At 34.2% G+C, this 72089-nt stretch overlaps 1 protein-coding gene across 1 annotated transcript; it reads right to left on the bottom strand.

The window, feature by feature from the left end:
- Window positions 1-16266: 16266 nt before the first annotated feature.
- On the bottom strand, window positions 16267-58543 carry LOC134855973 (sodium/calcium exchanger 1-like; the record flags this gene model as incomplete). Its single annotated transcript, XM_063872339.1, has 7 exons — window positions 57900-58543; window positions 51481-51802; window positions 46557-46625; window positions 45701-46137; window positions 45235-45408; window positions 44477-45012; window positions 16267-16414 (listed from the first exon to the last, which is right to left on the bottom strand). Coding segments are annotated over exons 3-7 (1326 nt in total), but the record flags the coding sequence as incomplete, so codon positions are not given.
- Between the last annotated feature and the right edge of the window lie 13546 nt (window positions 58544-72089).

The following is a 72089-nucleotide window of genomic DNA, read 5'->3' as shown; positions in this document are numbered from 1 at the left end:
ATCGTAATAGTCAATTGAGTAGTCGTTAGCGCGGGGTTCAGTGAATGTTTTTAGTAATTTTTTATATCATACGTATGTAAATTGTCGGGGAGTGAGTGCTGTGGTTAACCTGAATAATTCGTCCTTATTTCTCTCAATATCGATAGTGGTTTTATAGAGTGGTAGCGTAAGGGGGTTAGTGAAATGATAATAAGCTGTCCAATGAAGTAAGGGTATTAATACATGTTCATCTACAAAGTGATGTGGTTAAGGGTTAGGGTCGGATTGATTTAGTGTATATTGGGGAAATAAAGGTAGGGTTATTTGAAGAAAATTCGTAGTATTGGTGTGGTCTGGATGGTTGATATATTCTCGGGCGGTTCCGGGTTTGGATGGGAATGGGTGATTTGGGAATTTGCGTTTAAATGTTCTATAAGCACGGTTAGTACTATTGGATGATTCTGTTGAATTGGATGAATGAGCTAATGATGGAGTATAATCTGAAATTGGTGTAGATGTTGGTGGATTTGATGATGTTATTGATGATGATAATTGGTGAATAGTTAGGGTGTGGGGAGATAGCAATTGTTGTTGGAGTGTTATAAAATTATCTAGTTCTTCGGAAATTTGAATATTATCTGGGGAGTTGTTGGTGGAGCGTTCATTATTGAATGGGGAGTAGGTTGGGGTTACTTGAGAAGGAGTGTAGGGAGATGTATGTTGGCTTTGAAGAGGGATAGGTCGGAAAGAGGGTTTTGAGAAGATTGTTGAATTGGTCGGGGTATGAGTAGAAGGGGATGGTTCGGAATCTGCGAACTCATCGGGAGTTTCGATATCAGAATTATTGAAATGTGAAATGGTTGTATAAATTGTGTTATCTGAGTTAGTGTCAGAATTCATGCCTGATGATGTATTAGCTTGTGGTGAATCAGGTGGCGGAAAAGCAAAAAGTGGGATAATAGGGAGTGGATTTTGGAGGTTGGCAGGGTGGGAGTTTGATCGGTGGAGTGATCCAACTTGGGCTGTTCAATGATTTGTTCGTATGTGTCGTCAATTGGCGGGTGTTGTGTCACTATATGTTGGATGGGGCTTTTTATGTGGCTGGGTCTTAAGTTTGGGGGTTTGTGATTGCTAAGTTTCGAAAATTCGTGAGAGTAATGATAATGGATGATTATGATGTATATTTGGCAAATGGGGTGCCGTAGGTAATGCGTTTGTTTTATTATTTGACTCATCGTATGTGTTGGGGTTTGTTGATAGTTTTGTATTATATTCTTTAATTTGTGCATCTAGGAGGATTTTATTTATTGATGATGAAAATATTCCAAAAAATCCTGCAAATAATATGCGTGCTTGTCGGTTTACTTGTGTATGTATTGCGCATGTGTTATAGATTCCTTTTAGTAATGAGAAAAGAAATCCAATAAAATTAAACATTGCGTATAAGATAGTCGATCTTTCTAAGATGTAATATGGCCATCCTAGAAAGGCTAAAACTTCGTTTTAGTGATTTACAAAACTAAAAAAATTGATTGGTGATAATTTTTCGTGGTCGATATTTTTCACAGTTTAAATATATGTAATCTTTGATGTCTTTAAAATATCCGCTGTAATCTTGTGCGTAAATATCTGAAAATCCTGCTGTTTCTGCAAGTTTTCGTAAATTTTGGACTATTGATTGTCGTTGTATAGTGTCCATTTGTGTTAGTAGTTCTTGAAACTGTGTTCTAATGTGATATTGTATATCGGATTTAGAATATATACGTATCGATTGTAAATCGATATTTGGATTGCGGGCTATAGCTCGAATGCTTTCAGGTGAAATTTTTTTTAATGGTGGCATTAATGTTGGGTATGGTGATAGTAGATAGTATTTATCTTCGTCGGGATTTAATTGTACAACGTTGTGGCTGTTTTTTGATCCACATGGTACTGCTGTGTCCTAAAAATATGTTCGTCATGAGAGTGTATCAACAAAATATACTTTAATTTTGTAGAATATGGGGATTCTTTTGTAACATCTTTTATCTTCAAAAACGTATAAAGGTGATACTTTTTTGGTACAAGTGTAATACCATAAAATATTTCCTTCATAATCCATAAAATTTGATCTATTTCCGGATAACAAATATCCTGCATATGGTATTTTGAGAACTGCTAGTGCTAGTGACTGTAGAATTTGTGTTCTTTCAAGTTCACACAATTGGTGTAGTGTTTCTAATTCTGAGAGTGACATTTCTTGAAAAATTCTTATTGTGTAATCTAGTTTCATGTCTAAATGTATATAATAGTGAATTGCGCTAAAATATGTGCGGTTCATGAGTGATAGTTCTTGTAACCGTGTACTATCGGCGTCTTGTGGTTTTAATTTTCCACCTATTCTTTCTATGTTTTTCTGAAATTTTACTGAGACATTAGGGTTTCCGTCGGTAAGTGAATGAGATGTGGCCATAGGGTCTTTAATTAGATGTCCTGCATTCATGTCGAAACCATGTTCGTATTCAACAAGGATTTCTGAGTACTGTGTTTTGTAAATTGGTTTTTTATATTTACATGCTAGTTCTGTTTCCGGGTATATTTGAAATTGTGTTAGTCTTTTTTCTATATTGTGGAGGTTTCGAAATTTGTTGTTATTAATTCTGATTTGATCAGGAGTGACTTCTTCAAATGGGATTGATTCAATAAAATATTTTTGGTGAAATTTAATCATTCTAGCGTGTATTTTTGCGACTTGAAAAACTGTGCATGTTTCTTCAGGAAACCATTCAATGGTTGCTTGTGTGCGTGTTGTAGGATCGCAATATCCTTGGTCATTTTTGCAAGGAAGTCGAATGCCTTGGTAAAGAACTGTGTCGTCTTTTAAATCTCGTGTTAATTGTTTTTTTTCAAGTTGTATTTTCCAGTCAAAAAACATTATTTCTTGATATCCTTTATTTTTTGTATCTGCTTTGCAATTTGAGGGATCATTGATACCTTTATGTGGTATCCAGTGTTAATCATGTAGATCGTATGTCAATCTTCCGTGTGTTCCATGAAAGGGGAAATTTCTGTCTAGTCTAATGTGACCTTGGTGTTTTTCAAGTTCTGCTTGATGTGCTAAGTCTTGGAAAACTTGAAAATTTACAAGTTTTCTATTCATTCCGTCGTTTTGTGTTAATTTAATTGTCTAAGTTCATTCTTACAGTCTTGAGGGCTAAGATGTAGTAATCTTTCGATATTACTTTGATAGAAAGATTCGTGGTCTAGTCGGTTTTTATTTCCGTTTGAGACTTGCGAGCAATGTACTTTCTTTTCGGAAAATGTTGCTGTAAACTTGTATCCTGTTAATGTTGTTGATCGGGCTTTTGATTATAGTGTGGCTACTATATTTGTTGTTTCTATGGCTTGTGGTTCGGATTCGCATTGTGTGACTTGATTTATAGCGTATTTGTGTAGTGTTTTTTGTTCGTTTTCTTCACAAACATAGTGTGTTACTAACAAATCCTGAGCTCCTGTAAAGGGGATAGATTTGTATGTTGTTCGGAAAAAATTAGAAAAAGAATGTGTTGAAACGTAAATATCTTTAAAATTTACATTTGTATGATAATCCGGAGTATGGGTTATAAAATGTGATATATCCAATTGTGTTTTTGGTGTATCTATTGTATTTATATATTACTTCAGTTGTTATAAATGGAGGAGGTAGTGATTGAGCTGTTATGTTTGGCAGACTTAGGGGAAAAGGGTGTTGAACAATATTATTAAGTTTGACTGTGATTTCAAATTTTAATTGCAGACTGTTTTGTTGAAGTATTTGAATGTTATGTTCTCGGATATCTTCGTGGATATCTTGTCTATATTGTAGTCTATTAAGTGCCCAACTATGGAGTCGGTTATTTTCTTGATGTTGTCCAAATAGTGGGATATTTGACGATGATTGTTCTCGGTATCTAGCATCGAGGTTGTTTGGAAAATTTAAAGGGAAAAGTGTTGGTGAGATTAGACTTATTGATGGTGTTGATGGAAGTGAGAGTGTTTCTCGTAATGATGATAGCGTTGTATCAGAAGAAATATCTATTGGTTCATTTACTTTATTCGGTTCACCTTGAGTATATGAGTGTGTTGTCCAATATGGTGGTCGTTCTGTGGTGTCTGATTAAAAGGGTTTTCTAGGATTTTTTGTGATGTTGGGGTTGATCCTAGGTAGTCTGAGGGTATATTGGAGGTGCTATGTTGTGAAAGAAGTGTGGGAGTTTCTGGTAGTGTACTGCTTGAAAGTTCTGAGGTAGTTGGTGTTGGTGATTGGGTTATATCAAAATGAACTCTGGGGGTTTGAAAATTTCTATTTCTTCGCGGATGTATAATTTGTCTGTGTATCTCAGATGTATTTTGATTGTGGCTAATGTGTCTGATTCGGTTGACGTCTTGTTGCAAGGTGGGATATAAGTTATATGTTGGTTCACTTAAAGATGCTTGTTGATGAACTGGTTCTAGTGGTTCTGATAAGCGTGCGTGCCGTTCTTCAAAAGTGTATGGGTTGTCTTGAAAAGAAATGCGTGTTGATGGTTGGGGATTGTTTGTAGTTGTAGGTGATATTGAACTTTCTTGGGATGTAGTTGGTGGGGGCTGGTTTGGCGGTGGTTGATTAGCAATTTTGGAAAGTTAGCTGAATTTTAATTTTTACTGGAAAATTTGTGTTTATTATAATATTCTTCAATAAAGAGTATCAAGAGAATAGTTGCCAGGGCAAAGATGAATATTGCCTTTTTCATACATTTGCACATTGTCATGATGAGGGAGATTAAAAATGTGAGGAAAATTTTGAATAAAAGAAAAATATCTGTTCGACTGAAAATAGTTCGTATCATTTAGATAGATTATACGTATTTGTACCTGTAGATGTGGTCAAGGATTTAGAAGAGTTGGAGATATAATTCAAATAGGGAATAGAAAATTTAAAAAAAAAACATTGCAAAAAATTATAAAAATTATTATTAGAGATTCAAAAGTTTCAATGAAAACGTATATCAAAAGTTTAAATAGATTGAAAAATTTTGTGAAGAGGTTTAGAAGTTTTTGTTTTATGTGATCAACTGTTATGGAAAGAAGCATTTAAGAAATGATTCGTTCGTCGAATATTTTTTAAAGTTTCGAGGCGAAATTTAAGTGTGGCCGGATCATTTATTGATTTTTTGACAAGTGGGTTGAGTTTTGTCAAAAATTGCTGAGGGCTATTTTTTCGGTGTTTGGGAGGTCTTCATAGTATTGTTTTTCTTTTGTTTGACAAATGGGGGTATCTTTGGAATATTTGTACTTTAGGCCAAACGATCATGGGTCTTTTTTACTTTAGGCTAATTTGCCATTTTTGGTTGGGGGAATTTTGAGGTCTGAATTGGGAAAATGTTGTTGATTTTTGCATAATCTGATAGGGGAGGGTTATAATATTAAAGTAGTGTTTTTTTTAGTTGTCAAGTTTTAGCAAGTTGCTTATTTTTGACCTGGAGGTTGTAAATTTATAGTTATAGATATGCCTGGAGATTAATTTCTATCGGCATCATAAGTTTGTGTTAGTGATATAAAGGTGACAATTTGAACAATTTCTATTAGCTGAACTTGAACTAGAATTGATTGAGGTTATTTTCAGCATGTTTTTACATAAATGTGAAGGTTTAAAGTGATTAAAAAGAATGTTTGCAGTAATCTAAATTAAAGTTTTTTCTTAAATTCAACTTTATTTAATATTTTAGACTGTGGGATGAATGTTTTATAGTTTTTCCGTGGTTGACTTCTAAGACGTGATGATTCTCTATGTTCGGATTTTTGTTGTTGATCCTGCGGTAAAATTTTTTCTGTTAGTTTTCTATTTTTGAGGTATTTTTGTTTCTGGTGTGTTTGATCTTTGAAGGTCTATGTTTTGCTGTTGAATTGTTTTTGTATTTTTTGTGGTATTACTGTTTTGTTTTTGTTCTATATGTGGGTTACTTTGAACGAGGTGTAAACCTGTGAAAGAATATAATTGAGTTAATTCGCGGAGTGCGTATTCTTTTGGGTAATAAGGTAATAAATTGTTACGGTGTTGAACGATTTCTTTTTTAATTAAATCAGTAAGTTTGTATGTTACTTCAGTTGGTTTATCAATTATTTGGTAAGGTCCTTTTCGAAGTGGTTTTTGAGATTACTTTTTGTGTATTAAAATTAGGTATTAAAACGAATGTTCCAATTTTTAAGTCTGTGGCTGGCATGAAGCGTGAATTAGTTTGGTTATTTATATTTTGCCTTTGTAACAATTTCTTTGTTACTTTTTGGTAGATTTCATTGTGTTTTTTATCTCTTTTTAAAATCCATTCGGTATGTGTACCGGAAGCTAATTTCAAAATTTGTGGATGATGAAAGTGGTCTTCATCATGTGTGTAAGGGTAGGTTATAACAAATTGATTCTTTGTTTGGTTGACAATAACCTTGTGCATTTTTATGAGCGTTTGCTGTAAACTTAATTGGTTTTCGTGGTTTTTGATTAGAAACCATTTCGTATGGTGACATTCCTAAAGTTGTTGTGATTTGTGAATTATAGGATAATGGGAATAGTTTTACATCTGTTGACCATTCAGTGTATCGTGTATCATTTCCAATAATGATGCATCTAAGATATTCTTGTAGTAAACGAGTCATACCTTCGACTAATCTATTTGTCCAAGGGGCATGAGATGTACGAGGTGTATGTTTAATATTATACAGGTGGCATAATGTGATGATTTCGTTGTTAATGAATTCTGTTCCATTATCTGTGACTGGTATTTCTGGTAGTCCGAATTTAGTTATCCAATGTTCGTAAAGTGTTGCGTAATAAGCATTACAATGTGGTACTGGGTTGAGTTCTTCGTAGTGTGTAAATGCATCAACAATTACCATAATATAAGATTTTCCTTCGGAGGATGGTGAAATTGGTCCTTTTGTGTCGAATGAAATTCTTTGATTGAAATATAGACTTTGTCCTTTAAAATTTTGTTTTGTTGCTGTTTGTTTTTGATTGGAATAAGGTTTGTTTAATTGACATATTTTGCAATCGTTGCATAATACTTTAATCCAAATTGGTGCATTTGGGAAGTAAACATTTTGTGTAAAATTTGGATATGTCTTTTCTGATCCTGAGTGTCCTTTTGTATGTTGTGTATGGGATATGTTAAATGCTATCAGCATCATGCTGAGGGTGAGACAGGGTACTTCAAAATCGGGTGTTTGATATTCTAAAAGGTCTGTAAGTTCATTAATAGTTGTATTATTATGTTTTCTAAAGTATCTGAGGAGTGTTTTATTTCCTAATATTGTTGTATCATCTTTTGTTGGTTTCGTTATATACTTGTGCCATGACTTGAGTTGTCGAATTACGGGATCAAGGTTTTGATATTTTTGTAATAACAGTAGTGTAATATATTTTTTTTCAACTTCTAATTTTGATAAAAGTATTGTGTCGAGTGGGTCATGGAGATCAAAAACTTAATCTATTGTGTATTTTGAATCATTTATTGGTGGTCCTGATAAATTTATTTTGTCAGTTAAATTTTCTTTTTCTATCAATGGAAAGGTGTCTTTTTTGTGTGGTTGTTGTTTGATTGTTTTTTGTTGAGTATTACTTTTTATCCAATGTGAATAAGGGATTGGTTTGAATGTGGATGTTCCTAATAGATCTACTTCATAGTGATTATTTTGACAATCTAAATAGAGTGGGAAATGTTGTAAGTTATTTATTTGTGACTGATCTATATCAGTTTTTACTGCGTATTTGCATTCTAATCTTGGTGATGTTTTATTTTTGCATGATAAAGTTTAATATTTTGTGGTATTTCAACTGTAGTTTTTCGTTTAAGTAGTTCAGGTGGTGTATTTCTACTTAATTTATCTGGTAGTGCAAGATCTTTTCCTGCCGTCCAAAATATATGTAAGTTTGGGAAGTTCATTAAAATTAATTGAAATCTGTAAACTCTATGGTTTGGGTTTGATTTCTGTGTGAAAAGAATTATTATAGACTTGTGATCTGTAAATAGAACTGTTGGATGTTTTGATCCAAGTATTAGAAATTCATATTCGGTAAGTGTGTATATTATAGCTGTGTATTCTCTCATGAGAGTAGAGAGTCGTAGTTCAGCTTGTGTAAATAAGCGAGAATTTGCTGATATAAGAATCATTTTGTTTGTTCCACTGTGTGATTGTAGCAATGCTGCGCCAATGCCAAAATTTGAAGCATCGCACATTGCGTAAAATTGTTGATTTGGATCTGGGATTGTATTTGATATTTTTGCTGTTAACAATTTTTTAATTTCTTTGAATCTTGTTTGATGTTCGGTAGTCCATTCGAAGTTATTTTGCTGTCTAAGGATGTTATAGAAAGGTCTTAATTATTATTGCATTTTGTATACATATTTACTTAAGATACTTAACATTCCAAGGAATTCTTGGATTTTCTTTTTATTTGTGGGTGGTTGAAGTTTCTGAATTGCATGTATCCGTGATTTCAATGGAGTTATAGTGTTTTACCCGTGTTAGGAAAAAATGTGATTTGTCTGGGGATGCTTTCATGTTTTCATTTTTGAGTATTTGATGATATTTTTCTAAAAGTATAAACATTTCGTCTTTAGTTTGTGACTGCATGAAAACATCATCTAAAGAAGTGATTGCATGTTTTTTGAGTATAAGTGGTCTAAAAATTTTACTCATAAAAGCTGAAAAAGCTGCTGGTCCTATGGAAATTCCATAGAATAATCAATTGAATTCGTATTGTTGATTTCCAATAACGACTTGTGTTAATTGTCGAGATTGTTCATCTAGTGGCATTTGATTGTATGCACTATTCATATCTTTTATTAGAATTACTTGAATAGGTTCAATGGGCCAATTACATTTAGATTCGTCAATTAGTGAATTGAGACATCTAGCATCCAGAACAATTTTTAGTGATTCTCCTTTAGCTAAGATGATAACTGGGTTGGAAAAGGTGTTACCTTTTGGTTGTTCTTCTTTGTTTACTGGTGATATAATTTCATATTGTTCGAAAAATGTCAAGTAGTCTGTTTACTTTATCTTGTAATTGTATCGGTACGTTACTTGCCCTTTGCTTTTTGAAAACTGCGTCAGGTTTTAAAGGTAAATGTAGACGTGAACTAGTTTTTCCAACATCGATTTTGGATGTTGCACAAACTGTTGAAAAGTTTAATAACAGTTCGGCTAATTTGTCGAATTCTTTTTGTGTTATTTGGGAATGTTCAAAGTTAAACATTGTTAGACATTTTTGTTGTTCTTCCGTATAATGTGATACTTTAAACGTTGGTTTAAAATATGGTGTTTTTGTGAAGTAATCAGTGTTTCTTTTTTCGTTGCTTATTTTGTTGTTTATTGATAATTCTTCATCAAGAATTGTGGATTGTCATATATCTAGTAATTGTAATATATTATTGACTCGATATGCTACTTCATTTGTGGGTGAAGTTGTAGCATTTGTTCCAGAGTATCCTAAGAGTCCTAAGGGTAGTGTTATCTGGTATGGTGAATTGTTATATACGTGTAATGAAATAATATCTGAATTTGAATGTTTAATATATTTTATGGATGAAATTGTGTGTCGGAAAAATTTATGGATGGGTTTAAATTCAAGGTCTGACATAAAGAGATGTTGTTTTTTTTGCTCGTTGTTTTTTATCGTACTGGTGGGCTTGTTTGATTGAAAAGTTATATACATTTCCTGATAGTGGCTTCAAGTATTTTCGCTCTTGATTGTAAATAGGATAAAATTTGGAGAAAAATGGTGGTTGTTTGCTTAATCTTTGATTATTCATTTTTATATGAAGTTTGCTATTTAAAATGTTTATTGTGGGAATATACTTAATTATGAATGGTATGCCAATAATATTGTGTTTTATGTCTGTAATGTGAAATGTTTGTTTAAATGGTTTATTTAGTATTTTATTTTGTTCCATTCTTCTAGTGGTAGCCTTGTGCTGTTGCTAATTTACTGGCTGTCTTTATAGGTGTTAGGGTTGGATGTAACGATTTGATTTCATTCCAAGTAGGGATGTTAATAATATTTGATTATGCTCCTGAATCTATTAAAAAATCTATTACAAGATCGGGTGGTTGAAATTCTTTACTTTTTGGGCTTTCTAAGAGAAATGGGATTGTCCAAATTTTTTCTTTTGGCTGTTTTTTTTGTATATTTTGGTAAATGTGATTTGTACTTGAGCGTTGTTTTTCGTTATTGACTACTGTATTTATTTCATTTACATTTTGTTCAACTGATACATCGTTTCTTATGGGTCTAGTATAGTAGTCTTGAAGAAGTTCCGATTGATTTTCGTAAATGTGTGAGCTAAAGGGTTGTTCGTATACAATGGGTTCGTTGTCGTTTTATACTGTGATCATATTAACTGAGATAGTGTTATTTGTATCACTTTCGCTGTCTGTTGATTCACAATTAATGTGGTTTAATTAAAGTTCGGTACTTTCTGTGTTGTCAATACCAGGGGGATCTGAAATTGTTTCATCAGTTGCTTTTACCTGATTAATTTGTCGCTGATGTTTTGGTGTGTTACTTCTATATTTGTGTTGGGAATCAGGGTAACGATTGTTGTTTCTATAAGGGGATTGAGAATAATTTATTCGATTTTTATGATTGGGATTCCTATTTTGTGAGTTGTTTCGTGACTTATTATAGTAATTGCTATTGTTTCCTTGATAATTAGATCTGTTGTAGGAATTGTTTCTTGATCTATTGTTTTGGTAACGTTGATTTCTGTTGTTTGAATAACTTCTATTTCTGTTATTTGAGTAGTTTCCATTTCTATTGTATGATGAATTACGTGATCTATCGATTGAATAGTGTCTATTCTTAGAATTTGAATAGGAACTGGTATCAAAACATTCTGTTCTGTTTGAATTTGATCGTGAATAGTTGTTTCTATACTGGTTATTTTGGCTATTTGATCGACTATATCTATTTTGTGAGAAATTTCGTGAATTTCGTTGTTCTGGTGATCTACCTCTATAACTTGAGTTATAGGGTGATTGGTTTCTTGAGTAATTTGAATTATTTGGGAGTGGTTTACCAGAGCTGTTATTACTATGTATATTCTTGTTTGGTAAATTTGGATCCTTTTTCATGTATTGATAGAATGATTTATTTAGTTCTTTGTACTTTTGCGGTTTATTTTGATTATCTTGTTGTTTTTGTCTACATTCGGCAATGCTGTGTCCGTATCTTCGGCAATAATTACACCATTTCTTGAAAGATGGTTTGTCTTTGAAATTGGGATTTTTCTCATATATGTTCAAAGTTTCAGTAATTTTTTCAGTTAGGTCTACGTCTGAATCATGTATGTTGTTTACATATTTAGTATTTGTTTCGATTCTATTAACGTATTGTAGTTTGAGATTTGCTGTTTCTTCAAGTTTCATTGTGATTTCTGCTTGTTCTACTTTGTCAACTACTTATCTGAAATCTAAATCTGGTTCTCGAGTTGATAAGGGATGTTGTGCTCTCTTTTTAATAGCTATTTTTCTTTATTGGGGTGTTAGAGTCATCATTAAAATTTCTGTCATTTTCGTGTTTATATAATCATGAGTGTTCAGTGAATATGCTTTTCGAACTAGTGTCTCGATTCTAACTGCCAATTGTTTAATTGTTTCATTTGGTAGTCTACGAATTTTGTTACATAAAACTCTTTGATGTTGTTTATTTCTTTCAGAATCAAACATTTTTGAAAATTCCTGTGTAAATCTTTTCCAATCTGTTTTTATGTCTATTGGTAAAACTGAAAACCATTTCCGAGCTGCGCCATCAAGTGTTGTTTGGATTAACGCTGTGCGTCTATGTATCCAATTTTGATGGAGTGGTGTATTAATTGGTTCAGGTCCGATATTTAAAATTAAATTTGCTGTGTCTGCGTTTAAATAGTCTTCTACAGAATATTCAGGGTCTGTGCCTGTGAATAACATCAGTGGTTTATTTGATGTTATTGATGATCCACCCATGAGGTATGGATTCCTAGTCATCTGTAGTGATTCTGCGGCATTTGGCATTTGTGAAAAATTTGTCAGTTGATTTTTTGTTATTTCATGTTGTTGCAAATAATATGGTAGTGGTGTTTCATTTTGCATTTGTGTTGGTTGATAATAATCAGTATTTGCTGGGTTTTGTGAGTAAAAATTATTATTTTGAGATGCATGATTTGGTCTAGGTTGTCGCATATGTTGTTCTCGTGTATATGATTCAAAAATATCTGGTTGATTTACGTGATAAGAGTGAAGTCTTTGGTTTTGAAAATTGTGTTGATGGTTTTGGTCATGAAAATCGTCATCATCTGATGATAGACAATTAGGTGTATAGTAAGGTGTTTTTTGTTTATTTTGGTATGGTTGTTTACTATTTTTATTCTGTTGAAAAAATGGATAGTTTTCACTTGGGTCTGTTGGATTTCGTGGGTTATCATTAAAATTTACGATATTTGATGTTTGTTGTTGGAAATTTTGTCGTTGTGAAAATGAACGATTATGCGGGTTTGTACGAGGAGGTTTAGATGTTTGTGATCTATTTACAAAGTTATAATTGTGTTCTGCAAAATTACTTCTGTTGAATATTCTTTGTTTTTGTGGTGGTTTCGTCATTGGTCTAAATGTTTGGTAATCCATATGTGAATATTTTGGAGCAACCGAGGGTTTAACCGTAGATTGCAATGTTACCTGAGGTAATATTGAAGTCTTTGTTTTTGGCGTTGTAAGGTTTGGATGTATTGGTGACATACTTTGCTGTGTAGTTGTTACAATTGTTTCAACTATTTCTTCATTTATAAAATGTGATGGTGTTTGAATATCTTGTTGTGTAAGATTTCTAGTTCCATTTAAGTTTTCTTGTTGTACAACAGTTGAATTTAAACTATTATTTTGTCTTCTATCGGGTAAAAATGAATTATAGTTTAAAGGTGTTGCATCTATTGTAAGTGGAAATACCTTTACGTAATCTTTGTGAAAAGAAATTATACTGATTGCTTGACTTGAGATGTCTATTGGTATGTTCAGAAATAATGGATGAGACCATTCAGGGTCCCAAATATAGTCTGATTGTTCTGCAATGACAGTGTAGTCATTGGTACTTTGGGGTCTGAAATTTTTTCTTGCTTGTGCAATTAAATCAATATTATGTGCAAAATAATCAATTATGAACCATGCTAAGATTTTTTGTAAATCATGTTTGACATTTGGTGAAATTTCATTGTTCGAAAAATTTTCACGAATTGTGTTTAAAAATGCTGAGAATGCGGCAATTTCATTTCTGACATTTGTGTGTCTTGATGTTTGAACCGATGATGTGCTTTCAGTTCCTATATTTTCTAGTATAGATATACAACTATATATTAGTGAAAAAACATCGTTGGTGAATATTGAGTTTGCTCTTTGTGAATTTTGGTGTTGTATATTTTTAATGTATTCTGTGAATACTTTTGAAAATTCTATGTCGACATCGTCTGTTTGAATAACATGTTTGCTATGATATCTACTTTCTGTGCTGAGTTCTATGGTGTAGATTCCATATGGTTGTGTTAGGTTACATATTCCTTTTAAATAATGATCGATAATTTGTCTTTTGTTTTTTACTTCTGGGAATTCTGCTTTACATGGGCTAATTCCTTGTTCGAATACATTTGCAATTAAATTAGTACAAAATTGTCTTTGTCCTCTATCTTCAGTGAGTGAATTTATAATAAAAGGGAAAACAGAATTTTCGTCTGAACTGTCATCACTTGGACTTTGGCTCATTTTTTCGTTTTATAACCGTCAATGCGTAATGTTCAATGTGTCTGATTGGTTGATTCCTATTGTATAAACGTACTGGTTTATTTTTGTATATCTTTTTTATACTTCTTTTTCCTTGTTTTGACGAAGGTGATGTGGCTTCTGAATCAGAAAAGTATAATTGGTCGTGAACTGGGTAGTTTTTATTTATTGTGTCTTTGAGTTTGCAAAGTGCATCTAAATTGCTGACTTCTGATTCAGAGACTGCGTTTCTACGCTTTGAAAATCTTTTTCGTGTAATTTGACTTTGTTTACTTAAAATTTTTCTTTTTATTGTTTGACGTTTTGTGCGAATATATCCGATTCTTTGTTTGTGCGGTGTAATTACAAGATCGTATGCTTCGTTATTTATTTCACAATTGTGTAGTACGATTGTTTGTTTATTTAATAAATTGATCAGTGACATAAGGTTTAGGATGAAGGGTGCAAGATTGTTATTAGTGATTTTAATATCCTAGACTGTTAGTCCTTACGATTTTTTGGTTAGCGTAACTTGGGTCTTTTATGTAGGGTTGGAGAGGAAAGTATATATCGATTCCGAAGAATGATTGTTACTTTCTCGTGGCTATTCTAAGTTAAGGTGTTAACTTACTTAATCTTACTTAGGCGTAGTGATTGTGTTCAAGGGTTGGAGAATAGTAAGTCGATCCACAAGGTTCAGGTATAATTAGAACACAGGTACTTCGTTAGGTACTATATTAAAACTTTGTAGGATTTTAGATTTAGCCTGGGTCAGGTAAGAGGGGGGATTAAGTGAAGGATGAAATAACCGAAGTTCTTCACTGTTTAGCTTAATTTGAATGGTTAGTGTGATTGAAAAATTTCTATTAGTCCTGTGTCTTTGAAAGGGTTGGGTAGTGAATCGACGTTTGAGGTCGTTAGACACTTTATTTATTGGGTGGGGGAGAACAAAATTGTTCTATTTGATCCAAGGATAGGCCTTGATGATCAGGTTATAATTTTTTATGGTATAAAATGGATTTACCTTAATTATTTAATGGAGATCCAAGGAAAGCCTTGAAGATCTAGTTTAATATTGAACAAGTTGAAATGAAATAGAGGTAAAAATTTGGATAAGCCTTTAAATTTATCTGATAGAAAAATATAATGTTTGATGATATTAGTGGTTTAATGATTGCTGTTATGTTTAGGTGATGAAGCTGGGGATGCCAGGATGATTTATATATACTAACAATTTATTATCATGTCAACTAACTTTTATTTTTTATTTTCAATAAATATATTTTTCAGATATCCTTTTTTAATTTTACTGCAGATTTAAAGGAAACGATTTGAAGTGATTTTATAAACCGTTATTGTACAATAGTGAATGGGATTTAGCGCCTGTAATAATCATTGAAGATTTTTTTTCAAGGTTTCTATGTTTGCAAATGAAAATCTAAATTCCTTGCTAGTAAAATTCTAAATATAAAAGTTTGGTCCGGCTTTTGCCGTACGACCATGAAACTTAATGGTAAGTTTCTTCGTAGTCGTAGATCGTCTCTTGTCCGAGGCCTTCTTCCAATGCCTGGTAGTTCTAGTATTGTGCGGAATAGCGGTTCTGATCTATTGAGTCGTAGAGACATTTCAATTAGAATATTATCACGTAACATTTTTGAAATTTTTTTTTGTCTAATTCTAATATATCTGTTAGTTCTGAGCTAATTTGTTTTTTAAGGTCTTGATCGAGACTTATGGTCGCACCAGATGAGTTACGTTTGAGGTGTAACTCATAGAGTAATTTCGGATAGGGTACACCGTCTGCTCGTCACGCTATCTTATTTTCGGCCGGATAGATTCGTGCAACTTCTTAGTCTAATACCGATCCTAATCTTACTCTTATATCTTCTAGTCTCAGGGTGTTTAACTAGTCTCTGCTAGGCTCAATATATCTAGAGTATACTGGCTCATTGCGATTGCTAAAGTTCTCTTGGAGAGGTAACTAATTTCTAAATTAAACTCAAATCTCTCTGGTGCTGAAATCACTTGTAATTTCAGCACTTACAAATAAGTGGTTTGTTAGTTAGATGGATCGTGATTGGTTAATATTAAATATTTTATAGAGATAAAATATCCAATTTATAACCAATAATAAATATAGTTTATATCTGGTTCCACCCATCCGGGGTTTATAGAGTTTTGAATCTTAGATTGATTTTCTTTTCAGTGAAACAATTAATATGATTTCCCTTTTTTGGTTGCTGAAAGAAATCAAGATATTGTCGAGTTTTTTAGTCAGGTGATTTGATTTTCTGAGCTTGGCCAAAACACTAAAAAGACCCTGTTACGCCAAAACATACTGCCTAGCAGGCATGGTTTTTGGGCATTTTATGGAAGTTTTTGACCCTACGGGTGTGGGTGGGTAGGGGCATGCAATTTAAATAGATCTGAAACTCTTACAGTTCCTATTAGGAAAAAAAATCGGACCTTTTAAATTTGTTTTGAATCAATAGAGTGGTCTAAAAAACTTGCCATGTAGTTTTTGGGGACTGTGTCGGAGAGGGTTTCCTGGATGTCGAATAGCTTCACCACAAACTCCTCGTCCTCCTCAAAGTCGGGGTCGTCATAGATGACCACCTCAATCGTCTTCTCACTCTCGCCAGGACCGAATTCAAGCCATCTAAAACAGAGTAAACGGGATAATGTTTCATGCCAGAAAGACCAAATTCCCCTGTCGTTTATTACATTTTTACATATACACAGGGGCGGATTTAGAGGGATTTAGCCCCCTTTGTACTATTTTTAGCGCTTTGGGAGAGCTTGGAAATCAATTTGGTCTCCCTAAAAAAATGTTGACAAAAATTTCGCCCACCCCCTCTCGTAAAAATCCTAGATCCGCCCCTGCATATACATGTACATAATTCAACCAAATTCAATGTAAAAACACTTAATTTCCTGTTATTTGATAAATAGTAACAAATATTATTCAAAAATTACAGGCACTGTAGAAACTGAACATTTTCAAACAAAGTGAGTTAATGTGTATGGTAGTTAACTCATAGAGTAATTTCGGATAGGGCACACCGTCTGCTCGTCACGCTATCTTATTTTCGGCCGAATAGATTCGTGCAACTTCTTAGTCTAATACCGATCCTAGTCTTACTCTTATATCTACTAGTCTCAGGGTGTTTAACTAGTCTCTGCTAGGCTCAATAGATCTAGAGTATACTGGCTTATTGCGACTGCTGAAGTTCTCTTGTAATTTCTAAGTTAAATTCAAATCTCTCTGGTGCTGAAATTACAAGTAATTTCAGCACTTACGAATAAGTGGGTTGTTAGTTGGATGGATTATGATTGGTTAATATTAAATACTTTAAAGTGGTAAAATATCTAAATTATCCAATAATAAAATGTAGTTTAAATCAGGTTCCACCCATCCGGGTTTTACTGAGTTTTTTAGATTTATCTTTCTGCAATTTGAAGGATGGATGATGAACGTTTGTATTCGATGAACATCATTTTCTTGTCCGGTTCCTCTTGGTTAAAGAAGTTTCAGGACGCTGGAATTATGGGTAGGAAATTGTTATGTCGTCATTCGACAACGACTGTGATCCCCAATGAAATCGATCTGATTTCAAGATGGTTTGCTATGACGGGTTTTCCTGTATTGTGTAGAGAACTTGTTTTGTGTACTACCTCGTCTGGGAATGGCGTGAAGATCATGTGTGGAAGGGATGCCTTGTAACTCGGATCTGTACGTATACTTGAACATCGAGGTGTTCATTGGTCTAGTTCAATAAAGTCCTTTTCTGCGAAGTCAAGTCGTACTCTAAATCCTTTGAGTAGTGATTGTGGACGGCATGTCGGTTGTGTTTAGCCATTCTTTGTGCGAGTCTGATAGGATCATCTAGTCTTTGGATGTTCGTCTTTGTTGTGTTGTATAATCTATATACTGCAAGTTATAATTTACATTTTATAAAATTATGTTAGTTCGGTTTTTTAATCATGAATTTAGTTAGTTGTTTTCACAAAAGCGTTTTGTTTTAGTTCGGTTATTTTGAAGAGTTACTCACCCTTGAGTACCTCTTATTAAAAATAGAAGTGTGCTCACAAAGCGTGGATGTAGCGCGGTGGGTTAGGCCGGCTATAGAGCATGCTCAGGACGTCCTCTCTGGTGGGTTAGGCCAGGAGTGGGAGTATGATTGCATGCTGTTTCTTTGAGAGGTCCTGTTTTGTGATAACATTTTATGTTGGGTTTATGTTGGTCTTTCTTATGTTACTTTGGTTGTGTCCTTTTTTTCAAAAAATCAAATTGTTTTTGGTATGGGTTTGTCTTGCGACTTTTTTGTGTTTTATTATTTCTTTCTTAGACTTTATAATAGTCTTCAAAAGAATAAATTATCCAGTTTTAAACTGGGTTAATCCGGTTTGGGTACCGTTAGTTTTCTTTTCTTAGTCATGCTGTTGTTTTATGATTTGTGGTGTTTAGTAAGCTGCGTTGGTTAGTTTGGTTTAGTATACAATTCCTTTCCAACCGGGTTAAATGAAAGTTGGAAACTTGTTATCGTTTGTTAGAGTTGTTGAGTGTGAAAACTTGAAACTTAAAATCATTATTTAAACAATTCTTCGTGGGCGAGCTGTGCGAGTGTGGAAAGAATTCTTGTGCGATTGAATGAAAATATTGAAAAGTTAGTACTGCTTGCTAATTTTATCAATTTATTGCATAGAATTTGAATTTTACTGCGTTTTGGGGAAATTTTTAAAATTATAAATTTTCATCGTATTTAATATTACTGCTTCACGGGGAAATAATTTATAAATGAAATCACTACATTTGGTATGAATTTTACTACATTATTTAGTGCAAGAATGTAATGAATTTTTAGATAATTTATTAAGTTGTATTTTTATTTTTCTTTTCTGTTTTGTAGGTCATCGTGGTGTGAAGACTAGAAATATAAATCAAACATTGATAAAAAATGGTTAGTACTAATTGAAATTTATTAGTTAAGAAAATTTCAAATTATACTTACCTTAATCTTTTGGGAAAAAGCCGTGGGAGAAGATGTCGTGTATCATATCTGATGTTGTTAGTAATTTTGCTAGTATGCGTATGATTTTTTTAGTTTGTAGCAGTGGCCAAAGCAATTGAAGTGCTTTAATGGTTTTTAGTTCTTCGGTGCCTACTGCAAACTCGTAAGGTGTGTTTTTAATGAGGTTATATATTTTATGATTATATTTAGTATTGTGAATAACTTCTAAAATGGGTATTTCAATAGGCTGGATGAATTCATGCGGGATAAGGAAGGGTCTGGATTCTTCTGCATTGAGGGTCTTCGTAATGGGACAAAATATATACATTTGGGTAACTGGGTCATAATTGCGGAGGATGCCGTGGAGGTTAGTATCTTTTATACAGTATGTAAAATTAAGGAAAAATGGTGACGTGTACTTTGAGTTAAGGAACTGAAAACGATGATGAGGTTGTCTTGATGGGGTGTGCAAATCAAAATGATTTTGTATAAAACGATAGTATGTATATGTGTGGGTTTGCTTAGCGCGTAACATAATATCGTGGGAACAGTGCAAATCGCGTTCATGTGGTGAAAGAAAGTGAAAGGTTAGTGAAAATAACTGAAATTTGTCGTGGAAACTTTCGTAAGCTTGAATATCGGCTAGTGATTCTGAAATGATGAGATCATACTTTCTATCAAAAATATTAAGTGTGAATACGTATGATGTTTTGATGAAAAATTTTTCTGTTAGTTGCGGGTTAGCGAAGCGGTCTTCGTCTAAAAATTGGTCTTGATTAGGTCGGATGATATTATGATCGTAGTATTCTATTGTATACTCGTTAGCTCGGGGTGCAGTGAGTGTTTTTAGTATTTTTTTTTTCCTACGTAAGTAAATTGTCGAGGTGTTTGTGTTGTGGTGAGTCTATATAACATGTCTTTGTTCCTCTCTATGTCGCTATGAGTATTAGTTAGTGGTAGGCAAAGGGGGTTACTAAAATGATAATAAGCTGTCCAAAAAAGTGTTGGCATCAAAACATGTTCATCTACAAAACTACGTGTGTCATTAGTATCGTTAGGTGTGTTTAACGTATATTGAGGAAATGAGGGTAAGGTGATTGCAAGAGAATTTTTTGTGTTAGTGTGTTGCGGGTGATTAATATATTCGCAGGCTGTTCTTGGTTTGGTCGGGAATGGGTGATTTGGGAATTTTCGTTTAAAAGTGCGATAAGGTCGGTGAGTGCTACCAGGTGTATCGGTGGATGTGGATGATTGTGTGAGTGATGCTGTGTAAGCTGAGGAGGGTGTAGGAGTAGGTGGGTTTGAGGATTCCATTGTGGATGATAGTTGATGTATTGTGAGGGTGTTAGGGTGTATTAATTGTTGCTGTAAGGTAATAAAATTATCGAGTTCCTGGGAAATTTGGGGGTTATCTGGAGAATTATTATATGATCTGTCGGAATGAAGTGGAGAATAGGTTGGGGTTACTTGGGAAGCATAGGAAGGAGTGGAAACGGATGGGAGGTAATGATTTGATGGAATTGGTTGAAAAGGGGGTTTTGAAAAAACTGAGGAGTTGGTGTAATTATCATCTGATGGAGATGGTTCGGAGTCTGCAAATTCGTCAGGGGTTTCTACATTAGGGTTATTTAATTGTGAGATAGTGTATAAAACTGAAATATCTGAGTTAGTATCAGAATTCGTGCTTAATGATATATTAATAATCGGAAAATTGGGTGATGGGAAAGCAAAAAGTGGTATTATTGGAATTGGAGTTTGGAGGTTGGCTGGGTGGGAATTTGAGCGATGGAGGGATCCAAGCTGTCGGCTCATCGTGGGCTAAAAAAATGATTATTTTGAGACTGTAAAGTGGTGGTGTGAGGTTTTTCTATAATTTGTTCGTATGTATTATCATTTTGTGAATGATGTGGTATTATGTGTTGGATGGGACTTTGTGTTATATTTGGTCCAAAATTTGGATTATGTGTAATTGCTAAGTTTCGAAAATTACGGGGAACTAATGATAATGGATGGTTTTGTGGTAGGGTTGGTGTCTGTGGTGCTGTAGGTGTTGTATCTACATTATTATGTTCTTCATTGTATGTGTTTGATCTTGTGGATATTTTTGTATTATATTCTTTTATTTGTGCATCTAAAAGTATTTTGTTTATTGATGATGAAAAAAATCCAAAAAATCCTGCAAATAGTATACGTGCTACACTTGCTTGTCTATTTACTTGTGTGTGTATAGCGCATGTGTTATAAATTCCTTTTAACAGTGAGAAAAAAAATCCTATAAAGTTAAACATTGCGTATAAGATAGTTAATTTTTCTAAGATGTAAAAGGGCCATCCTAGAAAAGCTATAACTTTGTTTTTTAGGGTGACAAAACTGAAAATATTTATAGGTGAAATATCTTGTGGTCTGTATTTTTCACCGTTTAAATATATGTAGTCTTTAATATCTTTAAAATATCCGCTGTAGTCTTGTGTATAAATGTCTGCAAATCCTGCGGTTTCGGCAAGTTTTCTTAAACTCTGGTCAATTGATTGTCTTTGTATTGTGTCCATTTGTGTTAATAGTTCCTGAAACTGTTGTGTTCTATTGTGATGCTGAATATCCGATTTAGAATATATTCCAATTGATTGTAAATCAGTATTTGGATTACGAGCAATGGCTCTGATGCTTTCGGATGAAAACTTTTTGAGCGATTGCATTAATGTAGGGTATGGTGTGAGGAGATAGTATTTATCTTCATCGGGATTTAATTGTACTACATTGTGGCTGTTTTCTGATCCACATGGGACTGCGGTATCCCAAAAATATGTTCGTCTTGAAAGTGTGTCTACAAAATATACTTTATTTTTATAGAATATACGGATTATTTTATAACAACGTTTATCTTCGAAAACATATAATGGTGATACTTATTTCGTGCAGGTATAAAACCATAAAATATTTCCTTCGTAGTCTAGAAAATCGGATCTGTTTCCTGATAATAAGTATCCTGCGTAGGGTATTTTTATTACTGCTAGTGTGAGTGATTGTAAGATTTGTGTTCTTTCCAATTCGCATAGTTGATGAAGTGTTTCTAATTCGGAGAGTGACATTTCTTGAATAATTCGACTAATTGTGTAGTCTAACTTCATATCTAAGTGGATATCATAATGAAAATTACCAAAATAGGTGCTATTCATTAGTGATAATTCTTGTAAACGTGTACTTCTACTGTCATGTGGTTTTAATTTTCCACTAGGTTGACCTGTGCTTTTTTGAAAGTTAATTGGTATGTATGATGTTCCTTCGTTTCTAGGGTGACTTGTGGCATAAGGGTCAAATTTTATTTTTCCAGTGGTCATGTCGAAACCTTTTTCGTATTCGACAAGTATTTCAGAGTATTGTGTTTTATAAAGTGGATTTCTATATTTACATGCAAATTCTGTTTCATGATAGATTTGGATACGTGTCAATTTTTTTTCTATATCATGGATGTTTTTTTAAATCAGTGCTTTGTTTACATGATGGGTTTACGTGTTCGTATGGGATTGATTCAATAAAATATTTTTCATGAAATTTTATCATTCGAGCGTGTATTTTTGCTACTTGAAATGATGTGCATGTATCTTCGGGAAATCAAACAATTGTTGCTTGGGTCCTTGTTGTAGGGTCACAATAACCTAGATCATTTTTGCAAGGTAGTCTAATTCCTTGATAGATCATTTTGTTATCAGATAAATCCCGTGTGAGTTGTATTTATTCGAGTTGTATTTTCCAATCGAAAAACATTATTTGTTGATATCCTTTATTTTTTGTGTCTGCTTTGCAGTTTGAGGGGTCATTTATTCCAATGTGTGGTATCCAATGTTTATCGTGTATGTCATAAGTTAATCTTCCATGTGCGCCGTTAAATGGATATTTTTCGTCTAATCTTATATGTCCTTGATATCGTTCGAGTTCTGCTTGATGTACAGAATCGGCAAAGGCTTGAAAATTTACCAATTTTCTGTCTGTGTTTTTATTTCTTGTTAGATTTAGTCTGAGTAATTCATTTTTACAATCATCGAGATTTAGATGTAAAAGTCGTTCTATGTTACTTTGGTAAAACGATTCGTGGTCAAGTCGGTTTTTATTTCCGTTTGAAACTTGTGAACAATGTACTTTCTTTTCGGAAAATGTTGCTGTAAATTTATATCCTATGACTGTTGTTGCTCGGGCTTTTGAAGGGTGTTTAACTAGTCTCTGCTAGGCTCAATAGATCTAGAGTATACTGGCTTATTGCGACTGCTGAAGTTCTCTTGTAATTTCTAAGTTAAATTCAAATCTCTCTGGTGCTGAAATTACAAGTAATTTCAGCACTTACGAATAAGTGGGTTGTTAGTTGGATGGATTATGATTGGTTAATATTAAATACTTTAAAGTGGTAAAATATCTAAATTATCCAATAATAAAATGTAGTTTAAATCAGGTTCCACCCATCCGGGTTTTACTGAGTTTTTTAGATTTATCTTTCTGCAATTTGAAGGATGGATGATGAACGTTTGTATGCGATGAACATCATTTTCTTGTCCGGTTCCTCTTGGTTAAAGAAGTTTCAGGACGCTGGAATTATGGGTAGAAAATTGTTATGTCGTCATTCGACAACGACTGTGATCCCCAATGAAATCGATCTGATTTCAAGATGGTTTGCTATGACGGGTTTTCCTGTATTGTGTAGAGAACTTGTTTTGTGTACTACCTCGTCTGGGAATGGCGTGAAGATCATGTGTGGAAGGGATGCCTTGTAACTCGGATCTGTACGTATACTTGAACATCGAGGTGTTCATTGGTCTAGTTCAATAAAGTCCTTTTCTGCGAAGTCAAGTCGTACTCTAAATCCTTTGAGTAGTGATTGTGGACGGCATGTCGGTTGTGTTTAGCCATTCTTTGTGCGAGTCTGATAGGATCATCTAGTCTTTGGATGTTCGTCTTTGTTGTGTTGTATAATCTATATACTGCAAGTTATAATTTACATTTTATAAGATTATGTTAGTTCGGTTTTTTAATCATGAATTTAGTTAGTTGTTTTCACAAAAGCGTTTTGTTTTAGTTCGGTTATTTTGAAGAGTTACTCACCCTTGAGTACCTCTTATTAAAAATAGAAGTGTGCTCACAAAGCGTGGATGTAGCGCGGTGGGTTAGGCCGACTATAGAGCATGCTCAGGACGTCCTCTCTGGTGGGTTAGGCCAGGAGTGGGAGTATGATTGCATGCTGTTTCTTTGAGAGGTCCTGTTTTGTGATAACATTTTATGTTGGGTTTATGTTGGTCTTTCTTATGTTACTTTGGTTGTGTCCTTTTTTTCAAAAAATCAAATTGTTTTTGGTATGGGTTTGTCTTGCGACTTTTTTGTGTTTTATTATTTCTTTCTTAGACTTTATAATAGTCTTCAAAAGAATAAATTATCCAGTTTTAAACTGGGTTAATCCGGTTTGGGTACGGTTAGTTTTCTTTTCTTAGTCATGCTGTTGTTTTATGATTTGTGGTGTTTAGTAAGCTGCGTTGGTTAGTTTGGTTTAGTATATAATTCCTTTCCAACCGGGTTAAATGAAAGTTGGAAACTTGTTATCGTTTGTTAGAGTTGTTGAGTGTGAAAACTTGAAACTTAAAATCATTATTTAAACAATTCTTCGTGGGCGAGCTGTGCGAGTGTGGAAAGAATTCTTGTGCGATTGAATGAATATATTGAAAAGTTAGTACTGCTTGCTAATTTTATCAATTTATTGCATAGAATTTGAATTTTACTGCGTTTTGGGGAAATTTTTAAAATTATAAATTTTCATCGTATTTAATATTACTGCTTCACGGGGAAATAATTTATAAATGAAATCACTACATTTGGTATGAATTTTACTACATTATTTAGTGCAAGAATGTAATGAATTTTTAGATAATTTATTAAGTTGTATTTTTATTTTTCTTTTCTGTTTTGTAGGTCATCGTGGTGTGAAGACTAGAAATATAAATCAAACATTGATAAAAAATGGTTAGTACTAATTGAAATTTATTAGTTAAGAAAATTTCAAATTATACTTACCTTAATCTTTTGGGAAAAAGCCGTGGGAGAAGATGTCGTGTATCATATCTGATGTTGTTAGTAATTTTGCTAGTATGCGTATGATGTTTTTAGTTTGTAGCAGTGGCCAAAGCAATTGAAGTGCTTTAATGGTTTTTAGTTCTTCGGTGCCTACTGCAAACTCGTAAGGTGTGTTTTTAATGAGGTTATATATTTTATGATTATATTTAGTATTGTGAATAACTTCTAAAATGGGTATTTCAATAGGCTGGATGAATTCATGCGGGATAAGGAAGGGTCTGGATTCTTCTGCATTGAGGGTCTTCGTAATGGGACAAAATATATACATTTGGGTAACTGGGTCATAATTGCGGAGGATGCCGTGGAGGTTAGTATCTTTTATACAGTATGTAAAATTAAGGAAAAATGGTGACGTGTACTTTGAGTTAAGGAACTGAAAACGATGATGAGGTTGTCTTGATGGGGTGTGCAAATCAAAATGATTTTGTATAAAACGATAGTATGTATATGTGTGGGTTTGCTTAGCGCGTAACATAATATCGTGGGAACAGTGCAAATCGCGTTCATGTGGTGAAAGAAAGTGAAAGGTTAGTGAAAATAACTGAAATTTGTCGTGGAAACTTTCGTAAGCTTGAATATCGGCTAGTGATTCTGAAATGATGAGATCATACTTTCTATCAAAAATATTAAGTGTGAATACGTATGATGTTTTGATGAAAAATTTTTCTGTTAGTTGCGGGTTAGCGAAGCGGTCTTCGTCTAAAAATTGGTCTTGATTAGGTCGGATGATATTATGATCGTAGTATTCTATTGTATACTCGTTAGCTCGGGGTGCAGTGAGTGTTTTTAGTATTTTTTTTTTCCTACGTAAGTAAATTGTCGAGGTGTTTGTGTTGTGGTGAGTCTATATAACATGTCTTTGTTCCTCTCTATGTCGCTATGAGTATTAGTTAGTGGTAGGCAAAGGGGGTTACTAAAATGATAATAAGCTGTCCAAAAAAGTGTTGGCATCAAAACATGTTCATCTACAAAACTACGTGTGTCATTAGTATCGTTAGGTGTGTTTAACGTATATTGAGGAAATGAGGGTAAGGTGATTGCAAGAAAATTTTTTGTGTTAGTGTGTTGCGGGTGATTAATATATTCGCAGGCTGTTCTTGGTTTGGTCGGGAATGGGTGATTTGGGAATTTTCGTTTAAAAGTGCGATAAGGTCGGTGAGTGCTACCAGGTGTATCGGTGGATGTGGATGATTGTGTGAGTGATGCTGTGTAAGCTGAGGAGGGTGTAGGAGTAGGTGGGTTTGAGGATTCCATTGTGGATGATAGTTGATGTATTGTGAGGGTGTTAGGGTGTATTAATTGTTGCTGTAAGGTAATAAAATTATCGAGTTCCTGGGAAATTTGGGGGTTATCTGGAGAATTATTATATGATCTGTCGGAATGAAGTGGAGAATAGGTTGGGGTTACTTGGGAAGCATAGGAAGGAGTGGAAACGGATGGGAGGTAATGATTTGATGGAATTGGTTGAAAAGGGGGTTTTGAAAAAACTGAGGAGTTGGTGTAATTATCATCTGATGGAGATGGTTCGGAGTCTGCAAATTCGTCAGGGGTTTCTACATTAGGGTTATTTAATTGTGAGATAGTGTATAAAACTGAAATATCTGAGTTAGTATCAGAATTCGTGCTTAATGATATATTAATAATCGGAAAATTGGGTGATGGGAAAGCAAAAAGTGGTATTATTGGAATTGGAGTTTGGAGGTTGGCTGGGTGGGAATTTGAGCGATGGAGGGATCCAAGCTGTCGGCTCATCGTGGGCTAAAAAAATGATTATTTTGAGACTGTAAAGTGGTGGTGTGAGGTTTTTCTATAATTTGTTCGTATGTATTATCATTTTGTGAATGATGTGGTATTATGTGTTGGATGGGACTTTGTGTTATATTTGGTCCAAAATTTGGATTATGTGTAATTGCTAAGTTTCGAAAATTACGGGGAACTAATGATAATGGATGGTTTTGTGGTAGGGTTGGTGTCTGTGGTGCTGTAGGTGTTGTATCTACATTATTATGTTCTTCATTGTATGTGTTTGATCTTGTGGATATTTTTGTATTATATTCTTTTATTTGTGCATCTAAAAGTATTTTGTTTATTGATGATGAAAAAAATCCAAAAAATCCTGCAAATAGTATACGTGCTACACTTGCTTGTCTATTTACTTGTGTGTGTATAGCGCATGTGTTATAAATTCCTTTTAACAGTGAGAAAAAAAATCCTATAAAATTAAACATTGCGTATAAGATAGTTAATTTTTCTAAGATGTAAAAGGGCCATCCTAGAAAAGCTATAACTTTGTTTTTTAGGGTGACAAAACTGAAAATATTTATAGGTGAAATATCTTGTGGTCTGTATTTTTCACCGTTTAAATATATGTAGTCTTTAATATCTTTAAAATATCCGCTGTAGTCTTGTGTATAAATGTCTGCAAATCCTGCGGTTTCGGCAAGTTTTCTTAAACTCTGGTCAATTGATTGTCTTTGTATTGTGTCCATTTGTGTTAATAGTTCCTGAAACTGTTGTGTTCTATTGTGATGCTGAATATCCGATTTAGAATATATTCCAATTGATTGTAAATCAGTATTTGGATTACGAGCAATGGCTCTGATGCTTTCGGATGAAAACTTTTTGAGCGATTGCATTAATGTAGGGTATGGTGTGAGGAGATAGTATTTATCTTCATCGGGATTTAATTGTACTACATTGTGGCTGTTTTCTGATCCACATGGGACTGCGGTATCCCAAAAATATGTTCGTCTTGAAAGTGTGTCTACAAAATATACTTTATTTTTATAGAATATACGGATTATTTTATAACAACGTTTATCTTCGAAAACATATAATGGTGATACTTATTTCGTGCAGGTATAAAACCATAAAATATTTCCTTCGTAGTCTAGAAAATCGGATCTGTTTCCTGATAATAAGTATCCTGCGTAGGGTATTTTTAGTACTGCTAGTGTGAGTGATTGTAAGATTTGTGTTCTTTCCAATTCGCATAGTTGATGAAGTGTTTCTAATTCGGAGAGTGACATTTCTTGAATAATTCGACTAATTGTGTAGTCTAACTTCATATCTAAGTGGATATCATAATGAAAATTACCAAAATAGGTGCTATTCATTAGTGATAATTCTTGTAAACGTGTACTTCTACTGTCATGTGGTTTTAATTTTCCACTAGGTTGACCTGTGCTTTTTTGAAAGTTAATTGGTATGTATGATGTTCCTTCGTTTCTAGGGTGACTTGTGGCATAAGGGTCAAATTTTATTTTTCCAGTGGTCATGTCGAAACCTTTTTCGTATTCGACAAGTATTTCAGAGTATTGTGTTTTATAAAGTGGATTTCTATATTTACATGCAAATTCTGTTTCATGATAGATTTGGATACGTGTCAATTTTTTTTCTATATCATGGATGTTTTTTTAAATCAGTGCTTTGTTTACATGATGGGTTTACGTGTTCGTATGGGATTGATTCAATAAAATATTTTTCATGAAATTTTATCATTCGAGCGTGTATTTTTGCTACTTGAAATGATGTGCATGTATCTTCGGGAAATCAAACAATTGTTGCTTGGGTCCTTGTTGTAGGGTCACAATAACCTAGATCATTTTTGCAAGGTAGTCTAATTCCTTGATAGATCATTTTGTTATCAGATAAATCCCGTGTGAGTTGTATTTATTCGAGTTGTATTTTCCAATCGAAAAACATTATTTGTTGATATCCTTTATTTTTTGTGTCTGCTTTGCAGTTTGAGGGGTCATTTATTCCAATGTGTGGTATCCAATGTTTATCGTGTATGTCATAAGTTAATCTTCCATGTGCGCCGTTAAATGGATATTTTTCGTCTAATCTTATATGTCCTTGATATCGTTCGAGTTCTGCTTGATGTACAGAATCGGCAAAGGCTTGAAAATTTACCAATTTTCTGTCTGTGTTTTTATTTCTTGTTAGATTTAGTCTGAGTAATTCATTTTTACAATCATCGAGATTTAGATGTAAAAGTCGTTCTATGTTACTTTGGTAAAACGATTCGTGGTCAAGTCGGTTTTTATTTCCGTTTGAAACTTGTGAACAATGTACTTTCTTTTCGGAAAATGTTGCTGTAAATTTATATCCTATGACTGTTGTTGCTCGGGCTTTTGAATAAAATGTTGCTATTACATTTGTAGTTTCGATAGCTTGTGGTTCTGTTTCGCATTGTGATACTTGATTTATTGCATATTTGAGTAGTCTTTTTTGTTCGTTTTCTTCACAATCGTAGTGTGTTACTAATAGATCTGGGGGCCCTGTGCGAGGAGAAGGATTTGTGTTTTGATCGAAAAATATTAGAAAAATGATGTGTTGAAACGTTAATATTTTTAGAATATACATGTGTATGATAATCCTGAGTATGGGTTATAAAATGTGTTGTAACCAATTGTGTTTTTGGTATATCTGTCGTATTTATTTATTACATCAGTTGTTATAAACGGTGGTGGTAGCGATTGAGCTGTTATATTTGGTGGATTTAATGGGTAGGGATGTTGAACAATATTATAGGTTTGATCGTGATTTCGAATTTTAATTGGACACTATTTTGCTGAAGTATTTGAATATTGTGGTCACGAATATCTTCGTGAATATCTTGTCTATATTGTAGTCTATTGAGTAGTCAATCTAATCGTAAAGGGCTATTTGTTAATGATTGTTCTCGATATCTAGCGTCGAGGTTATTCGGAAAATTTAAAGGGAATAGCGTCGGTGAGATTTGACTTAATGATGGTGTTGATGGTAGTGATAGTGTTTCTGGTAGTGATGATAGTGTTGTATCCGTAGAAATATCTATTGGGTCGTTTACTAAATTTAGTTCACCTTGTGTATATGACTGCGTTGTCCAATATGGTAGTCGTGCGTTGGGATTGGGGTGGTTAAAGGGATTTTCACGTTTTTGCTCAGATGTTGGTGTTGAACCTAAGTAATCTGAGGGTATACTTGAGGTGCTACGTTGTGAAAAGAGTGGGGGAGTTTCTGGTAATGTACTATTTGGGTTTTTTGAAGTAGTTGGTGTTGGTGAATTAGGTATATCAAAATGAACTCTGGGGGTTTGAAAACTTCTGTTTCGTCGTGGATGTATAATTTGTCTATTTATTTCAATTATATTTTGGTTTTGACTAATGTTTCTTATTCTGCTTAATTCTTGTGGTAATGTGGGGTACAAATTATATGTTGGTTCACTTAAAGGTGCCTGTCGCTGAACTGGTTCTAATGGTTCAGATAAGCGAGCGTGTCGTTCTTCAAAAGTGTATGGATTATCTTGGAAAGAAATTCGTGTGGATGTTTGGGGGTTTTGGGTAGTTGTGGGTAATGCTGGATTTTCTTGGGATGATGTTGGCGAAGACTGATTTTGTGAATGTTGGTTAGCAATTTTTGAAAGTGTTCTATTGATTTTTTCTAATGGGAAGATTTATTTGTAGTGTTTTTCAATGAAAAGAATTAAAAAGATTGTTGCTAGGGCGAATGTGACTATTGCCTTTTTTACACATTTGCACATTGTCAGTATGAGGGATGATAAAAATATGATGAAAAAATACAAATAGTAAAAAAATATCTGTTCTACTAAAAATTGTTCGTATCATTTAAAAAGACTTTGGATTATCGTACCTGTGAATATGATCAATAATTTGGGAAAGTTGGAGATATATTTCAAATAGGGAGTAGAAAATTTAAAAAATGTTGCAAAAAACTATTAAAATGATTATAAAAGCTTCAAAAGTATCAAATAGAAATATGAATTAAAGTTTGAATAGAATGAAAAAGTTTACGAAAAGAGTGAAAATTGTATTTTTAATGATATTGACTGATCGAGAGAAGAGCATTTAAGAAATGATTTCTTTGTCGAATATTTGTTGTTGTTTGAGGCGAGATTCAAGTGTGGTCGGGTTATTTATTGATTTTTTGACAAGTGGGTTCAGTTTTGTGAAAAATCGTTGGGGGCTAATTTTATGGTGTTCGGGAGGTCCTCTTTGCTTTATTTTTATTTGTCGGGTGATCTGGGGTATTTTTTGAAATATTTGTACTTTAGGCTAAATGATTATGGTCTTTTTTTACTTTAGGCTATTTTGTTATTTTTGTTTGGAGGGTTTTTGAGGTCTGAGTTGGGAAAATATTGTTGATCTTTGCGTTATTAGATAGGGGAGGGTTGTAATATTATGGTGGTGTTTATTTTAGTTGTCGAGTTTTAGCGAGTTGCTTATTTTGACTTGGAGGTTGTAAAATTATAGTTATAGATATGCCTGGAGTTTAATATCTTTCGGCTAATAGGTTGGTGTTAGAGATATTGAAGGTGACGGATTTAAGTGAATCCTATTGGCTGAATCTGAACTAGAATTTTTGTTTTTATCAGCATGTTATTTTGAAAAATGAAAGTTCAAAATGTTTCAGAGGTGCAAAGATTATTTATTTTAAAATTAAAGTTGTTTTTGAAATTCAACTTTCTTTAATATTTTAGATCGTGGGATGAATGTTTTATAATTTTTACGTGGTTGATTTCTGAGTCGTGATAATTCTCTACGTTTTGATTTTTCTACTTGTTCTTGTGGTTGAATTTTTTCTATCATTTTCCTATTTTTTCTTTCCTTTTGAGGTATTTTTGGGTCTGGCGCTTTTGTATTGTTTTGAGATTTGGTTTGTTTTTGAATTTGATCTTTATGATGAACGGTGTGTTGTTCATCTATTTGTTTTTCTGTATGATTTTGAATAACTTTCAAACCTGTGAAAGAATATAATTGAGTTAATTCGCGTAGCGCGTATTCTTTCGGGTAGTAGGACAATAGGTTGTTTTGATGTTGATCAATTTCTTTTTTGGTTGAATCTGTGAGTTTGTACGTTACGTCAGTGGATTTGGCAATGATTTGGTATGGTCCTTTTCGAAGGGGTTGTAACTTTTTAGAGATTCCTTTTTGTGTAATAAAATTAGGCATTAAAACAAATGTTCCTATTTTTAAATCTGTGGCTAGTGTAAAGCGTGAATTAATTTGGTCGTTAATATTTTGCCTTTGTAACAATTTCTTTGTTACTTTTTGGTAAATTTCATTATGTTTTTTATCTCTATTTAAAATCCATTCGGTGTGTGTGCCGGCGGCTAATTTTAGAATTTGTGGGTGATGAAAATGATCTTCATCATGTGTGTGTAAAGGTAGGTTATAACAAATTGAGTCTTTATTTGGTTGGCAATAACCTTGTGCATTTTTATGGGAATTTGGTGTAAACATAATTGGTTTACGTGGCTTTTGATTAAACACCATTTCGTATGGTGACATTCCTAAAGTTGTCGTGATTTGTGAATTGAATGCTAAGGGAAATAATTTTACATCTGCTGACCATTCTCTGTGTTTTGTATCATTTCCATTTATGATACATCTAAGATATTCTTGTAGTGAACGGTTCATACCTTCGACTAAACCGTTTGTCCAAGGTGCATAAGAGGTACGTGGTTTATGTTTGATGTTGTATAAGTGGCATAGTGTGATGATTTCATTATTTATGAATTCTGTACCGTTGTCTGTAACTAAGATTTCGGGTAGTCCAAATTTAGCTATCCAATGTTCATACAGTGTTGTGTAAGCATAATAAGCATTACAATGTGGTACTGGGTTGAGTGCTACATAATGTGTGAATGCGTCAACAATGACCATAATATAGGAGTTTCCTTCAGAGGATGGTGAAATTGGTCCTTTTGTATCGAATGAAATGCGGTGGTTAAAATAAAAACTTTTTCCTTTAAGATCTTGTTTTTGTGCTATTTGTTTTTGATTTGGATAAGGTTTGTTCAATTGACATATTATACAATCATTGCATAATACTTTTATCCAAATTGGTGCATTAGGGAATTAAAAAATTTGAGTAAAGTTTGAGTATGTTTTTTCTGATCCGGAGTGTCCTTTAGTATTTCGTGTATGTGAGATATTAAAAGCTATTAATATCATACTTAAAGGAAGACAAGTAACTTTAGAATCATTTAATTGATATTCTAAAAGATCTGTATTTTCATTAATTGCTGTGTTGTTAAATTTTCGGAAATATCGAAGGAGTGTTTTATTTCCTAAAATTGTGGTATCTGTTTTTACGGGCTTAGTTTTGTATTTGTGCCATGATTTTAATTGTCTAATCACTGGGTCAAGATTTTGTTATTGTTTTAAAAGTTCAAGTGTAATTTTGTCTGTTGGGGGAAGAAAAATATTGTCAATTTCTAGTTTTGATAAAGGAATTGTGTCAAGTGGGTCATGAAGGTCAACAACTTGGTTGATTGTGTGTTTTAAATCCTTTGTTTGTGGTCCTGATAAATTTATAAGTTGATGTGCCTAGAAAGTCATTTTTGTAGTGATTATTCTGGCAATCTAAGTAGAGTGGAAAATGTTGTAGGTTATTTATCTGTGATTGATCATTATCAGTCTTTTCTGCATATTTGCATTCTAGTCGGGGTGATTTTTCATCTTTTGCGAGATAGAATTTAATATTCTGTGGTATTTCAACTGTAGTTTTTTGTGTAAGTAATTCGGGTGGCGTATTTCAACTTAAGGTATCTGGTAATGCAAGGTTTTTTCCTGCTGTCCAAACTATATGTAGGTTTGGAAATTTCATTAGGATTAGTTGAAATCTATAAGCTCTATGGTTTGGATTTGACTTTTGTGTAAAAAGAAAATAATTGCTTTACGATCTGTGAATAAAACTATTGGATGTTTTGATCCAAGTATCAGAAATTCATATTCTGTAAGTGTATAAATTATAGCTGTGCATTCTCTCATTAGAGTTGAGAGTCGTAGCTCTGCCTGAGTGAATAATCGTGAGTTTGCTGATATAAGGTTCATTTCATTTGTTCCACTATGTGATTGTAGCAATGCTGCGCCGATGCCAAAATTTGAAGCATCGCACATTGCATAGAATGGTTGATTTGGATCTGGAATTGTATTTGAAATTTGTTCAGTTAAAAGCTTTTTAATTTCTTCAAATCGTGTTTGATGTTCAGTGGTCCAATCAAATTATATTGTTGTCTGAGGATATTATAGAAGGGTCTTAAGTATAATTGCAATTTGTAAACATATTTACTAAGGAAATTTAACATTCCAAGAAATTCTTGGATTTTATTTTTATTTGTTGGTGGCTGAAGTTTTTGAATAGCACCAATGCGTGATTTTAATGGAGTGATAGTGTTTTGTTCAATATTATGTCCTAAAAACTTAACGCGTGTTAGAAAGAAGTGTGATTTATCGGGGGCTGCTTTCAGATTTTCGATCTGAAGTATCTTAGGGTATTGTTCTAAAACTGTAAACATTTCGTCTTTGGTTTGTGATTGCATAAAAACATCATCTAAATATGTGATTGCATTTTTTTTGAGTATTAGTGGTCTAAAAACTTTACTCATAAAAGCTGAAAAAGCTGCTGGTCCTATGGATATTCCATAGAATAAGCGATTAAATTCATATTGTTGATTTCCAATAACAAATTGTGTTAAACGTCGTGATTATTCATCTAGTGGCATTTGATTATAAGCACTATTCATGTTGGCGGTTGTGAAATATTTACCGTTTATTTTTGTTAAGACAACTTGTATTGGTTCAATAGGATAATTGCATTTTGATTCGTCAATTAGTGAATTGAGATATGTAGCGTCTAAAACTATTTTTAGTGATTCACCTTTTGCTAGGATGATAACAGGGTTAATGAAGGTGTTTCCTTTTGGTTGTTCTTCTTAATTTACTAGTGAGATTATTTCGTATTGTTCTAAAATGTCAAGTAATCTATTTACCTTGTCATGTAAGTGTAACGGTACTTTACTTGCTCTTAGTTTTTTGAAAACTGCGCCAGGTTTTAACGGAAGGTGTAGTGATGAACTAATTTTCCAACGTCAAATTTTGATGTGGCATAAACTGATGAATAATTTAACAGTTGTTTTGCTAACTTATCAAATTCAATTTGTGTAATTTGTGAATGTTCAAAATTAAACATTGTTAAAAATGTTTGTTGTTCTTTTGCGTAATTTGTTATATTGAATGTTGGTTTCAATTATGGTGTTTTTGTGAAACAATCTGTGCTTATTTTTTCGCTACTTATTATATTATTTATGGATAATTCTTCTTCAAGAATTGTTGATTGGCAAATATCTAATAGTTTGAGTATATTATTAACGCGGTAGGCTACTTCCTTTATAGGTGATATTGTAGCATTTGTTTCACAATATCCTAAAATTCCTAAGGGTAATGTTACTTGATATGGTGTATTGTTATACACGTGTAGTAACATGATGTGGGAATTCGTGTTTTTTGAATATTTTATGGATGAGATCGTAATTTTGAAAAATTTGTGAATTGGTTTAAATTCAAAGTCTGACATGAAAAGTTGTTGTTTATTTTGACTTTTGTTATATTGGTGGACTTGTTTTATTAAAAAATTATATATATTTCCTGATAGTGGTTTCAGGTGTTTCCGTTGTTGATTGTAAATGGGGTAAAATTTTGAGAAAAATGGTGGTTGTTTGTTTAATCTTTGGAAGAATGTTAGGGCTGTATTTTTTGTTTTTGTGTAATTATCTTTTATTTGTATCTTACTATTTAGGATGTTGATTGTTGGTATAAATTTAGAGATAAATGGTATGCCAATGATATTGTGCTTAATATCCGTAATATGAAATATTTGTTTAAATTGTTTGTTTAAAATTTTGTTTTGTTCCATTGTTCTTGTGGGGAGAAGAAACAATTGGATTTTTCCATAATTTACTAATGGTGATCCTTGTGCTGTTGCTAATTTACCAAAGGTTTCAAGAGGTGTTAAATTTGGATGTAATGTTTTGATTTCATTCCATGTAGGAATATTAATTATATTTGATTCTGCTCCTGTGTCAATTAAAAAATCAATTTCAAGATCTGGTGGTTGAAATTCTTTATTTTTTGGGCTTTCTAAGAGAAATGGAATTGTCCAAATTTTTTCTCTCGGTTGTTCTTTTTGTATATTTTGATAAATATGTTTTGTGTTTGAGCATTGTGTTTCGCCTTTTTTGTCGGGTTTAATTACCGTGTTAATTTCGTTTACTTCTTGTGTAGTTTGTGTATTATCAATGGGTTCAATATAGTAATTGTGGAGGAGTTCCAATTGATTTTCATATATATGTGAAGTGAAAGGTTGTTCATATATGATAGGTTCATAGTCGTTTTCGACTGTTATCATATTTACTGAGATGGTATTTTCTGTATCACTTTCTGTATCTGATGATTCACAATGTATATGATTTAGATGTATTTCGTGACTTTCTGTGTCATCAATACCTGGAGGGTCTGGAGTTGTTTCTTCATTTGTTTGCACTTGATTAATGTGTCTTTGATGTTTTGGTGTGCTACTTCTGTATCAATGTCTAGAGTCAGGGTAACGGTTATTATTCCTATGTGGTGACTAGTAATAAATTTTGTATCGATTATTGTAACTTGAGTTTCGATTTAGTGAATTATTTTGTGATCTATTCTGGTAATTATCATTTGATCTGTGATAATTTGATCTATTATATGAATTAATCCTTGATCTATTATTTGAATAATTCTGATATCGATTGTTTGAATAACTTCTGTTTCTATTATGTGAATAGTTTCTATTTCTATTGTACGATGAATTTCGTGATTGATTATTGGAATAGTGTCTATTCCTTGGGTTTGATTGGGAACTGGATCCGGAAACAAATTGTGTTGTATTGGATTTTGATCGTGAATAGTTATTTTGGTTATTTTGGCTATTCAATCGATTATATCTGTTTTGTGAGGAATTTCGTGTATTTCCTCGTTCGGGTGATCTACCTCTATAACTTGAGTTATATGGTGATTGGTTTCTTGTGTAATTTGTGTTGCTTGGAAGTGGTTTTCCTGAACTGTTTTTACTATATATATTTTTGTTTGGTGATTTTGGTCTTTTTTCATGTATTGATAGAACGATTTATTTGGTTCTTTGTGCTTTTGAGGTTTATTCTGTATCTGATAATTCACAATGTATATGATTTAGATGTATTTCGTGACTTTCTGTGTCATCAAAGTACTGTGTAGTTCGGAAATACTGTGTCTGTATCGTCGGCAATAATTACACCATTTTTTGAAAGATGGTTTGCCTTTAAAATTGGGGTTTCGTTCATAGATGTTTAGTATTTCAGTGTTTTTTTCAATCAGTTCTGTATCTGGTTCTTGTACGTTATTTATATGTGTAGTATTTGTTTCAATCCGAATAACATATTGTAGTTTTAGATTTTCTGTTTCTTCGAGTTTCATTGTGATTTCGGCTTGTTCTAGTTTATCTACTAATTTTCGAAAATCTAAGTCTGGTTCTCGAATTGAGGAAGGATGAGATGCTCTCTTTTTTATAGCTATTTTCCTTAATTGAGGTGTTAAGGTCATCATTAAAATTTCTGTCATTTTTGTGTTTTTATAGTCATGTGTATTAAAGGAATATGCTTTTCAAACTAATGTTTCGATACGTACTGCTAATTGTTTAGTTGTTTCATTTGGTAGTCTACGTATTTCGCTACATAAAACTCTTTGGTGTTGTTTGTTTCTTTCAGAATCAAACATTTTTGAAAATTCTTGTGTGAATCTTTTCCAGTCTGATTTTATTTCTATGTGTAATACTGAAAACCATTTTTGAGCTGCGCCATCTAAGGTTGTTTGTATTAACGCTGTGCGTCTAAGTATCCAATTTTGATGTAGTGGCGTATTAATTGGTTCAGGTCCTATATTTAAAATTAAGTTTGCTGTTACTGCATTTAGGTAATCTTCTACAGAATATTCAGGGTCTGTTCCTGTGAATACCATCAGTGGTTTATTGGATGTTATTGATGATCCACCCATGAGGTATGGATTCATTGTCATCTGTAGTGATTCTGCGGCATTTGGCATTTGTGAAAAATTTGAAAGTTGATTTTTCGTTATTTCATGTTGTTGAAGGTAATATGGAAGCGGTATTTCATTTTGCATTTGAGTTGGTTGATAAGAATGTGTTAACATTGGGTTTTGTGGTTGTATTGGTTGAAAAGGTTGTGTATTAAATGGATTTTGTATATGCGTTTGTTGTGGGTTTTGTATATCTGTTGGGTTTTGTGGGTAAATTTTCATATTTTGGGATGGTTGAGTTTGTCGTGATCTTTGTGTGCGATATTCTTTAGTGTATGGTGCAGAAATATCTGGTTGGTGATAATCATCTTCTTCAGATGATAAATAGTTTGTATTATATGGGGTTGCTGTTTATTTTTATTTTGTTGAAAGAATGGGTAATTTTCACTATAATCCTGTGTAGGTTGTGGATTTTCTGGAAAATTTACTGAATTGGTCGATGTTTTTGGGAGATTCCAATAATTGGAACATACATGGTTTAAATTTTGAGTATTTTTTCGGGGGGCGGAGGGGGGTTGGTTTGTTCTTGGTTTTTGAGCATAATTATAATTGTGTTCTGCAAAAGTATTTCTTGTGAACGGTTTTCGTGTTTTTGACGGTATTGTCATCGGTCTATACGTCTGATAGTCCATATGTGAATATTTTGGAGCAACCGAAGGTTTAACGGTTGATTGTAAGGTTACCTGTGTTTGTGATGTATTTGTTTTTCTTGGTGTTGTCAGATTGGGGTGTATTGGTGAAATACTTTGTTGTGTAGTTGTTGTTGTTTGGACGATTTCCTCGTTTATGAAGTGTGATGCTGTTTGAATGTCTTGTTGTGTAAGATTTCTGGTTCCATTGAGATTTTCATTATGGATGACCGTCGAATTTAAACTGTTATTTCGTGTATCAGGTAAAAATGTATTATAATTTAATGGTGTTGCATCAATGGTTAATGGTACTACTTTTAGATAATCTTTGTGATAAGATATTGTAATTATTGCTTGACTTGAGATAGCTTGTGGGATATTTAGAAATGCATAATGAGACGATTCAGGGTCCGAAACGTAATCTGATTGTTCTGAAAGGGCAGTGTCATCATTGGTATTTTGAGGTCGAAAATTTTTTCTTGCTTGTGAAATTAAATCTAAATTGTGGGTGAAATAATGTATTATAAACCATGCTAAACTTTTTTGTAAATCATGTTTAGTGTTTTGTGAAACATCTTCTTTAGTGAAATATTCACGAATTATATGTAGAAATGTTGAAAATATTGTGATTTCATTTCTTACTTTTGTATGTTTGGATGTTTCAGTTGGTGATATACTTTGAACTTCTGTTTTTTCTAGTATAGATATATAACTATATTTTATTGCAAAAACTTCGTTAGTGAATATGGAGTTTGCTCTTTGTGAATTATGATATTGTATGCTTTTGATATATTCTATGAATACTTTTGAAAATTCTAAGTCAATATCGTCTGTTTGAATTACATATTTACAGTGGGCTGTATTTGATGTGCTAAATTCTATGGTGTAGATTCCATATTGCTGTGTTAGATTACATATGTCTTTTAAATAATGTTCAATAATTTGTCTTTTGATTTTTACATCTGGGAATTCTGCTTTACATGGGCTGATTCCTGGGTCAACAAATTTACGAGTAAGTTCTTGCAAAAATCGTGTTGTCCTATATCATCGAGTGAATCTATAAGAAAGGGAAAAACTGCTTCGTCATCTGGACTGTCGTCACTTTGAGTGTGGCTCATTTTTTCATTTTATGACTGTTAATATATAACTATCGATGTGTCTCATTGGTTGATTCCAATTATACAAGTGTACTGGTTTGTGTTTGTATTGCTTTTTTATACTTCTTTTTCCTCTTTTTGATGAATTTGAAGTTGTTTCTGAGTCGGAAAAATATAATTGATCATGGATGGGACAATTTTTATCTATTGATTCTTTTAGTTTGTACAGTTCGTCTAAACTGTTGGCTTCTGATTCAGAAAATGCGGTTCTATTTCTCGAAAATCTTTTTCGTGTGATTTGTCTTTGTTTGTTTATAATTTATCTTTTTATTGTTTGTCGTTTTGTTCGGATGTATCCAACTGTTTGTGTATGTGGAGTGAATACAAGATCGTATTTTTTGTTATCTATTTCACAGTTTTGTAAAACGATTGTTTGTTTGTTTCCTAAATTTTTGAATGACATAAGGTTTAGGATGAGGGATGCAAGAAGTTATTAGTGATTTTTATTTTCCTAGACTGTTAGTCCTTACGATTTTTTGGTTAGCTTAATCTGGGTCTTTTTATTCAGGGTTGGAGAGAAAAGTATATCGATTCCGAAGAATGATTTTTTACTTTCTCGTGGCTAGTCTAAGTTAAGGTGTTAACTTACTTAATCCTACTTAGGGGTAGTGATTGTGATCAAGGGTTGGAGAAAAGTAAATCGATCCACAAGGTTCAGGTATAATTAGAACGCAAGTAGTTCGTTAGATACTATTTTAAACTTACTAATCCTGGGTCTGTTAAGAGGAGGGTTCAAGTGAAGGATGAATAACCGAAGTTCTTCACTGTTTATCTTAATTTGAATGGTTAGTTTTATGAAAAATTTCTATTAGTCCTGGGTCTTTTGAAAATGTTGGATAGTGAATCGACGTTTGAGGTCGTTAGACACTTGCTAAGTGGGCGAGGGAGAACAAAATTGTTCTTTTTGATCCAAGGATAGGCCTTGATGATCAGATTTTGAATTTTTTGAAATAGAAAATTTATTAAAATCCAAGGATAAGCCTTGCTGATCTGATATTTAAAATTAAGTGAATTTAAGTTTAAAGTTGTTTAAATTTATTTAATAAAAAGATTTAGTTTTTTAATGATATTAGTGAGCTTATGATTGCTGCTATGTTTAGGTGATGAAGCTGGAACAACAGGATGATTCATGATTACTAACAATTTATGTCATGCTACTAATTTTTATTTTTATTTTCAATAAATATTTTTCAAATATGTTTTTATATAATACTGCAGAAATTAAGAAAACGATCTGAGATCTTTTTATCAATCGTTTTTGTACATTAATAATTTTGTTTACCGCCTGAAATGATCATGAAGATTTACTTCAAAATTTTATGTTTGCAAATGAAAATCTAAATTCATTGCTAATAAGATTCTAAATATAAAAGTTTGTGTTGGCTTTTGCCGTACAACCATAAAACTAAATGGTAAGTTTCTACTTTGTCGTATATCTAAATTATCCAATAATAAAATGTAGTTTAAATCAGGTTCCAAAAAACATTAATTACTATTTTTGCACAAAGGCTTGATTTACAAAAACTTAAATGATTTCCAGAATAGTTTTCCGTACGATAAGATCATCTCTGCTTTCTTGGTGCCAATTTTTGTTAGCCTTTTATAATTCAACATTCGAAAATTGTAGAGATTAAAGCGGAAAAATCATTCAGTTTTTGTGTGTTTAAAAGATGTTGATTGTCTTGATTTTTTCTATATTTACGCATTGGTCTTTCTATCTTGAGAATACTACCCAGAAAATTTGATGAACTTATCGCGACTTTTTCCGAAGCCTAATTTAAGACGCCCTTTTTGAAAAAATAGTCAGTTTGACATCAACTTTTTTAAAAATTATCCAAATACATACAGCTATAATCAAAGAAACCTCAGCTATTATAATCAATTATTTTCCAATGCTTGATTTCTTTCAATTCCTTTTTGTTGTTCAAAAAAAGGTCCACACATTTTTTTATGAGAAAAAAAATCGTTTTTTTTACAAAATCGGCTTTTTGCTTAAATACACAAAATATAACATACAGGTTTTAAAACCTATCGAATTACTTGCCGTAAGAGATCGTACAAAAAACATTCAAAATCAAAAATTTCACAAAACAATTTACAGAAGTTTTCTTGAATATATTTTTTTGGTTTTTCAGGGTTATTCTAATAGTTATTCTACTCGCAAACATACCTAAATTTTCTAATTGGATTTTTAAAACGTATGTGTAAGAATTATCTTTAAAGTTTTTAAATGTAGTTTTTTGAAGTCATTATGTTTTTTAGGTACCGTTACAATCCAGTTAAAGTTGTTCAAGTAAACATTAACTTTTGAGCTGTTTGATGTAGTGTTTGAGGTAATTTTATCTTCGAAAAGTGGGACGGAACTTTAGTGTTGAGTTAGTTTTTTTCAGCCAGTTTTGACTACCTCAAAAATAATCGTAGTGCGTGTCAAAAGCAGTATCATATTAAAACCCTTTGTAGCCGTGATTTACCTTCTAAAAAGAAAATGTGCAAATTTTTTGTCTTTGTTGTGAAAAACTGCTCTGAATAGTTTCGATTTTTAGACTAAATTACAAAAAATTTCACGAATTGAGATAAAATTGGATGAATCAACTCAAATTGAAAATTGAATCAACTCAATGAAAAATTCTCATTTCAATTTGGCTGAATATCAACGCTCTTCTAGCTTTTATTACTTCTAATTGTTTTTCGGTCAAATTTTTCTGAAGAATAACTTTCATTAACTTGAGAAAAAAAAAGAAAATCTTAGTTTAAAGTTTTTTTAAATTATATTGGTTGAAATCTCTGCTATTTGCACAGCAACCGGATATCTTTGCTTTCATGTGTAAGTAACATAAGATATCCTTGAGGTAGAAGAACAGCTTACAAACTGCTCAAATTTTCAAGGAGAATTGCTTGCTATTCTCCTGCTTAGAATCATGCTTAATCTTTTTTATTGCAGTGAAAAAATCCTACAAATTGAAAACGGATTTTTTACTGCACAATTGTGAATAAAGAGCCGATTTATCCTGCGACTAATTTCCATTTTGCGAGCAGTAATCGTTTCTACACAGATAAAAGTATTTTTTATCATCAAGAGGAACGGATTTTAAAGTCTAAAACCAATCAGTTTTATATTTCCAAACCTTCTCAACATTTTTACTAATACCTGTTATCTTTTGTTATTCTGTGGATACTCTGTCAATAATATGCAGGCGCGGATCTAGGATTTTCTCGAGAGGGGGGGTGGATTTTCACAAAAATTTTGAAAATTTTATCGACCTGTTTTTAAGTCGACTAAATTGATTTTCTGAGCTTTTTCCGATCACTATAAAGACCCTAAATTGACAAATTTTTTTGCGCCTGCGCAGGCAAGTTTTTCAGAAAAAAGAAGATAAAAAAGGCGTTTTTAATGCACATTTTGGAAAACTTCGACCAAAAAAATGGGTTTTTTCGGCGCACGGTCCCTCTCAAATTTAATATATATTGGCGTCAAAGGCGACATTAGAAAAATGTTAAGGTCAGTCAACCAAAAATTGTTAGCCCAAAATAGTGCAAAGGGGGGCCCTTTGAATCGGCAAAAAGTCGAATCCCCGAAAAAAAGGCGTCCGCCGTCTCCCCCTGATTCCCCTACTAAGAATATCTATATAAACTGTATAAAATCAGACCGAAATATGTCTTGTATAGAATCTATTTATAATTTTTAAGTAATATGAATTCAATCTGTATATAATTCCTATGGAAACCATTCATTTGAAGAACTATAGGGCTTCTAAAAATCAGCTTTGAATTATTTAAAGAATACAACATCATTTAGTGATTAATTTTGTACACCAATTTCAGCAAAAAAAAAAACTAAAGGGAAAAACCTCCGTCAGTGTTATAGTCAGTCAAGATTTTAAAGATTTTTTGGCGGTGTGAATAATTATGATATATATTCAGGGGCGGATCTAGGATTATCTCGAGGGGGGGGCGGATTTTCGAAAAATTTTCCAAAATTTTGACGACCTTTTTTTTTTTTTAGGTCGACCAAATTGATTTTTCGAGCTCTCCCAAAGCACTGTTTTGCGCCTATTTTGGCAAAATTTTCTGCGCCGCAGGCAAATTTTTGAAAAAACAGTCAAAAAAGCCGTTTTTAGGCACTTTTTGAAAAATTGTGACAAAAAAATTGCGTTTTTTTTTGGCGCGCGCTCCCCCTCAAAGTTAATATATATTGGCGCCCAAGGCGCCTTTAGAAAAATTTTAGGGTCGGTCCGCCAAAAATGGATTTCTAAAAAAGTATCAAAGGGGGGACCCTTTGGGTCGGCAGGGGGTCGAATCCCTGAGGAAAGGGCGTCCGTCCCCCCCCCCCCCCGCCCACCCCCTAAATCCGCCCCTGTATATATTATGAAGTTGAACAGTATGAAATTTTAGGATAACTCAGTGCATTTTACATTACGAGGCCAAACTGTGCATTTTGTGCATTGTAAGCGGATTCCGCAACAAGGATGCTCCCTTTGTTCTTTTTTTGTTCTTTGCTTTCCTTTGATCGTTCCGAAAAAATTTCACTTGTTTAAAGACGTGTTTTTGGAATCCAGAAACTTAGAGACACAAAATTCTGCTCCTATCCAGAGCACAGTTTGGCCTCGTAATGTAAGCAATTATTAAAAATATAATAATTATTAAAGCGAATTAAACTTGGTCTTAAATATCAACTTTTTTCTGCATATAATCAATTTTCATCCATTTTTGTCACTGCGGGCTGGTACTATTCTGACTAAGATCGAACGCGAATCATGGTGGGCCGATTTTCCGCAGATAGGAGGAGACCTTGCCACTTCACCATTGCTCCCCGAACAAAAACTCATTCAAACCTCCTATTGTTTCGACCATTAATGTACAAAAAATACGAAAAAATCCTACTAGAGAACGAGAAACTGAAAAAATTGACAGACACTTACCCCTCGGAAGTTTCGAAATCCTTCGTGGCTGTTGCCGCGTTCGTCGCTGATTCGCTCTCTACTACCGCGTAATGCACTTTAGTTGTCGCCTTTTCAGTGAACGGACCTGCTCTTTCAATCACCACTTTTCCCTTTCCACACGACTCGGGAAACTTAACTTTCTTGTCGGCACAAAACACGACGTTTCGGGTCGCCGAGTCTTTTTTGATGTCGCGTAGCTGATTCACGGCATCCTCCAGAAATCTTCGGTACTTGCGAGTTTGATTGTTGACGTCGGTTTTATGAATTCGGAAATAAGCTCGCGACTTGCCGTAGAAAATGATTTGACTCAGCTGCGAGTCGACACTCTTGAACCACGAGTCGGGATCTGCAGGGTTGTTGTCGGCGACTTCTTTCACTCGGGCCATGATTTTCTCCTTTGTCGACATTTTCTGTTTCACGATATTCGACAGTCTGACGGAACCTGGTGACGCACAGTCGGCCCGGTTGTTGTCAACCGCTGCCCCATTTTCAACATCGTTAAGAGGTATTTTTTCCTGAATTCAAGCAAGTTCAAAAAATAGGAACAAATCAAAGGAAAATCAATTGATTGCAGAAGATATTTTTTTTCAAAAAACGTCTACCATAACAACTGTGAACAAACGACAGCCGTATCAGTTCCGAAAAATTCCGTAGCTCCTCTAAAAACTATTCGTAGGGCTTATTTTTAAGGCAAAAATTTGTTATTTTTTCACCGATATTACCCATAACTGACTCACCGATCCTCCCTCCCCGTTAGCAACTGCAACAGTCGCGTCCTGATCCTCGGGGTCGTAGATGCCGACGTATCGGAAGCCCAGAGCACAGGCCTCGTTCTTCCTGTCTATCGTGTAGGACATTAGGATGAATGCTCCGAACAGTAGAAGAGTGACGAGACCTTCCCACCAATCCACCTGAACAAATTCAGACCTCTTAGTTTTATTCAAGTTTTAATCCCCTTTGAGCAAACATGACTTTTCGAAAAGTTGAATAATTTTTTTTTTCATTTATTGAATGCGAATTCATTCGAAATTTGGAGAGAGCTTTCGTATTATCTTATTTGGCATAGTTTAACCGGCATAATAAACCCAGATAGCATAAATTCTTTAATTGACAAAACTCCAAAAACTGCTAAATAGAAAAGCAAAGACCCATATTACACCGGAGCTACGTTTCTTGCATAACTTTGAAACTTTATACTCAAACCTTCTCTTTTGAAATGACGGCGATCATCATGTACAACCAAATATACGCGCCAATGCTCCACGCTGCAGTACACGTGAACACTCCGAAGTTCTTCACACTTTTCCCCGTGCCATTTGGGATAACAACCACACATATTGCTGTGATGACGAATAAGTTAAAGGCCGCTGAGCCGACAATTGTGCCCGGCCCTAGATCTCCCGCTTCGAAATTGTTGCCGCAAATCTCAATCACCGACAGTAGAATCTCGGGAGCCGAAGAGCCGAGTGCCATCAAAGTCAAGTTCGCGACAGTTTCGTTCCAGACTTGCACTTCGATTTCTTTGTACTCGCCTGAAGATGTTTTCACGACTCTGACTGAAGTTGTCGAAGTGATCACTTCGATCGCCTCCATGAACAAGTCGGCTATTTGAGACACTCCGAGAAACATGTAGCAGAGGCCTGGGAAAAACTAAGGATTCATCCTGGCAAAATGATACCCACGAGAAACTTAGAACATATTAAATCAAACAGATTTCACAAATTTTTCAATTTAATTGGGTACTAATTTGAAAATTTGGGGACCATTTGAAAATCCTCTCACAAACCTATTAAACATTATGTTTTGACATAGTACTAAGCAGTTCTTAAAACAAAAATAAGCTATACGAGGAGATTTTATAAACGTTACATCTTTCTCATTAATCTCTTCGGATGAGCGCAACCCCCCTCCTCCCCCCCCCCCCCCAACTTCATCTCTAAAAAACGTCCCTCCTTAAAAATGGCTTAGCGAGAGAGTTAGGTTTTCTTCGGGGTTGCAGGATTTTAATGTCCATTTTGAGTCTACATAGAAAAGATAGAAGGAAGAGTGCTTTACTTACCTAGGAAGTAGACAGTCGCTCTGAGAATCATAGTGGCAGTCGAGATCTCCGCCCCAGGCGTGCCCCATTCTAGACAAACAGAATAACTCACTATTTTTGAACCATTTTTACAAAGAGGTTCGACCAGAATGAAACTACAACAAATCTATTGACGATTCTTTTCAGCATGTTATTGCAGTCGTATCCCAACTTTGCTGGCGAAAGCGACTTGTCGGAAAATCAACCAAACAAATATTTCAGCAGTATTTTGAACAAAACAAGAATGAATTTAGCAGCGCGAAAAGAAACTCTTTTCCGGCCACTCTTGAATGAATGGGAAGCAACTATGACGTTGGGTTGATACTTTTTCACACAAAATCAGAAAAAAAACAAAGATAGTTTTGAGTGTGGTACTATCTTGGTTTCGAAAAAAAAACATTTAATAAAAAAAAACTGTCTTGGTCTTAGTTTTTAACACTCTGTCGTAAAAGTAGATGACAAATGGACAATTAAATAAATTGTTGTATTTGCTATTCTAGCTGGTTGGTCCAACTTATCTGACCATTAGATATTTTTCCCCCAAATTTCTCTAGAACTTAGCAGTATTGCTTCCAGTTAACTTCTTCTTAATACAATTTCCTTTTGAACGAGATTCACTTAAAAATGCATCAAAAATTGCATCAAAATAGCATTAAACATTTAGGAGTTTGGAAGCTGCTCGTTGGTAATTTAATACACCTGTAAGCCATCTATTGTTTAAGTAATCAAGTTAATCGGCAATTCATGAATTTAGACAAATATTATTCAAAAGATTGGAGCTTAAATGCAGCTCAAAATTTCGATTTAACTGATTTGAAAGACAAGAAGCTTTGCTTTTGGAAAATCTGCTTCGAGTTTTACTAGAATTTCGGATAAAGTTAACATCCTCCCCCTAAAAAAACCAAATCAAGATATTGTACCGTACTGAGAGGTGCAAAAACTTCTATTCTGATTGGCAGAAAAGTTTGTCGCAAAGTTTGACCAAACTACCATCATCCCTCTTAAAACGCTTTATCGCAGAGGAAACTGTTCACTTTGTCCGAAAATTCAAATCAAACCCCGCATAAAGATTGCAAAGAAAAAAATACTAAGTTGATTAAGTTATTTCAACAAACCAAACAAAACCTGTAAATTTACCGCGTTTTTTTTTCAAATAGGGCTGACAAAGGCAAAAAGTGACAAAGAATTTGGAGAAAACAAAAAAATGCAAACGCTTTGCCAAATTTGAGCCCAAATTGTTACCATAAAAATGGATAAGACTATGCTTCATCAAAAGTTAAGCAACTTGTAAGTCAAGTTATTATATGAATGAAACCAAAATGAGTAAAATTTGAGAAGAATGAAATGTCTGAAAAGCTTTGAATTCTTTTTTAATTTAAATTTAAACACAAAGCGACAATTTTATTTGAAATGAAACCTACTTGTTTTGATAAAAAATGAACTATTACAAACCGAAATTTCACCCTTCATAAACTATGCTGTAAAAGGAAAACACTCATTTAGATGAAATTTGATAATAAAAAAGATTGGTTCGGCCATTTTTGCATAACCAATAATCTGCCAAATCGAGTCCCAATAACCATTTTCATAACGAAACTTTGTTTTCAACTTTGGCACACATCGGAAAATCAACTGATTGGTTTGAAACCCCTCTTAGAACAATACTAAATTTGATGGGTAGCGCGACCGGGGAGAGTTCAAAATTTTCCAAAAAGTGCCTAAAAATGCCTTTTTGGCCTGTTTTTTCGAAAATTTGCCTGCGCACAGAAAAATTGGTCAAAATGCAGTCTTTATAGTGATTTGGGAGAGCTCAGAAAATCAGTTTGGTTGAACTAAAAACAAGGTCGACAAAATTTTTTTTTTTTTCTTTGAAAATCCTTGCCCCTCCCTCGAGAAAATCCTAGATCCGCCCCTGCTTTTGATTTTGTTCAATTTCAAATACAAACAAGACTGCTTCTATCAAAGCCGGTACCTTTTAAAATTTATGAAATAGTGTTCTTTTTAAGAGAAATTAATAAATTTTGTAAAAAAAACAAGTAAAAATTCAAAATTATTTTGAAAACTTTCTACAACCACACGCTATTCAAAGTACAAATTGATATACTTCGCATATGCCAATTACCATACCTCAATTTAGCTTAGAACAATCAGAGTGAAGAGCGCGAATTATATTGCTCGTTAATTGTTTCCAATTGGCCAAACTGGCAATCTGTAAACCCCCATAGCTTAACAAAAAAATGATCTCAGTTAAGATACTTTTTGTTCCGACTTTCGCAAAGAAAGTAACAGAATATTGGTGCTCGGGGTTTTTCTTAAGCCAAAATTCGACTTTTTATTTGCCATTTTTGACGGAAGTTTTTTGTATCATTCAAAACGTTTTGTTGTCCTGAGCTTGAGTTTTCAACAAAAAAATCTGAGTGATGTAATCGTTGACATTTTGTGAAATTATTGGCGTTTGAAAATCCCCTGATTGCTTATTTAAGAAAATTAATCAGATCAAAATTTCTAGCAGACTTGTTCATTTTTATTTTGACTCCAAATTCAAAAAAAGCGGCAATTTTTCAAACAGTGCTATGGTAATGGTTAGTTTTAACAAAGAAATCAGAGAATTTTTTTTGCAAAACCATTTACATAAACTTTTTTTTTAAAAAGCCTTGACCTTTTTGCACAAAAAAAGGTTTTAAGGAGTTGTGATTGGGGTTAATCAATATCATTTTTTGAGTTCATAAATTTAGCTCTTACTCAGTTAGTTTTTCAGACTTAAAAGTATGACTATAATATTTTGAAACAAAAAATTTGTCATAATAGTTTTTTTGTAGTTGCGTTATTGCTCAATTTTTTGACTAAAAGGATTCTTCAAAAATTATTTCCATTTTACAATAGAATGAGAAACTTTTGTACGCCTTTTGAACTTTCAAAAATATATGATCATTTACGAACTCTTCGGCTACTCTTGCAATACTCAAATTTTAGGCTATCCGTTGTTACTACTCCAATTTGGCCGATTAGCATTAAAATTTTGGTAAAAGCTACTTTCAGTTTTTACAAATCAAATTGAAAAAAAAAACCGCGCGCCCAGTTTATCGCATTGTTTTGGTCACAAGTTTACAAAATTAGCCAAAAATACACATTTGGCGTTTTTTCTCCAAAATTGCCCGTTGCGCCAAAAAAAGGAAATTTTGTTAATTTTTAAAAAAGGATTGTTTAAAATTTCCATGAAGTCATCCCCTTGCTAAAATTGTGGATCTGGTTTTGAAATTACTAACAGAAAACAAAGCTAAAAACGTATTCGAAGTAACTCCCTAGAATTACCGACAATTCCTCTCAAGAAATAGTTTCCAATCAATTTTAGAGATAATGTAGGAAAGCAATCAACTTTAATCAATTCAAAATCAGTATAAAAGTCTTTTGTTAGGCTTTTTTTATTTTTTACGAAATGGTTATTCGGCAGGGGCGGATTTACGCAGAAATTTTTTCGGCAGGGGCGGGGGCATCTTTAACCTCCACCCCCTCACCAACCAAAAGGTCCCTCATTTGGTCTTATTTTATGTCATCCATTTTCGACGACAAACCATGAAGTTTTTTAAGGGTACCTTCGGTGCCAACATCGTGTAATTTTGAAAGGGAGCGCGCGCCAAAAAAAAGAGGCATTTTTCAAAGATTTCAAGAGGCATTTTTAAGGGTACCTTACATGAAGTTTTTTAAGGGTACCTTCGGTGCCAACATAGTGTAATTTTGAAAGGGAGCGCGCGCCAAAAAAGAGGCATTTTTCAAAGATTTCAAGAGGCATTTTTAAGGGTACCTTACAAGAAGTTTTTTAAGGGTACCTTCGGTGCCAACATAGTGTAATTTTGAAAGGGGCGCGCGCCAAAAAAAGAGGCGTTTTTCAAAGATTTCAAGAGGCATTTTTAAGGGTACCTTACATGAAGTTTTTAAAGGGTACCTTCGGTGCCAACATAGTGTAATTTTGAAAGGGAGCGCGCGCCAAAAAAAAGAGGCATTTTTCAAAGATTTCAAGAGGCATTTCAAGAGGCATTTTTCAAAAATTTGACTGCGACGCAGAAAATTTTGTCCAAATAGGATCTTTATAGTGTTTTGGGACCGCTCGGATGATCATTTTAGAGTCGGCCTAAAAAAGTGGACAAAATGTTTGAAATCCCCCCACCTCGAGAAAATCATAGGTCTGTCTCTGTTCCGCGGTACCAACCGAAAAAGAGGTTTTTCCAAATTTTTCATATCAAAAAAGTTTAGCTGGGTCGAATTCTCATTTTTCATATGCAGTATTTTAAAAACCTGGGGTAGGATTAGCTTCGGATGAACCTTTTTTCAAGTTGCATCATTTTGTTCGGTCACAGAGAAAAACTTTTCAAGTTGCATCATTCGATCGCCTGTAGAATTGAACTGTAATTGTTGATGGTTCTCTGTGTTTCAAAAGCATGATTCACGTTCAAAGCTAAGCAGACCCTTTTAGTGGAGCTGATTAATTTGAGTTGATCAAGTTGTGGCAACAAAAGCAGTATTAAGTAAACTGAGAGTATCAGCAGGTCAAAATCATCAAGGTATCAAAAGTTACATCAATTGAGAAGTTCTCAAGGTGAGCGAAAAAGGCGGTGTATATAAGTTATTAGTAATTGTAGTTACTGACTTCAAAGCTAATTTAAACTATTAGTTACCCATAGGTAACTAAAAGTTTAAATTAGCTTTGAAGTCAGTACTAACAATCTTTATAACCTTTATAGTGCTGAAAATGCTAAAATAGAACAGCCTACTTTTTGTGCCATTCTTGAAACCACTTGCAATGATCTATCTAACTTCAATTTCAATTTCAGTTTGTCAGTATGGGCGACAGCTTCTCAAATATACCCACTGGTTTTTCTTGTTATAACTTTTAACTTTCTGTACTAACGTGGCAGTATGATTCCCCCGTGCTGCAGTCCTCTTTGGGTGCGTTAGGGTCACACTTTCCATATATGGGCTCACTAGTAGTTGTATTATCGGATGCAAGAGCGGGGCTCACACAGACAACAAACAGCACAAAGGTCAAAAAAAAAGGCGGAGGAAGGGCGGATGAGGTCAATTTGCGCCCGATTGAGAAACCACTATTTCTCCTCATTTTGAACTAAATCCGACTTGTAAAAGCCGCCAGCAATGTGTGATCTGAAAAGCCAACTGTCTAGATATCGATGTTGATTGAGCGCCCAGTTCCGCTATTGGTAAGTCTGAATTAGCTAGAAACAGAACAAAAGTCACAATTCATCGTAACCGATGATTTATAATGATTACCTGATATTTGGATCAAAGCAAACATAAATAATCTCTCGGTAAATGCGCGCTTTCATGTGATGTTATTAGTGTTAGAAAAAGGTTTACCTGCAACTTTTGCATAACTTTTAGCTATCGCGTCTGCCGTTGAATGGTTCTGGTGTAACACCATTTTAAAAAGTGAAACATGGCGAAATTGTGAGTTGTGACCTTATTGTTACGCTATTTACAAACGAGATGCAGCTAATAAAACATAACGCCAACAGACGGTAATAGTAAGATTAACTAGCCGTAAACCAGTATCAGAAGGTAGTATGACATAAACTTTTAACTGGGTGTTTACAGTTTAAAAGTTGGACTTAGATTTTGCCCTTATTTTTAGATAGTTGCATGCAGGAGTAGGGGGGGGGGGATTAGTGGGGCTTAGTCACACGTTTTGCGCAAATTGAGAAACATAGTACAACGGTTAAAAATTTTTGAAAATCCTACAAACCCCCCCACCTATAAAACAATTAAAACTTACACTATTTAACTTGAAAAAGCCCTCAACCTTGCCAAGATAACATTTTTTCTGTGCTTAAAAAATTTTTGGAGAAGGTTCTTTGAAATTACTTTTCAAAACAGACTTTCAAACCTGAGATAAACAATAACAACTAACTTTTTTTATATCCAGGTGTTTTGTTGTAAAGTTAATTAACTTACTATTTTAGGAAATCGAACTCAGGTCGGGGGAATTCGTTTAAATTTATTGTTCATCTGCACGTCTTCCGTAAATTGAATGAAATTATGTTCAAAAAATTCTGTTTCTCACTTAGTCTAGGCTAAGCGCTAATTCGTGTCTGAAGAGCGAAAAACAAGGAGAATATTTATAACAAGTGAAAACGTTGCTTCAGACAATAAAATAAATACTTTTATCTAACTGAAAAAAAACAGAAGGCAAGGAAATGCGAAAAAAATTTAAATGTGTTTCGTTAAATTTTCAAACAGCAAAGGCACGATACCTCATTAAAATTACCAAAATTGCTATTTTTGTCAAAAATGCAGTTTGACGAATGAGTACCTTGTTTTTATCTATTCCAAGCGAAATTTGAGCGCATTTAGCGATAACATTAAAAACGCTTTTAGTTAAGTTAGTAGCTTATATTTTCACCATGCCAACATAAATAACAAACAAAATTTTCCCCGGAGAGAAACGATAATCAATCCGTTAATTTTATAAACAGTTAAACAATTTCAGCAGCAATTTATGATTTGGTATTCACCAAAAATAAAATTGAACTTTTTGAAATCATGATCAATTCATAATTAAGGAGGAAAAAACAGGTAAAAAATGAAAGGTTTCCGTGTTTAATTCCCAAGTACGCAGAAAATATAAAAATCAATTGGATAGCCAAGCACAGCATAAAAGAAAATTACAAAGGTTGCTAAATTGTGACTTAATTTTTCAAAGCAGAAGACGTGATCAATCTTAAGATCAATATGCTGAAAACAAAGTGCATTGCAAATGGTAAATAAATGCTGTAATTTTAGCTCAAAAAATTGACAATTATACAGACTGTTGATTTCAGCGAACAGAAAACTCCCTTCAAACCCCCAAAAAGATTAGTTCACAAAAGCAAATCCCCATTAAATAGAAAGACCTTTAGTTGCCTCTAACAAAACTTATCATTGAAGATGAAAAGCTCAAACACATCTGACTTAATTCTTCTTGTCAAGATGACAATTCGAGTAAACGGATTCAAGATAGTACGTTTTGACACTTATCTCTCAAAACTGCCTTATATTTTCTTATGTTTTAGGAGAATTGAATTTAGGTTTAACAAATAGGTGACAAAAACTGAAATTACTTAGGTACAATTGTTACATGAAATTGGGATGCCTTGAGAAAATCAATTTGACTGGCTGCAGAAAAATAAATTAACTAAAAAAAATTCGAATATCAGCCCCCTCCCGCCTCGAAAAAAACCCAGTACCACCCTAGAACAGCATGCAGATAATAATTCAGATAACATTTTAAAATATAACCATAAGAATTTCGAGATGCATTGGGGGGGGGACATAACGGAGAGTATGTGAATTTTAATTTTTTTCTTCCAACTAAATTAGTGTCAAAATTGTAAAATCAATTCAACAAAAATAATTAGAGGAGTTTGAATAAAATAAAAAAACAGATTTTTGAACACAAGCATTTTCCTGAGACAAGTCGGAAAAAGAGTCGGAAGAAAGGACGAGGGTCGAGGGCGAAGAGGTTGTTTTTGAGGATTCGATGCAATTCAGTTTCGAGTAAAAAACTGAAAACCTTCTGCAAATCAGGATTCCAACACAATTTTGTCCACCGGAATATTGTACACCAATTTTTTTGTCCACCGGATTTTTCTGAACTGGAAAATCATCCATTATGATTTTCAGAAACACAATAGATAAATACAAAAGCCTATGCTTCAAAAAATTATGAAAAAGTAAAAATATTAATAATGTAATATTACTAAATAAAGCTTTCAAACGACTTGCAAAGGGATGTTGAGATCAAAAGCAATCCAACCTTTCCAATTCCCGGAGTGCGGTCTGTATTTAGACAACCGCGTATTCCTACTCGTCAGTAAGCAGACAAATACTGTATGAACCAATCAGAATCGAGATTGGAAAGCGAACTTTCGAAATCAACAATTATTCTTTATTCATTTCTTCCTTGTCTCGATTCTGATTGGTTAAAACAGTATTTGTCTGCTTACTGACAAGTAGGAATACGCGGTTGTCTAAATACTGCTACGTAACCCCAATTCCCTTACAGTATTTATTACAGTTCATCCAAAACACAGAAGCAAGAAAAAAAGTAAATTCTACACGGTTGTTGCTCGACTAGCATAAAAGTAGACTAGCTTAAAAATTTTGAAAACCTGAAAATGTATCGACTAGCTTAACTTTGCTAGCTTTTTTTCTCAAAAAGACAAAACTGCTATTATAATCCGTTCAAATTAAACTTTGAATTTCCGGGAAATAACAATTTTAGCAATCGAAAAACTAAGCAAATGAAACATCCTAACAGATAAATTGTGATAAGCCATACCCCGACCTGTAGTGGCTTGAATCATATATTGAATATAAGTGTGAAATGTGCAAAATGAACTGGGATTTAAACCACTTTCTTGTATATAATGATTTTAGTTTTAACAACACGTGTTTGTGTTTCAATTTTTAGGTTAGTTTATACAATTTTTAATTTAAAAAAACTTTCAATCTAGTCGAGCTTCAAGCTAGTCGATACACTGCCATACACGCAAATGGTGCAATGTGATTGATAGCCATTGCATTGTTGCAAAACGTATGAAAAATTTGGATTTCAATGAAAACTGCGGAATCAAAATTATCTTCAAATGCTTGCTTTTTTGAAATTTGAAACCCACAGAAGTTCTTAGGAAGTCCGCTGCAGAGTTTTTTACATAAAAAACTTAAATCAAGTGATTCCGCAATGTACAGCAAACAAATGGCCCTGCTTTAGATGGCGCGGAGTTCGATAGGGAAAGTTTCTTTCAACTACGGAGTAATTGATCCTGATCAATTTGCTTTTTCTGATGAAATGCCGCCAATCAAACTTGCGATTATATTTTGGTTGCTACATAGGTCACCCGGCTACAGTCGTCAACACACTAATTATAGGAGATGACTATTTGTTTTGATGGCAGAAGAAAAACTAAGTAATTTACAGTTCAGCTGTCATTGCACTCTTATAACAAACACGACAAAACACATCATTATTTTCTTTTGATTTTAGTTTTGCTTATAAGGATAGCATTTGGTGGGAAATATTAGCTCAAAGTTAAACTCTGGTTGTTTTTGCGAGTAAGAAAAAAGAAATGAACAAAGTATAGTTTTTTGAAGAAAACGTGACAAGCCAACTTTTTGAGTTTTCAACATTATACATATGATAATGCATCATTTGATTGCTTCAATCGGAAAATGACAAATTTTTTCTTTGCACCAAGACTTTGGTTTTTCAGAATCATGACATATAGTCAGGGTGGAATTGTTACTGACGACTAAATCAGACCAGTTTTTCTCTACACGAATTTTTTTGTCGTTTTTCTGTCATTTTTTTTGAACTGAACCAAGTTTGTAGATACCCCCTTTTCACAAAAATTTGGCCTCTTCTCTCGTTTTCCGTTTTCAAAAAAACCTATATATTCTGTCCCTAGCTTTTAGAGGGGAAGTGCTGGTGAAAAAGCGCAACTTCTTAACTTAAACTAGTTACAATTAGAGTTTTTGGTTTTGTCAAGTTTTGTCAAAAATGATTTAAAAAATGTTTTAAAGAGCTCGCTTGAAAAAATTCAGAAAATTGAGAATACTTCCGCGCCTGATATGATAACACAGTTAACCCTTTACGAGTTTTCTTTAAGTTGACTAAAATTGGTGAAAAAACCCATCCTACACCTTAGCTTTCCTCAGTATTTCTTAATGCGGCAAAAACAACAAAGGTGTAGTTCGTTCGAAATTTGTATTAACCATTTAAAGTTTTTTTGATCGCAAAAGCGTGTTTTAGTGGTCTTAATTAAGTTCCTTGATCAAATAGTTTGTCTGCGCGCTTTTTTTTGCACAAAATTTTGTAAATTAAATGTAATAAAACAAAAATTATTACATTTAATTTAAAAAAATTTTTAAATAAAAGTCATCACCCGACACGCCATATAAAGTACAAAAGATAGATTTCGTTCCTTGTAACAAATCAATTACGGCAACTAAGCTTCGATCAACCAATTTGGAACGATTTCTAAGACGGATTAAATCTCCGCTTACGCGTTAATAGCGCGAATTATATCGCGAGTTAATTAACCCAAATTGATTAAATGGCCAAAATGGCAATATTTAAACTCTCATAATTTTCGAAAAATGATCACAGGTGAAATATCTTTTCAAATTTAAGCTCAGGACAACAATACCTTTTGAATGATATAAAAAAATTCCGTCAAAAATGGCTAGTTAAAAAGTCGAAATTTGTCTGAAGAAAAAAAACCCCACCCCGAGCACAAATATTCCGTTACTTTCGTATCGAAAGACAGAACAATAACAAGACTCCTCGTATATCAGGGCGAGGCCCTTAATATTCCGACTGCACGTTTATGCGTTATGAGAACGCATTATATCATGCGTTAGTTATCCCAAGTTGACCAATTAAGCAAAATTCAAACCCCTATAACTTTTTGGAAAATGATCAAAGGTAAAATAATTTTGTAAATTTGAAAGGAAGATAATATCTCTCAAATGGTATAACAAAATCCGGTAAAAAATCTTAGTTAAGAACTTGAAATTTTATTGAATGAAAACAAGACTGCTCGTATCAGCCCAACTCTCTGAGTGTTCCAATTGCCATTAAATTGGTCTCGAATAGCTTTTGGTAAATTCAGTAATTGCAAAACTATGAATTTTAAGCTGATCATTCTTAAATTTAAAATTTAAGAGTGTTACAATTTGAGTTGTGTATGTAGTTAATAAAACCAATTAGCTGCCTCAACTCACTTTGGAACAGTTTTGCAGCGCGGGATAATTCGCCACGCATGTAAATTATAAAATGAGCAGTTTCAACCGATTGGTGGTTAGATAGTTCAATGGTGTGCAGAACCGAGAGGGCCCATGCAGATCAAGAGTTCGATCCCCCGATGAATCAGAGTTTTGTAAAAATGGTCTGATTGAAAAAAAACCACCTCGAGCATATATATATTCCTCACTTTCTTCGAAAGTCAGAACAAAAAAAAACATCCCAAGCCTTACTATTCCGAGCTTTCTTCGAAAACCGGAACATAAAGTGATAAATAGATAGTTAACTACTCAGCGGAAGTTTGTACAAATGAAATGTCAAAAAACGTCATTATCGGCCATATTTCTGTAAATTTGTGTAAATTCTGAAAATTTCGGCATCTATAAAACAATATACATAGCCCGGTCAAAATTTCGATTTTTTGCCAATCCTTCTAATCAAAAACATAGACGCAACCGTGCGCAATGTTTCCACATGCCTATCGGCCCCTTGCCAAAGTATTCTTTACCATTTTGAAACTCTGTTTAACTCACCAAGACTGTCCACTCCGTTGGTATATTTCTGAATGGACGAAATCTACTTCCAGATATCAAATGATTAAGCACACTGCAAGCGAAGATAAAGTTCCGCAAAATGTCCCTTGTTACTTGGTTGAATGAAAGGAATGCGCAACAGGCCAAGTCATAATTTGATCGAGAACATAACTTCTGCAACCAAAAGTCAAAGCAGCTGCTTCAGTTCGAAAGTGGATAAAACAAAGACTTTTCCTGTAGAGTCAAGCTTAGTTGATATGAAATTCTGGAGGCCGAAAAATCTGAACTATTTTGATTGGCAAAAGGTGATTTCGGATTTCGGAAAGTGTCGCTTTTTATCGCAGAGCAACTATCGACAATTGTAACGAGTTCTACCAACAAATTTAACTACTTTGCGCCATTTGGACTGACATTAAATATCTGTTTTATGCTCAGAAAACTGAACTTATAGTTTGCTAACATTTTCGATTCCTTCTCGCTTTAGCGTATTTGCAGAGTTAATATGCGCTTTATACCATGGAGTATATAGTTTTAGGCAGCGTTATAGCATGTTTACCATGCCATGTGTATAAAAGCACCGACCGTATTTACCATAAATTACGCAGTTTCGTTTTTGGTTTGCAGTTCAAATTTATACGCTTCAGTACTCGTTTAGTTTCAACATCGAACAATAAATATGCAAACCATTAATGTGAAAACAAGAATGAAGATAGAACATACTTGAAGCTCTTTTGCGATATTTCTGCAAGTGTAGAGATCTCAAATTCATTCAAATGGATAACATGTTGCGCATTTGTCATTGAGAAACACTTGTTGGCCATAAAAAAGCGAACTTGAACAAAATTGTTTTTATCAGAGCAAAGCTTTGAGTGATCCGGATGCCCTTTAACGCATCTAAATAGTTTTTTAATCTTCAAAAATAATTTGAAACTTTCAAACAAAAACTGACAAAAATTTGGAGTTATTTTTTTTCAAAACCTGGTAACGCGCTATGTAAAGTGCAAAAAAAGTCGAAAAATGGTCGAAAAATGAAACCTGTCTGATTAAAAAACACACTGAGCAATATTATTTCATTCATTCATTCTCTAAAACTCTGCAAATGAAATAATTTTTTTCACCGCATCAATTTTTGTCTCTTGTTTTTTTCTTTTATTATGATTAAAATTATCTAGTACTTCTTCAATGATTTTATTATAGAGAGGCAAAAAGAAGCAAATCATTTTTTTGTATCGCCATAACCCGGGGTGACATCCAGTTTATCTCATTAACCTACAAAAAACCTGCAAGAAAACTAGACGGATTGTATTTAGAATCATGATTTTTTTTCTGAATGGCAAAGAAAGAAACAGAATACATTTGCTCGTGGTTATTTTGTCATCAAAGCAAATTTGAAAACTTTCAGAGCTTTTCATGATATTTCATAAGACTCGATTCTCTGAGGTCAAAACTTTTTAAGTATTTTTTCTTCCTTTTTGTGATGCTTGAATTTTATGGAAGCGCGATTATAGAAAACAGGAACAATTCATGTCGCTATTCCAGTTTCTAAAATGCTGATTTGAAACACTAAAATCTATACGCTACTGAATTCAAACATCTTTTTGTTCCGACTTTCGATACGAAAGTGACGGAATAGTTGTGCTCGGGGTGGGTTTTTTTTCTTCAGACAAATTTCAACATTTATTCACGGTTTATGGCCTTAAGTTTACGCACATCAATTCATGCTCCATTGTTTCAGTCGTTCACCAATTACCCTGGTCAATATTTTTCGAAAATATATCAAAACCGATTTCAATTTCAGGTGACATTTTCTTAAAAGGTATCTATCAAGTGATATGTCAATTTCATTAGAAAAATTGGACACATTTTTTTAAAATCCCGGGTAGCCATTTGTTCATTCTAAAGATTTGCTAAGCTTGAATATTTTTGACGTTCAAAGTTTAAATTTCGCATAAAAAATTATTTGGTATCCAGTTTGATTGCAGAAGAGAAACATCTTTTGCAAATGGCATGCCAGAAAAATTGATTCAAAAGCAGATAAGGCAACTATGCTTGGATGTTTTTGAGATTTTTTTCTGCACTTTTTTCTTTAAAAAAATTATCTGACAAGACGGACAAAATTCAATCGGGTTTTCTGACTCTGATTTGTTTGATAGCCATCCATGTATTGTAACAAACAGGTTTCGTTACTTTTTTCAGGTTACAAAATAAGTTAGAAAAAAAAGATGAGAATCAGAAATTTTTTTTTCCGAGAAACCGTTTATGCATCTTTGCAACAAGACAGTTTGACCGAAATTTTACGACCATTTGAAAATGGGGAGTAACTTTGGTTTCGGGTGTGTTTTAGTTTTTTCTCTTTTTTTACTTTTTTTATGTTTTCCACGAAAAGTCAAGTACCCCAAATAATCATTGGGATGGATCAAGTAATACATCATATTGAAGTCTAGAGTTATTGAAAAAAAAATTTCTAGAATTGACAAATACTAGTTTCAAACTTTTGATTTTTGGTTTAACTTCGGACAAATTAAGGCGAGCGAGAAGAGCAGGCTTACCATAGCTTATTTATGTATAAATTGGGCCGCAAAAAATTTTGGTTTTGATCGAGACATCTTGTTTGTTGGAGTTTTTTTTAGCAATTTTTATGTAAAATTTGTTTTACAATTTTTCTTTTGTTTTCTTAGTCAATTTTCTATCAAAAGTGTTTTTCAATTGACTTTTTCTACCATGAACGTCGAAAATGCTTAAGTTTTTTTTTGTTCACACTTTTTAAATCACACTTTTTTTGTCATTACTTTTTAAAATCTGCGTTTTTTCTCAACGAAACGCAGAAAAAATTACATATTTTGAAAAAACTTCAATTTGGTATTTTCTGAGACTATGGTCGGATCATTTTGTAATATTTGCACAGTAACCGGCTATCCTTGTGTTGAGTTTAATTTTGTGGTTGCTGTTTAAAGTCACCTCCTTTTTAGTCATTCGCAAGTTTAGTCATATTGGCGTCTAAGGCGGCTTTAGGATAATTTTCAGGTTGTTCAGCTAAAAATGGATTACATAAAGTTAAACCAAAGAAACCACCTTTGGAAATTTGGCACGCTACTGACAGTAATACATTATTTGTATGTAACGCTTGAATCTCAACCAACCTAAATAAATCTTGGATGAGAGTAACTACAAACCGGCAAAGTTTTTGCTCAAAAATTCACCAAATACCTCAGATAACCAACAAACGAACAAGATTTTCTTTTCACAAAACAAGTGAGCGTTAGCTCGAATGGTTGTTTTGGCACATTTTTTTGTGCTAAGAAAATAGTTTATAAATTTTTTTAAAAACATTTTGGTCTGTTTGCATTGGCGACAACAAAAATTACGGATGATCACTATCCTTGTTGCTGCTTCATTAGAGTATTTTCCTTTATTTTACAAAATTTAAAAGCTTATGCTCGCTCCAATCTCAAACACTGATAAAACCTGCAATTAGTCCCATTCAAACATTTGAATTAACAGCAAATGTTTCTCGGCAAATAAATCCGACAATCGTTGAATTTGAACATTATAAATCGTTCATAGCACCAAGAATTTACAGCTCAAAACTCGAAGAAAGCTCTCGAAACACTAGTATTTTTCCTTGAGACAAATTGTCTTTTTTAGAGATCAAAACTGGTTAAGTCTGAACCCATTTAGAGAAAAAAAACTTTGAAAAACGGTCAAAGTGGACTATAGACCCTCGGGTTTGCATGAATGAAACTTAGGCTACTGGGAGATTTGAACCCGAGTGACCGGCGGTTTGGCCGTTGTAATTTACTTTAGTCATGTTAGTCTTTGAGCGTTTTCACTTGTTCTTTATTTTCACACTAACACAACCTATTTTTGCTCTGCAGCATCCTCCTACCCCAAAGATTGAAGAACTGGGGCAAGCCTACCGTCGGTAGGGTAAGGTCGGTCGTGGCTGTCATCATAAGGGCAGAACGCGTGTATCCGTCTTCGCCGTAGTAAAAACTTAACGATGCGGGCGGGAGGGCAAATTTATTGCGAGCTATCGGGTTCAATAATTCATAAAAGATCACCCGTTTTCAGATTGGGTGTTCCCTTTCGCAATCTTGATAGGTAAAGAGACATATTTTCGTAGACAACGAGACCAAATAGCGTCGCCGTACGACTGGATTCGTAAGTACCTTTCCATATGATCAAAACATCCTCGGGAGAAAGCGGAGGTGAGCTTCCGGCAAAAAGTGATTCGGTGTTAACGCTGCAGAAGACAGGCAACCTATCGTTAGAGTTAGGCCACTGCAGTGGGGTGGCACCATCTGTTCACATGAAGATATCATTCACTTTAACTGTGAGCGCTTTCATACTTTCAATTTTTAACCGTTTGGCAAGTTAAGCAGATTGAAGCCCTAACTTGGGTTTTGACAACGCTTTCCTTAGCGCAAAAAGTGCTTTATCGAAGACAAAAGATATTCTAGCTTTGTGCGAGCGCACGCAAAGGCCCAACGGCACAGAAAAGATCCTGCGAGCTTTCACAAAACGTGTGAAGCTCGATACGATCCACAGCTTCCGTGAAGTAACTGCGGAAAAATGTCAGTTGATCTAATACAAGGAGGCGGGAGTGCCCCTCAAGAAATTTTTCCCTACACCTTCTGGTAAATTATCATTGTCAAATGTTTTTGAGTAATGAGAAGCTGAATCGGACAAGCGGCGTGGTAGTACTCCTGTCCTATGATAACTTCTATATATACTTGTACTGTAGGCGCTGTATAGGAGCTAATATAGGATTTATGTCCTGCAACTCAGGCATCTTCATACATTCCGTACCAACGGAAATGTTGTCTTTCACAAAAGATTTCATTGTGATGAACAAATCGGAGTTGTTCGGTTCAGACGAGACAATTTGACTCAATGAGTTTCGATGACGTTTTTAGCATTGAAACCACTGATGTGCAAATGGATTGGCTCCCCAACCAGCTTTAAGCGGCTAGCGAGAGAGATGAGGTTACCCAAGAATGTGTAGTTGATCCGTCGCAGAGAACCAACGTCTGGAAAATGTTGTCATCCGAAGATATACCAACTGTTGCAATTGGAAACAGTCTTTTCGATAATTCTTTGTGATTTTCCCTTCCTAAAACCGCTTGAGCGGGAAATATTTAACACGTTTCGGTTTTGATTCATGGTTTTTTTCTTTTCGTCGAAAAATTTTATCAGCACAGTGAAACAAAATTCAACCTCACAGTCCTGTCTGAGACATTTCTTTGCCTCCGTGCAGTTACGGAATCAATGGTTCCTATTGAGGCGCGCGAAGCAAAGTTTTTGCTCAGCTTCAAAATTTCCCTGCTGAGTTCTTTTAGTTAAGCCCATCGCAAAACAAAAGGGCATGCTTTGCTTTACACAACAAGCACGGCGGATAGGTGGGCTTGTTTGTTTTTGTAACCCTAACTGCTTCTAGCATATTATGCGAACATTTTTATTGTTTTTGGTTGAATAGTTTCGTTCGTTTTCGGTTACGATACTTTTAGTTAAGTTAAGTTCTCGTAAAGACTCAAAAGGTTGAATTTAAGGGTTCAAGTAAAATGTCCAAATTGAGCGTGCCAGTTCGGAGCAATACCGTCAAGTTGACTGAATTGTAATACTGGGAGGCAATCTTTGCTGTTATTTTTCATTATTTCAGCTAGTTCACAAGCCAAAATTGATTGCTGTACCGGATGTTCAAACGACGAACCAACAAGGGGTTTAGAAAACCTTTGGTAAGAAGAGTTCACGTTGAGGACACTAATACACGGTACCACCTCAGCCATGCGGCCTAATCCCACCTTAATACGGCCAATCAGAGTGGTAAAAAAAACATTCGCATCAGTATTCTAATGGGTTGTCATCAGAGGTGTTTGCGGGGTCAAACTTCATGCTGAATTGCTCAAATGGACCACAAGAGTCATGCTATTAAACTAGTGACCGAAGAAGCTGCTGACCGAAGAAGCTAGTGACCGAAGAAGCTGACCTCCGGTTGTCATTTGAACGAGCTGTTGACAAAAGATGAGTTTTCGGATGATTCTACGCGACCTGCGGCACAGAAGGTGCGACATTTTGAGGAACTGTGTGATTTTAATGGAAAGTGATTCATGAGACCATGCAGATTGGTACTACCAAGATTTTGTTTTGCAATCTTTGAAACCCGACTTCTTCTAGCTTTCTTGTATGATCTTCAGCTAATGCTAGCATGTCTATTTCATTTTGTTACTGTTTTAACTTCAAAGCTACGTTAGCTTGGCTGGCAAGTTCATCCTGTCGCAACCTTTTCATTCTTCTTTCAAATTTTTAGACCCAGTGACTCCAGTTTCAAGCAAAGACTTAGACTTTTTGTCGCCAGTTACCCTTTCTTTTCGGGTCTTTACTACAGTTTCATTTGCTTCTGGTTTCCTAAACACAGTTTCTAAACTTCAACCTCCTGTAAAACTTTACTATTAGTCTCTGTTAATTTGTGGAGATAAAGACCTCTTTTTTGATTTTCGCTTTGATTTTCAATGAGCTCTATCGCAAGAGCTTGACATTTGTGAAGATAATTTTCTGTGGAGTCACTGTTTTCAAACAAATTATTTAATTCCTTATAAATGTTTTTTCCCATAACCTATCAATTATGATTTAAAAATTACAAGCAAAGCTCAAAACAAATGTTTTTTTTTATAGTATGACATCAGCAATCAACAACTATGGCAGTCAAATCCATTTTATTCGAAAACTTTTTATTCAAAGCTGATTTTGAGGTGAAAGCGTTTGAGTTCAAGGATGCGGAAACAAACGACTAACAAGCTCTGGAGAAGTCTCAGTGTACGAGAGAAATAGAGAAAGAGGAGCGAAATAGCGAAAAAGGACTTAGATACGAGAAAGGAGACTTTTTGCAAGTTAGCTAAGCTAGAGACATTGAAGGTACAAGCGATCAATGAAATAAGCCTTATATGTTTCTTCGTCATTGAAACATGTTCTAAATCCCTGAATTCTCGGAGTCCTAAGCAAATTACGAGGAGAGTTATCACAGAAAGATTAGTTTCTAGGTGAACTATTTTAACTAAGTGAAACCTCTGCTTAAACCTGTTTTGTATGGCTTTAGGGTTTTAAAGGTTTAAACATTTCCACTGTTTACTGGTTTTGAGAGCACTGAGGCTAGCGCTGCAACGCTTTAACAAGAGGAGAGTCTTCAACTCAAGACGAGGAGGCTGGCGAAGTTTCTTGCACATCTCAATGACTAACTAATCTTTTGCCTTGCACTTAGAAATGAAGTCTTTTGCCACATTAAGTACGAGAACACCTGGCCAACTAATTGCTTCTTTATATTCTCAGTACTGCTCCTTTGTTAGTAAACGATTGCACATAGGTTTTTCTTGTACCGCAGTAATAAAAATATAAACAGCCCAGTTCTTATTCTACGGTTTTTGTTACTGCTATGATCACTTATGAAATTTTTAATGGAATCGTGCCGAATGACATTGTCGGTATGTGACGATAGAAAATGGTGCAGATAGAACTGATTATTTTTCTGCAGAAACCTTAGCATTGATGTTCAAACTTAAACCGGGTTTCCAGAAGCAAATCCCTTTCACGCGCTTTTGCGATGATGATGCGAAAGTATGCGAAGCGCGGGTTGTTACGAACTAGCTCCTAAGATGAACAGCATCTGCACACCATCGCAACCTTTCTTACAAATGGGTTTGGGAATTAAGTGGTCGGTTGAATTCGAACAACACACGCGGAAAAAAACGGAGGCTAGAAAAATTCAACTTTACTTAATTTCACTCAATTCAATATCAACTAACCAGACCACCTAACTTAACAGCGAAACCTTTTAATCGATAGACTTACGAGCGAAACGGGGTGTGTTTTTATCTTTAACAAGAGGGGTGAGGAATCAGGCAAGTCAGTTGATTTTCAACAAAATACACGCAAAAATCGGAGCCTGAATAAATCAAATTATTCTGCCTGATTTTAAACTTTTAGACCACTTAGCTAGTGTTTTTTGTCATGTAAAGCAAAGTTTTGCCGAGCTCTGCGGGTTTTTTTGGCAATAATTGAAACTTTTTCACAATTTTTTTTTTTGGATATTTCTTTTAGCGGGTTTGAGTCATACACGGATTTAGTATTTAGGCTAGTACCCGATGCCTATTATGCGACCACAAGGACATTCAATCCAAGATTGTTTCAATGCAAAACTTTTAGTAACGAGAAAAATGTGGAACTTCATTCCAACTAAATTGATCTAAAACATTTGAGTTTCGAGAAAAAGTGCTACTTTTGTTAAAAGAAACTAATCCAAATTTTTCAGTAATGGGAAAAAATAGAACTCGGAGCTTGCTCTATGTCGTAATATAAAATAGAATATCTTTATCAAACTCATAGCAACAAGTTGATAAACTTTTGTTCAACAAGTTTTGAAGAATGGGCGATCACCGGGAAAAAGGCAAAAGCTTCGAATCTTGAAAAATTTCAATTCCACGCGAACAAAAATCTACAATCAAGATTCCTGAAAAGGCGTCTCTGACAGATTTCGGCTAGCAGAACCCTTTCGGCCAAATGAAGATTCGGCGAACAATCGCACTTGCGAGGACTTTTGGCTCACTGCACTATGTGACCAAAATCGGCCAATTGCATACTCAGACTTTGTCGGCCAACTGGGTTGTGAAGACTTTGGTCCAATTTTCGTATAACTCTCAGCCAATGCACTAATACTCTTGGCCAATTGATCTCTAACTCTCTCGTCCAAGTCGCTATTTATCTCGGCCAATTGATCGCTATCACTCTCGGTGAAGGATACACTCGTGTCCGTGTCGATACACTAGTGTGTGGGTTGATACACTCGTTTCTAATATCCTCGAGTCCAAGTAGACACTCGAGTCCGGAAGGATAGAATCGAGTCCGCGTCGTACAGCTTCTGAAAATAAGTCTGTCCGGGTCGTCCAGCTTCTGAAAACATATCTGAAAGTCTGTCCGGGTCGTCCAGTTTCTGAAAACAAGTCTGAAAGTCTGTCCGGGTCGTACAGCTTCTAAGAACAAGTGGTCCGGATCGATATAGCTTGTGAAACCAAGTCGCCCCGGGTCGGACAGCTTCTGAAAACAAGTCTGTCCTGGTAGATACACTCCAGTCCGTGTCGTGCAGCTTCTGAAAACAAGCCTGTCCGGCTCGTCGATTTTCTGAAAACAAGTCTGAAAGTATGTCCGGGTCGTCCATTTTCTGAAAACAAGTCTGAAAGTCTGTCCGGGTCGTACAGCTTCTAAGAACAAGTGGTCCGGATCGATATAGCTTCTGAAACCAAGTCGCCCCGGATCGGACAGCTTCTGAAAACAAGTCTGTCCGGGTAGATACACACCAGTCCGTGTCGTGCAGCTTCTGAAAACAAGTCTGTCCGGCTCGTCCATTTTCTGAAAACAAGTCTGAAAGTCTGTCCGGGTCGTCCAGCTTCTGAAATTAAGTCTGAAAGTCTGTCCGGGTCGTACAGCTTCTAAGAACAAGTGGTCCGGATCGATATAGCTTGTGAAACCAAGTCGCCCCGGGTCGGACAGCTTCTGAAAACAAGTCTGTCCGGGTAGATACACTCCAGTCCGTGTCGTGCAGCTTCTGAAAACAAGTCTGTCCGGCTCGTCGATTTTCTGAAAACAAGTCTGAAAGTCTGTCCGTGTCGTGCAGCTTCTGAAAACAAGTCTGTCCGGCTCGTCCATTTTCTGAAAACAGGTCTGAAAGTCTGCCGGGTCGTGCAGCTTCTGAAATTAAGACTGAAAGTCTGTCTGGGTCGTACAGCTTCTAAGGACAAGTGGTCCGGATCGATATAGCTTCTGAAACCAAGTCGCCCCGGGTAGGACAGCTTCTGAAAACAAGTCTGTCCGGGTAGATACACTCCAGTCCGTGTCGTGCAGCTTCTGAAAACAAGTCTGCCCGGCTCGTCCATTTTCTGAAAACAAGTCTGAAAGTCTGTCCGGAGTCGTACAGCTTCTAAGAACAAGTGGTCCGGATCGATATAGTTTCTGAAACAAAGTCACCCCGGGTCGGACAGCTTCTGAAAACAAGTCTGCCCGGGTCGATACACTCAAGTCCGGGTCGTACAGCTTCTGAAAACAAGTTGTCGCGGGTTGCAGCACCAAAATGGGCTCGCTCCACTCTCAAACTTTGAAAAAGTAAGCCAATTCAAACAGTTGAATTAACGGTAATCAATTTTCGGAAAACCAATTCGATAGTCGGTATTTTTGCACTTTTTAAATCGTGCATGGCAACAACAACTTATAGTTTAAAACACAAAACAAGCTCTGAAAACACTGGTATTCGCTCTGGAGACAAATTGCTCGTTTTTGGGGGTCAGACTTAATCAAGTAAGAACCGTGTTAGAGATAAAAACGCTTAAAATGATGTATCACCCCTAGTTTAGTTTTTTAAAACATAGTAGCTGGTGTGTTCGATCCTACGCCAAGCCGGTGGACGTTTGAATTAGCTTTTGTCTTAGACCGCTTGGCCATAAGTTTGTGCACGTTAGTACAATCATTTTGCTGATTACTTTCACGCTTGTTGTGGCAAAAAGCATTTATAATCCAATTGATTTTCGCTCAAAAGTTACTTCTGCGCGGCAACAACGCCAATTATTTTCCTGCATGGAAACGTACTGACAACTAAATTAATAAACTGATAAAAAAGACGGAATTGATCAAACAAACCGTTGAGTAAGAAATCATTTTTTGTACGATCGTACACCGTCAGTCCAATACAAAGTTCCGAGGGCGATTCATTTTTGATTTTAACTTCAAAAAAGAAAACAAAACATGCAAGCAACCTGATAGAACTAAAAAAATTCTCTGTTTACTTATTCAAAGCAAAAACTGCATCGAAAAATATTTCTGTTTGCAAAATTTCAGGGGTTTGAAAAAATAGGGGAAAACCCTGCAAGTCGTAAAACTACTGAAGTTGGTTTTAAATCTCTGTACAGTTTCAAACTCTAATTTTAGAGTTTATGTTTTAAAGATTCCACCTCTAAAAAGCATACATAATGTTTTGGTGAGAACAACTGATTTTCATCAAAAAAACGGAACGTTTTTGTATACTAATTTTTTTTTCAAAACTCGTGGGGCATCTGTCTGATCAGTTGTGGCCACCCAAAAACTGTGTTTGAGTTTATGTTTGTGTTTTTGGCTTAAATCAAACAATCATCTCTTGTTTTCAATGTTGTACCGGCCCTTATGGTCACAAAACAAAAAAAATGTACCTGATGGCAAAGTAAGACATTAATTTTTTGGACTAAACATACTCAAGTAATCATTTTTAAGGCTTGATACTTTCTTAAAAAAAACAATTTATTGTGGCATTAAACTCCAATGAAAAAACTAAAATCGATGATTATAAGTTTTTTGAAAAACTTACTGTTTATCAAATCAACGAGTTCAGATTTTTTTGAACAGACGAATTTTTTGCTTAATTCGGTTGAACATTAAAAACTCCCATTATTAGTAATATCAGTTTTATAGACCCTAACAATTTGAAGGTTGGCAAATACTCTTTGAGTAGTCATGGTGAATTGATTTAGTGGTGAATTGACCTTTTATGAATAATTATGTTGACTGAAAAGTATTAGTTTTTCATTTTTAACCACAATTAAAAGTAATTGTATTTAAAATTTTCGAACTCTTCGGTGATAACTGTACGCTTTAGTTCTCGTCCATTATTAATAAAATTTACCTATTAATAAAAAAATTCACCAGTAGCTTTACTAAAAAATGTCACCAATTTTGTTCCGATTTTCGAAAAAAAGAATACTTATTCTTGGTGTGTTTTTTTCAGTCAATTTACTCAACAAAAAAAATAGTTTTTAGCAAAAAAGATTAAGCCCTATTGAAGATATTGACTCCCTGGTATCAAACTTTTTTAAAAAAAGATTTTACCTCCGATCATTTTTTAAAAAAGTTATGGCAGTTTGTAGTTTGCCAATTTGGCCATGCTTTGGACCAATTTATGGGCATTTTGAAGATTTTATCCATAACCCCGAAAACGTAACGCAAATTATTTATTCGTTGCGACTTATCCTGCACAATAAAATTGTTCCAAAGTAAATTGAGGCTAGCTAGTCTGTCGTAGTAATTTGGTACGACTCATTTTTTTTACACTTGATCTCTGATATTGTCCACATTCTATAGTTTTTCAATATTTTCTCTCTCAAAAATCTATTCGATATGAGTTAAAGGGAAATTGGAAGATTCAAGGCTTTACCCTGGTATACGAGCAGTCTTTTTTGTTTTATTAAATATGTGTATATTTTGAAATTTATGAGTACAAACATTATCAAAAAAGAAACAAATAAATGTGCATGGTTCATTGATTTCAGCTTTAAAAAATGATCCATGTTATATTATTATAGTGAGCAGGCATTCGTTCCTAATATTTAGCCGCAATTGAATCAAGACTGATCGTATCAGAGTAAAGCCAACAATGTTCCAACGGTCTTTTAATGTCTAAGAAGCAGTGCTCGTTCTAACAAAATGATGAATTTTTCGAACAAGAAAAAAACATGTATATAATATTTTGAGCTTTTTAAAAATCATGCCTCCACACGCCATATAAAGTACTAAGTGATAGTTTTCAATACTAGGAATGTAGGATTTATGACAAATGGCCTGTTTTAATCAATTTTGAACGATTACTATGAGGGATTTTATCTCCGCACATTGACAATCTTTAAACCGTCATAACGTTATGAAAAAAAATAATCACAGGTAAAATGGTTTTTCAAATTTGAGCTCAGAATGACAATACTTTTCAGCTGATATAAAAAAAAAATCCTTCAAAAAGTCTGAGTTAAAAACTCAAACTTTGTCTGAAGAAAAAAAAACACCCCGAGCACAAATATTCCGTTACATTTTGAAGAAGGGGAAACCATTTTGTTTTGAAATCTTTTTTCTTACTCAACTGTGGTTTTTATATGCCAAATAAGTCAGCTCAAATGAAAATGAATTTTGATTTTGAAAAGCTATCGTGGATAGTTACTTTTAGCAAGAAAGCTTTTTTTGTCAATTTTTGTCGCAATATTCAGAAGCTGCAGAACCTGATATTAATTAAATCGGCGAAATTTAAGTTTTTGAAAATTAAATTATAGAAGGAGTCTGTGAAAGTCAACTAAATAGTGTATGAAGTAGTCAAGATGTAGAAAAAAAAAGATTTGTGAATTTCTAATAATCCAAACTCAACTTGCTATGACGTCAAATCTTTTTTGCCAATTAACACTCTTTCGAGATTAATCCTCTTCTACTGCTCGCCGTTTTTTCCATCCCGATAAATTATCCATACGAGGCCATCAAAATATAGCTATCAAAGTAGAGTATGCTGAATAGTCTTGCGTTCTATAGTCAATTTTTGCTGCAGAGCAACATCTTCCCGTGTTGCATAAAAACTTTTAAAAAAAGCGGAAAAAAGCGTTCGTTTTACAACCACTGAGCTTGCATATTCCACTTGTAGTTGCAGATTCCAGGACAGCTTAAGTATATTAAACACATGTATTATTGTTTGTATATGGATTCCACAAATGGTTCCGAATTCCTCAAATTTTGTTGTGGGTTCCACAAATTTTACTTCGGATTCCGCAAAGTTGACTGTTTTTGGAGCGATTTTGAGCAATACAGATTTTTAGCTATTTGTCCTAATCCAAAACAGCAAAAAAGATCAGAGAAAAGTAGCAATTTTGCGGATTTTTGTTTTTGGCCTGTTGCCGAATCCGCTTCCAATTCTCAAAATGCACAGCTTGGCTTCTTTATGAGCTGATTTGAATGCCGATATTAGCAGCAGCAGAAGTCATTTGAGCTATAACAGTTTGTAAAATAGCTGAACAGTCGATAACAAAAAGTATACTGTTGGCATGGTCTAAGTCAACTACACACAGTCCTTGTGAAACGCAAATGACCCGAACTACAATTTTTTGTGATTCAGACAATCACTGATTTGAATTGCTAGAGCGTACAAGAAAGCCGGCATTTTACTCTATTTGTCACTATTTGTCAACGCAGAACGGGTCATAAGCTCATCATACACTCTCACTTTCCATCATAAACTTGCATGATCATTAATTTTGTACTGATGATTTTTGGTGAACTCATAGTCACCTTGGTTAACTCATTCTGGTTGCCAAATTTTTTCCAAAGTGTCCCACTTTGGTATAATTTTACGACATCTATTTTTGGTTGACCAAC

The sequence above is a fragment of the Symsagittifera roscoffensis genome, unplaced genomic scaffold (assembly GCF_963678635.1).
Source record: "Symsagittifera roscoffensis unplaced genomic scaffold, txSymRosc1.1 SCAFFOLD_258, whole genome shotgun sequence".
NCBI classification, from domain to species: domain Eukaryota; kingdom Metazoa; phylum Xenacoelomorpha; order Acoela; family Convolutidae; genus Symsagittifera; species Symsagittifera roscoffensis.
This window is presented reverse-complemented; position numbering and strand designations above follow the sequence as displayed.